This window comes from Helianthus annuus, chromosome 14 (assembly GCF_002127325.2).
Source record: "Helianthus annuus cultivar XRQ/B chromosome 14, HanXRQr2.0-SUNRISE, whole genome shotgun sequence".
Classification (NCBI taxonomy): Eukaryota; Viridiplantae; Streptophyta; class Magnoliopsida; order Asterales; family Asteraceae; genus Helianthus; species Helianthus annuus.
Window position 1 is genome coordinate 140,058,650 of NC_035446.2, and position 70,882 is coordinate 140,129,531.

Consider the following 70,882-nt stretch of genomic DNA (forward strand, 5'->3'; position numbering starts at 1 on the left):
TATTTATAACGAGTGATAGTTATGACGCGTGGATTTTATCACGCGTTGAACATTGTTGATTGTATGTGTATGACTTGTAAGTTGTGTATTAATACTTGTACGTGGGAATCCCATAACTAGTGATGACCACCGCCACTAAAGAATGTTTGTGAGTGATAGAATAGTGGTTGCTGACATGGCGGAATATGATTAGATGTTTGTGAGTGATGGAATTTCATCACTAGTGACCACCCCCACTCCCCTAAGGCTATCGGGTGTGATCATGACCCTCCACATCAGCGCCATCTCACTCACTTTTAATCCATCATTCAAAAGTCAAAACCACTACCCTAAGGGTGTGGTCATGATCCAAACCACTATTCTCTTATTTTAATTTATTTTTGTGAAAAAGGAAAATGATATATTGAAAAAGGAAAGGAAGCCTATGGTTGCTGATGCGTGCAAGTGTGTTATATGTTTTAGATGTATATTTTAAGTCCTTTTTACACTTTTAGCCAAGTTTTAAATTTATAAAACACGATATTCACTAACACTAAACACACATATGGGCAAGTGCACCCATCGTGGACGTAGTATAGTGTTGGTAAGATACCGAGGTCGTCCAAGGACACAAGAGCTTTTAGTACCGGTTTATCCTCAACGTCTAACCAAATCAAAATGTTAGAAAAGATTTTTAAACTAAGAAAATAAAAACTAACTAAATGCTGAAAAATAAAATAAAAATAAAAACAGATAGACAAGATGAATCACTTGGATCCGACTCGTGTATTAGTATAACCTTTGATTATTTTCGCACTTTTGCACTTGTTTAAGAGATTATCTTAGTTATTGTAGTAGACCCCTCTTTTGAAGGCGACGTTACCCTCAACCCAGTAGTTTGAGTCAGCAAGGATACAATCCTAAAGGGTCGGATTATTGAAAGATAATGAATTAAGTTATTAATGCAAATTATGGTAGGCCCCTCTTTTAGAGGTGACGTTACCCTCGACTAAGTAGTCTGAGTCAGCAGGGATACAGTCCTAAATAGCCGGGTTATAGTATTAATAGTAGTTAACTTATGAGGGGGTCAAAGAGTTTGGATCCCCGCCATCCAATACCTTTGGGTATTGAAGGAGATCCTACTAAATTTGACCCAGGTCCCTTGCAGGACCTCTAAACGCTGAACAAGGGCAAGACCCTTACCAAAGCGTTCCCTTAACCCCCGACCAGGTAGCCAACATACCTCCATATAGACCATGGAGATATGAATGGTGAAAATCTTTTATTTTATATAGACAGTAAAATAATGCCAAGACACCACGGACAAACGATAAGGAAAAGTCACCTTCAACATAAGCAACCAGTTATTAAAGTTATTAATACAAAACCAAATAAAAAGTGCAAAAGATTAAAAATAAAACGTATTATACTAAACACTTGTCTTCACCAAGTGATGTAAGAGACTTAGGCAAACATGGCCTTGATTGTCAAGAACTCTTACGATCAATCTTGGATCCCGAGACGACTCACACACTCTATGATGGACAATGGATGATGGTGGTGGATGATGGTGTTGTGATGGTGGTGGGTGGTGGATGAAGTGTGAGAGAGGTGATGTGCCAAGGGATGAGTTGCAATGAAACCAAGCACTCCTATTTATAGGCTGAACAAAAGCCTGGGCACGACCCCGTGTCCGCTGGGCACGGCCCCGTGCCTGTCTGACAATCTCTCTCCTCATTAATTGTAATTCACAATTACAATTAATGCGCCCGCAGTACTTTCGCCACGCCCCCGTGTTCACTGGGCACGGCCCCGTGGTGGACAATAGAAGCTTTTATAGGTTTGTCTTATCTGCTGCTTCTTGGGCACGACCCCGTGCTGTCTGAGCACGGGGCGTGTTAAGTCATCTGCCTTCTCTGTTTTGCTTGGGAGGATGCTGTCGAGGGGTCGGGCAATCCACTTATGTTCCTTTTCTTGTATTTATGTTAGATTTAGCTGTCTTTTTGCTTCTTTTGTTAATTTGAGCTCATTTAATCCTGAAAATACAAAAGGAAGACAAAAACACTCTTTTTCCAACATTATTATATATATCTATGGAACCCATTAAGTGTAACCAACTTTGAAATCAATATTGACCATTGGATCTTGCTGAGATTAAATCTCAGCCCTTTAAACTCACAAAATTAACTGCTAAGAGGGCAGTTCAGGGCAGTTTTTTTTAGTTTCCATGGCTGACCGTTATCTCCACCTTTTCCTGCCCATCATCTCCACTCCTACAAATATGGGTAGTGTTCTCAGTTCAGTTGAGAAATAATGTTATATAACGTATGCCAGCAAACAAAAAGTCCTATTTTTAGCATTCTTGAAGAACCATTCGAGCAGTCAATAGATTCTCCATCAAGCCTCATCCACTCCCCTGGTTGTTCAGTCCCCAATTGTGATCCTTGGTAAACTATTCACCTCCTTAATCGTTCCTTTCTTCCTATTGTGAAGGTAGAGAATCATCCATTTCAATTAGAAAAACTAGGGTTCATGCGTGTTTGTACAATGATCACTATTGCATCCGGACGCTATTGGCGCTTCTGATCCTCCTTCATCTCAATTCGGCAAGGTACTTTACGCTAATTTGTTTTCAGTTTTTTGTTTCTTTAAGTTTGTTATTGTTTGGTCTGTAAGGTATTCTCTCTATGATTTGAATAAGTTTCGTTGTTTAGGGTATTCTCTCTATGATTTGTTCGTGAATGACAAGTCCAGTTTCACTCTTTGTTTAGGTAAGACAAAACGTGTTAGCTATTATATTCTTTGTAATTAATTGTTGGCAAATTGGATGTTTTCTGCTTCTGGTTTCAATTTCATAACACATTGAATGCAAACAGTGAAGTGCAGTCTGAACATGATGAACAAGCCCTTCCTATATGTGCAGATTTGAATACTTAAGCAACTAAGTGATGGTATTAATTACAAACCCTTTGTTCTTTTTGTTACTCAGATAATTTTCTTATACTTGATTATATAAGTTTTAGCAAATATTTTGTTTCAGAATTTAGAAAAAGACAAAATTGCAGTCCGTATGAAGTTAAAACATTAACTGTTGGTTCTTTTCCTGGATATGAGGTTGTAACATCCCTTCGGAGTCTCGGTAAGATCTTTGATTATGCTTTCAATTTGTTCTTGGTTCTCTACATGTTTGCTAATTTTGTTTGTTATTATGATGTGGCTATAAGGTGAGGAACATGAGGCTTTAAAGAAGAAATATCAAGAAGAATGCCATGTTTTTAAGTACATATGTCAGTTAGAGTTCACAGAGAAAAGGCGACATTGGTAATACAACATCTATTTATTATTTTTGTTGTTTCCGCTGCAGTTACTGTTTTTTTTACTGCACATTGCTTCTGATACTATGTGAAATCACTGGTGATGAATATGGAAATAGCAAGATGGTGATTGTAGCAACACCCACTAAGGTATTGGAAACTATAAAATCAACCGAATATTCTTTCTGAGTCATGCCTTAGTTGATGTCATTGGAACTGATCCAGTTAGAATTCCTTTTTAGGCCTCCAGAGTGTGTGTATGAAGTTTACAAACTTTGGTTGCTTGGTTCCTCTTCCGCGCGCTTTGACGGTGAAAGGGAGGGCGAGGAGAAGGAACACTAACTACTGGCAGCGACTAGGAAGAAAGCACGCAGATGGTGACCTGTTGAGGGTGGAACAAACGTTTTGTAGGTCCTGCACGAGTCCTGTTGAGGGTGGTGTAAATCGAAGCGATTGGTGATGAAAGTGAAAAGTTTTGTCTTCCTCCGGTCAAACAAGATCAATTTGAAGGTTGTATAAATTAAAAATGAACTTTGGGTGACCTTCAATCCTTCATGCTGTTTGAGGTACAATAGCTTCATTGTTGTTTTTCTTTCTATAGTTATCTGCTTGCCTTTAAATTGGAATTAGTTTCTTTTTTTCTTTTACTTTAGAAAGGAGTGTATTATACTTTGTATCATTGGGGAACATATTTTAGGGGTTTGCTCATGTTGTTGGCTGGGAAATCTGGTATTGAATTCCAAGAGTTTGCTGAGGTGTCAAACCCTCCTCAATAGATGGGGTTGGAAATCTAGAAGTCATTCTCTTAATTCAGTTTAGTCTATTATATATCTTCTATGACATTCATATTTTAGACCCTGTAAGATGTGTCAAGATGAGTGGGTTGGGTAATGGGTCAAAATATGTCATTTTTATTATGGGCCATAACAGGCTGGTTCACGACACGTGAACACTTTTTTGGACATTTTATATTGTTTTTTTAGATTAATGTATTATTTATGATTAAGAAGCTAAGATGAAAATTTATGGTTCAGATTTTAAGTTTAAGGGATTGATATCTTTGGACATAAGGAAGAGCTACCTGGAACGGATATGGAAATTGGCGATTCCCCATAACTACAAAGAGAAATGCAGAGAGTCTGGACTAAAAACAACTACTTGATGTGAGTTCCTCACCTCTTAAATTTTGTCGAGTTGGGTTGTATTTGATCTTAAACGTGTTAATTAAACAAATTAGCCTAAACGTATCAAGTAAAAAAAAACTCAAATGGGTTGAAAATGGCATAAACTATTTTTTAACTTTTTAATATAGATTCGTTTTTTAATATACAAAAAAATTGCTTGATGTGAGTTTCTCACCACTTAATATAACGAGTCAGGTGGGTAAAATGAATGAAAATTAATTAAAAGGAACTTGTCAAACTCGTCGCAAATTTTAATCTCTAGCTGATATGAGAACTTATGTGTCACTTTCTCTTATGTTATTCTAAGGTGATTACTAATTTATTTTGAATTTTTCCTTTACTCCCTTAGCAGTTGGATTTCCTTCCAAGGGTTTTAAAGCTCTTGAAGCACTTGACCTATCATAAGAATTGTTGTTTAGAAGCACCAGATCAATTACCAACTTGGTGATATAATGGGAATTCTAGGGTTGGTGATGACATGAACTTCTATGAGACAACTGACGATGAGGAACTGAATTTTGATTATAGACAAAAAAATGCAAGGCCTTTATAATATTGCCACGTCAGCGTATCGAGTGGGGGTGATTAGCTTGCAGCACAAAGCACACATGTATCACTTCTAAATCTTACCATGATCAAAATGTACCGGATAATGGAAACTTTTATAAACTATGCACTCTTCTTCATATTGGTTTTTATTTTGTTAAGTTGTCACCGTAAACCGCATGTACAGTCGAATGAAGTATTTGATATAGTCACGGGGGACAGAAAATTTTAAGACGGTTGTTGAGCAGTGCTATGGAAAGACGTTTGAACCCACATGAGAGTTGCTCGAGTGGGAGTTCAAAAGCCATTTGAGATGGCACACACAAGTAAGTTCAGTCTATCACATTATCTTCACATAGTTTGGTTTGCAATATGATTATTAAAATTGGTTTTAACCGAGTTCCGTTTTTAAGTTATTTGTTGATTACACCGTTTCATGTTTTACTACTTTGTCAATTATATTTTCTATCATTTTATGGTTATAAACTCTTGACAATCGCTTTCTTTTATAAATTAAAGAATGGTGTTTTTGTTCGTAATGCTGTTGATATTTGTGTCCACTTAATGTGGGTGTTTGGGATTGCTTATTTTGAGCTCCTTTCAAGTTTTTTACTTTTTAAAAGTTAATAGGTCATTTTTGTAGTGTTTGGATAATGTGTTTTGAGAATGAGTTTTAGTTGTTTGAAAAGAATAAAAGGAAAAGTTAGATGGTTGCAACCTTTTCAAAAAAGGATATGGAAAAGAAGAAAAGGAGAAGCGTTCCCGAACACCCTCAATATACATTATCTTTGTTTGTTACGTTGTTAGCGTAAGCCGTCCAACGGACGGGTATTAAACTAGTTAGTACTTAAAAAGGGTTAGTTTTATGCCTTATTTGATTTAATTTATATGTTGCATTTTACACACATCAGTTGCCATGGTTTAATCCATGCCAACTATGATGGATGAGGCAAGGGGGTGGTGTAGCAATTCATTAATGGTCCGACATGGTGATTGATGACCCAACCATGTCCTCCACACCCTTTAGTCTAAGAAATCCTTTCATTTTTTCTTTAGACAAAGATAAATTAAAATAAATAAAGGGATAGTGGTTTGGGTCATGACCACACCCTTAAGGTAATGGTTTTGGATGATGGATTAGAGGTGAGTGATATGATGCTGACGTGAAGGATCATGATGATTATAAGGATTATGACCACACCCTATAGCCTTATTTCTTCACTTTTTTTTTCTTTTCAGTTTTAGCTGCATTTCTATTTTCTACAAGACTTTTCTCCTTCATTCCTACAAATATACAACCGATGAGCAAATCAGGTGAGCAAACAAACCAACACATCTTGAGGTAAGGCGCCTCTCTGTGCAAAGGTATTTAAAGATATGCTAGTTTGTCGTAAAAAAAATTAGATGAGCAAACAAACCAACGCATTTTCATCCCGGTTAGAAATCAACACCTACCGGTAACTCTAAACATTCGGGTTTCAGATATTGGATGTTTCGTTCAACACCCACATGGCCGACTGTCCTTTATCGTCCGGTGGTTAAACTATTGACCACCCCCAGCCGGCCGGTTATTTGGAAAACGGTTCAAAAGGGGTTAACCGAACCATTGGCGTTAAGAGTTCCGGTCCTGCCGGTCTACAAAACAATGGTTATTAGTAATACTAACCATCAAATCCAATAAGTTAGTCAAATCACATGGTATGTCAAAGTTTAGTCAAAATCAGCTCAAGAAGTTAGTTATCAAATTCGATTTTTTCCCTAACAATACTAACTTATTTGGAGAAAGTCGCAATCAAACGACATAGCTTAAAACAAGATAATTCTTTGTACATGTGTGATGCAAATTAGTTTCCCATCCTTTTTTGGCATTTTCCATAACAACCATTGAAACCAGATCTTTTGGCATTTCCATACCAACCATTGAAACCAGATCTTTTGGTAATTTTAATTTCCAACCCCACTATTAAATCATACTGATAAGATATTTCATATTTGTTATTTATGGTATACTGGGGGTGGAACCATAGTGTTAAAGAGTTGTAGCACCGGCTACGGTTCAATTCGTATTCGTAGTGTTTGGTTTTATACAAATGATACCCTAAAAATACGAGGATACCATTAACAAAAAAATAGGATACTTGATATTACTAAAATCACATTTTTTTATAAGCCCAAACATTTTACAACCTAAAAACTTGTAAAATAATTAATTCTGAATGATAAAATAAGCCCAAATTAACAATAATATAATTGAAATGAGGCCCTAAATATAATTGATAAAGTTAGCCCAGGACCCAAAACAATATTATAATTGAATAAATGATCTTGCTCGTCTTATGGTGGAAACCGGAACACATAGTTCTTGTCCTTTGGTTTATCGGGTAGTGAAGCTAGCTTTGGTTTTACCGGTTGCAATCGCAACCGTTGAAAGATGTTTATCTAAATTGAAGTTTGTTAAGACGGATTTATGCAATCGAATAAGCCCGGAATATTTGAACAATCCTATGGTTTGTGCGGTCGAAAACGAAACTTTTGATAAAGTAAAAGACAACGATGTGATGTAACGATTTCAAGCTATGAAAAAAAAGAAGATGATAAATCTATTAGGCATTTGTTTTACTATTGGTTTTTTTATTATTATGATTATACGGTATTTTTTTATGATACACCTAAATTAGTGAGATAGCTCCGCCACTCTACACTATTATATATATATATACATACATATATATATATATATATATATATATATATATATATATATATATATATATATATATATATATATATATATATATATATATATATATATATATATATATATATATATATATAGGGGATGGTTCAAATGAAAACCACTTTTATTGTGAAAACTCGAAAACTAACTAAAAAAAGCCTAAAAAACACACAAATTTTTTTTTTTCAATTTTTTTTATAAAAATCGCTAGTTTTTATATATAAAAAAAACTTTTTTTCAAAAAAAAAAAAAAATTTGTGTAGTGCACATGTGTAATAATACACATGTGTAGTACACATACATATGTGCACTACACAAAATTTTTTTTTTTTTTTTGAAATTTTTTTTTTATATTAAAAAACCTGCGAAATTTTGATTGCAAAAAAAAAAAAATTAAAAAAAAAATTTTTTTGTATGTTTTTTTGGCTTTTTTTAATTAGTTTTCGAGTTTTCACAATAACTAGTGGTTTTTATTTAAACCTTCCCCTATATATATATATATATATATATATATATTCTTGTTGAGCAACGATGAATAGTAACTTTAAATTTATAATAATATATAGTTTTTTTAATATTTTACTATTTTAATATTATACTACTTTATTATTATATTTACTTTTAACATATTTTCATTTTTTCTAATGGTATTTTCTTTTATTATTTACTTTTTATTTCCCATAATTCTTTTTTCTGTTTTTCAAAAGATATTGCCTTAATCAGTTAATTTAATATTTTCTTTAATAACTTTCGTACGCTAATTAAAAAAAACTTAAGTATGCTTATTTTTCCACTGGACATTCCGATATAAGTATTGTTAAAAATGAAGTTGTATTCAGAATGGGTATTTATTTTGTATCGTTTTTTACTGTACGATGATAAACTAAACCGATTCTGTTAGTTTGACTTTTGAAACAACATGCTATATTTTCAAATAACATTTGTTTAACATTATCATTTACTCTGTTTCGCACTTTCGCCGCAACGCGTTACATCAATAAAACCTAATTACTTTGTTATTAATATCGTATCCCTACAAGCATTTTAAATGCCCGACAAGCATTTAAAATCTTTCTTCAAAAGAAAAGTAGAGAAAATGATGCAAAAAGTATTTGTCCTTTTTCCCCTGGAAGAGGTATATATGTGTGTATATTCCAGAATCACCCCTTATCTTTGCAAAAATAAATCTTTCAGATATTCTTTATAACTTGTAACACAACTTTTTTCCTTTATTTGGCATGTTTCCGTTACCGTAGTAATCTTTCATCCAACCTTGATTCTCGCATTTCCGGTATTCTCAATCTCCATATTTCCATATCACACTCTCTATATATTTATATAACTGTGAACTGTCTATACGTATATATCAATAGATATTTATACGTATATATCTGTTGTTAGATATTTTCAGTTACAAAACTTAAACCTAGAGAAACAAAACCAACAGAGATGGTGAAAGGAAGGAAGAGTAATGGCGGCAAGAAGAAGAAAGTGATAGTCGGTGTTTGTGTAATGGAAAAGAAGGTGAAATGCGGCCCCGAGGTTCTGTTTCGTTTTCGTCAATTTCACACACTCACACACATCCAGATCAATGGATGATAAGATTGTAAAACTAAAATTATTGATAGCGTTTGAGTTGAGTTCATTTGATTTAGTTTTTGTTTTCATTTATTGATTTTTACCTTTTTTTTAGGTTTTCTCGGCTCCGATGGGGCAAATACTGGAGAGGCTGCAAGCGTTTGGTGAATTTGAGGTAAGTGATTATTATTATTATTAGCTGTTGGTGACTCGAAAGAGTTGTATTCGTAATTGATTCTTCACACTTTTGGATGAAATAGAAGTGAGATTCGGATATTCTCAAGTTATAAAGTAGCAAGTGGCCCAAAGTGTTGTGATCGGATTCTCTAAAAAAGTTGGCGATTAGACGTTATGTGTTATTTGTGTTGTTGTTGTCATGGAAGTAACTTATATGTACTATGAATATAGTTGTTGACTGTGGCGATTTATAGGCTAAAAGTTTGATAATAATGTTGATTTGTTGTATAATTGTGTAGATAATCTATTTTGGGGACAGAGTTATCCTGGAAGAACCTATAGAAAGGTATATTTATTACTTATATCTTATAAATATCTGTTTGAAAATATGAATATTATTAATTAGTCATAATGTCCAAACAGATGTCTTCCTGATAAAAAAATACTATTCACATATATAGTGTTAATTAATGACATACATGTTTTTATTTTATTTTATTTTTTTTGGTAAAATATCAGTTATTCAATTACAGTAATGAATGGGAAATTTGCTCTTAACTAAATGAGAAAATTGCGTTCCAGTCAAAGGAATTGCTCTTAATTTTTATTTTTTAAAATCATGGGGCAGGTAGTAGTATTATGATGTCAAATAGCAGCTAACAAGTCAATACATATTACCTTTGACTTTGACTTTGACTTTGGTTTTGTATGATCTATACTGTTGCCAAACTAGTGGCTGCCATTATCGCTTTAATATGCAAACAAGTTTAAGTTTTCTCAAACATTCTTTCTTAAAAAAGGTGCTATTAGGATATTCCTCTCTAACTCACTCTCACTTACGGGTTATAGTATTGACTTTGCTATTTCAGGTGGCCAATATGTGATTGTTTGATTGCTTTCCATTCCTCTGGATATCCGCTTGAAAAAGCTGAAGCATATGCTGCACTAAGGAGGTAGTGTTGTTTGTTTCTATTTTTTTTTTCTGAAGTCTCCTGCATATTAAGAACATTGTTATGATATGCTTACTTACTCATTAGCAAGTTTTAGCATAGGGTGTTAGGCCTGTTGGATTATTGAACATAATGTACTGCAGAGATACAAGCTATGAACCTGTCAAGAGTTATTCTGTGTGTATATTGATGGTGTTTGGTTTCTTTTAGATGGCTTTACAACATCTTTGAAGTATGGTAAATTCACAGCGTAAATTATTCAACATTTAGTTCATATTTTTAGGAAATTTTATGTCTTTACTGAGAGCCATAGAGATAATAAATAATTTAGGAGTGTCTACCTGATTGTTTGATCTGAAAACTCATGTTACCATTATACGGTCGAGGTTATTTTCTCAACAAAATTGACTTTTAGAATAGTCCTGGTTGACTGTTTCAAATCTTTCTGTGATTAGTATTCTTCAGTATGAAGGTAGCAAATGTTATCTTGTAATGGTTTCATTACCATATGTATGATTTACTTAGCATGCAAGCATTTGTGACAGCCACAAGCAGTCTTACAAAAAGTTTACTTTACTCAAGTTACGTTTACTTGTTTATTCTTTCTTCAGACCGTTCCTTGTAAACGAACTGGAACCTCAGCACCTTCTTCATGACCGAAGGAAAGTGTATGAGGTATGGTGCTTACTGACCTTTAAGTGTGTGACTTCGTTTCTTATTCTTCCACTACTACTATAGTGATTATCGCTCTTTTCTGTTTTTATTTAATTTTTTCTGGTGAAAATGAAGTGCCTCGAAATGTGTGGAATCCCAGTCCCAAGATACGCAGCTGTAAACAGGGACAAACCATATGAAGATTTGGAATATTTTGTTGAGGAAGAAGATTTTGTCGAGGTTCATGGGCAGCGATTTTGGAAGCCTTTTGTGGAGAAACCAGTTCATGGTAAGCTTTGAATTTTTTTTCTATAAACTGCTAGTTCACACTTCTAGAACTTGCCTGTTTGCGAGTATTGTGCTACTTATGTAAGCTTTTGTTTTACATTGTTCATAACTAATTATGATTTTTTATCTGATTTTCCTTTGTTAAAGGTGATGATCACAGAATAATGATATATTACCCCAGCTCAGCAGGGGGTGGCATGAAAGAATTGTTTCGCAAGGTGAGATTTCTCATTTCTGTAACGTTTAATACTAGATCTCGAGTCACTTGCATAGGTTTGTTGTTTGTAATATCTTTATATGACACAACTCATATGCAATGCTAAATCTTCTCTTTCATGACTGTTATGTGTGTTTTGTATTTAATTTGTAATTCATGTGATAAAACTGTCCCAAGCTGCACATTTCTTTCAGGTTGGTAACAGATCAAGTGAGTTCCATCCAGAGGTCAGAAGAGTGAGACGTGACGGTTCTTATATATACGAGGAGTTTATGCCAACTGGAGGAACAGATGTTAAGGTTATCTAAATTCTCGATTGAACACTTTTTCATATTTTTTTCTTGAAATATGGATATTATTATGGGGCACTGAGGACTTAGGTATCATTTCAGTTGTCTTCTTGGTAGTCAATTAGCTGTTATGCATATGTGTAAAATCTTGCTCACTGTTTACTGCTTATGCTGTAGGTGTATACAGTTGGTGCAGAGTATGCACATGCCGAGGCAAGAAAATCCCCGGTTGTTGACGGTGTCGTGATGCGAAATCCAGATGGCAAAGAAGTAAGTGATATATAAAAACATAATTCTTCTCAAGGATATCAAGAACACATTGTTGTAAGAGTGTTCATTACGATACAAGTGATTCACTTATACTACATTTCTTTTACATTTTTCTCAATTTCATAGAAAATAGTTGTGCATATTAGAGGGCCCAGTAGTCATTTAAATTTGTTATCTTTGACAGGTTAGGTATCCTGTGCTTCTTACCCCAACTGAGAAGCAAATGGCAAGAGAAGTTTGCAATGCGTTTAGGCAAGGGGTATGTTATGTTATGTTATGTTATGTTACGTTACGTTACGTTACGTTACGTTACGTTACGTTACGTTACGTTACGTTACGTTACGTTACGTTACGTTACGTTACGTTACTCCTACTTTAGCTTTTGTGGATTTGTAACATGTAAAAACTATGTGTCTCTTTACCAACTTGGTTACTGTTTAACGATCTGGCATACTTTTGTTTCTACAGGTGTGTGGATTTGATCTCCTGCGTTGTGAAGGCCGTTCATATGTTTGTGATGTGAACGGTTGGAGCTTTGTTAAAAACTCCTACAAGTAATAAGCACTAATTACGCATACCTGTTGAATTGTTGTTGCCTTGCTAATTTCTTGATGTGCACATTAACTATAGATATTACGATGATGCGGCTTGTGTGTTGAGAAAGTTGTTTCTAGACGCAAAAGCTCCCCATCTTTCAACAACGATTCCACCGGTTTTGCCATGGAAGGTCAATGAGCCAGCTCAGCCTTGTGAGGGGCTAACGCGTCAGGGAAGCGGGATCATCGGCTCGTTTGGACAGTCCGAGGAGCTACGTTGTGTGATAGCTATAATTCGTCAGTAAGATACATACATCTTTGCTTTTTCTTTTCTATGTTTTGTGAGCACTTCTATTGTTATTTTAGAGTAAAATGCCATTTTCGTCCCTGAGGTTTGACCACTTTTGCGACTTTCGTCTAAAGGTTTGCTTTTTCGCATATGGATCCAAAAGGTTTAGAATCTTGCCATTTTCATCCGACTCGTTAATCTATCCATTTTTTAACGTTAAGTTAGGGGTATTTTCGTCTTTTTACCTATCCGTTAATGTTTATAAGAAAAGTACCCCTTTTACCTATCTGTTAATGTTTATAAGAAAAGTAGTAACTAGAAAGTCAACAGAGGTGTATCTTTATTTCTTAGTAGTGTTTTTTATTTTAATAAAAAATGTCTAAAAAGATGGAAATACCCCTCATTTAACGGAGAAAAATGGATAGAGTTAACGAGTTGGATGAAAATGGCAAGCTTTCAAACCTTTTGGATCTAGATGCGGAAAAGCAAACCTTTGGACGAAAATGGCATTTTACTCGTTATTTTATATACACTTATGTTTTTGTTGGACAGTGGCGATAGAACTGCAAAGCAAAAGGTAAAGTTGAAGGTCACTGAGGAAAAATTGTTGAATTTAATGCTCAAGTACAATGGGGGAAGACCTAGAGCTGAGGTGCTTTTGATATGATCACTCTTATTATTCATTTGATCCTAAAAATTACTGGTTAATCTCTGGCATATCTTTTAGCTGATGTATTTTTTTTTTATCACAGACAAAACTCAAGAGTGCGGTACAATTGCAAGACTTGTTAGATGCTACACGGATATTAGTACCCCGTGCTAGGTATTCCTGAACTGTTTCTACCTTAATTTAGTCAAAAGTGATCTAAATGATTTGCAGACTAATTTGGAATCTGTACTTTTGTTAAGTCGTTTGATTTATTCAAGTTATTAGTTACTGAATTTTTTGTTATTAACTTTCTACTTGTTGGTATGAATGATGGTTAGATTGTGTTCTTTGTTTAGTTAGTGATGTTATATATTTAATTGCTACATATTTGTTTTCAGACTTGGTCCTGGAAGTGATAGTGAGGCGGAAGACATTGAACATGCAGAAAAGCTTCGTCAAGTTAAAGCAGTTCTTGAAGAGGTTTAAATTTAAATTTGTCATTTTTAGTGCAAATTTATATTTATTTACAGTTTTACCCTTGCTCCATATCTTGATCAATGATGTTTCTTAACCAAGTTTTATGCATAACACTACAATTTTTTGATCAAGTTTTCTATAGGACTGCTGATTATGAAGTATGAACACACACACACGTGTGTGTGTGTGTATAGATAGGGTAGGGATCCTAAGAGAAACACATTGTAATTGAGAACCATGAGAACTATTTTGGACCACTCATTTTCTCTAAGCAATTAAAAATGGCCTTTCTACAGTTTTTTTTTTGTTTAGATGTACAGACGTGTACATTGTCAGTTTCTAATTCTACATCTGTGTACATTATCAAACAAATATGTACGATACTTGTTTTTCAATTTTTAACACGTAGCTACGCATGTACTTTAGAAAAAAAAAACATGTTCGGAACCATAATCTTCCTTTATACACATTAGTACTTATATGTACAATACTTATTTTCCGTTTTAAACACGTAGCTACACATGTGTATACTTCAAAAAACACGTAGTAAGGGGCGATTAGCAAAAAAAGTTTGCCTAGAAAAAATGAGTGGTCCAGAATGGTTTTCACGGTTCTCAATTACCCAAGTGATTCTCACACGATTCTAATCCTATATATATATATATATATATATAGTGAAAGTGTAAAATACAATATTCCTTAGCGTGCGATGGTACGATATGAAATTACGCATGTTATAAAACTCAAAACCATAATCACGCATGGTTATGATTTTTGTTCATGCGTGATTTATGGTTTTGTTCATGCGTGATTAGGGTTTTGAGTTTTATAACATGCGTAATTTCATATCGTACCATCGCACGTTAAGGAATATTGTACGTTAACCTTCCCCTATGCATATATTCATGTTTGATAAAAACTGAAAAACAAAAACTCTTATGTAGGACAAGTGATAATTTGTTCTAGCTGCAAAACCAATAAAAGGGTTTTCCTTAAATCGATATATTATTTAACCACAATATTACATGTATCAAAGCTTTAGCTTCTTGTGCTCTATTTGTAAATTTGAAAGTTTTAGGTGAATGACAAGTGCTATGTTTCCAGGGTGGTCATTTCTCCGGCATTTATCGGAAGGTTCAGCTTAAACCACTCAAGTGGGTTAAAGTTGCGAAAGGTGATACTGAAGAAGAACGCCCCATTGAAGCCCTCATGGTTCTCAAATATGGAGGTGTTCTTACACATGCTGGCCGGAAACAGGTCTTAACTTTAAGATTTTTATTCCCTATTACACCGTGTGTGTATCTATATTCTATAATGTGGCTTGTTTAAGTTCTCGTTCTATAATCTGTAACAATGGTTAACAGATATAAATAAATTATTGTCTTTAAACAACACGGGTTTCTAATCGTCATTTCATATACATGCATTGCCTTTTTGTTTCTCATTGACAGGCTGAAGAACTTGGCAGATATTTCCGCAACAATATGTATCCAGGTGAATATGTGTGGACTTTTGGGTCTCAGATGATTAAAATTAAAATAATATCACAACTAGTACTTTAGTACACGTTTAGCATGTCAAAAAACTATGTATTCACTTATTTACATCATTATTAGGTATACGAGAAAAATATTGCTTAATACACAATTATTTATTTCAGGTGAAGGTACTGGACTGCTTCGTCTCCACAGTACATACCGGCATGACCTTAAGATTTACAGCTCTGATGAGGGCCGTGTACAGGTGCATACTTTATTTACATAATTTATTTTTTGCGTCATCATTTGAAGTGTTGTACCGTTTGTGGGTTAAAATCTCTCAACAGATGTCGGCTGCTGCATTTGCTAAGGGGCTTTTAGACTTAGAAGGACAATTAACACCAATATTGGTTTGTCGTCTTCTATTTTATATATAACAGCTTTATGATGCAATTTTACTTTACGCTATGACTGAAAGAACATATTGTTTTTGAAGGTTTCACTTGTTAGCAAGGACTCATCAATGTTAGACGGACTTGATAATGCAAGTATTGAGATGGAAGAAGCTAAGGTTACTTGTATTCTGATTTTTTCCCTAATTCTATGTCATGCATGTATTTAACTTGGTAACATATTTTAATCTGAACTAGTGGGTTACCACCCGAGCTCCACAACGGATTCAAAACGTAGATAAAGATAAGCCAATCGCGAGAGTTAAAGTTGTTTGATGTTTTAGTTAAGGGGCTAAACATGTCATTATTAAAGTTTAGGGGCTAAACATGTCATTATTAAAGTTAAGGGGCTAAAGTTGTTTATTATTAACGTTGAGGTGCTAAAGTTGTTTTAGTTAAAGGGCTAAACATATCATTATTAAAGTTGAGGGGCTAAAGTTGGTTGACGCCAAAGTTGATTGATGTGACAAAATAGCATATTTGTAGTATTAAATATGAATGTCATTTTATTACTTCATATTCCTTTTCTTTACTTAAGTTCTGATTTTTTTTTCTGCTTTTATAGGCTAGATTGAATGAGTTGATAACATCCGGAGTTAAGGCGGCACAGGCAAATGGATCATCTAAACAACCGTGGATGGTTGACGGGGCTGGACTTCCACCGAACGCTTCCGAGCTTCTACCTACACTAGTAAATATTTACTTACGTTGCAATTATCTTATAATTAACAAGTTGTCCATACTCCATACTGATGTGATATGTATTTAATAGGTGAAACTGACAAAAAAAGTTACAGAACAAGTAAGATTACTAGCAAAAGACGAAGACGAGGAGCTTGCTGAGACCACCTCATATGACGTAATTCCACCGTACGATCAAGCAAGAGCACTTGGTAAAACTAATATAGATATCGATCGAATTGCTGCTGGATTACCTTGTGGGAGTGAAGGCTTTCTTTTAATGTATGCACGCTGGAGAAAACTGGAACGTGATTTGTATAACGAACGCAAGGAGTAAGCTTTTCTGTTCTCATACATACAATAAAAGGTTCCCATCATTAGATTCATAATTTCATTAACATTTTGCTATTGTCACCTTTAACAGTAGATACGACATAACGCAAATTCCAGATGTATATGACTCGTGCAAGTAAGTAACATTACGCATTAATTTTTTTATGTTGGATATAACTTCTTTCTTCGACTGCTCTTATATACGCAACCTTCAACAGGTATGATCTTTTGCACAATGCACATCTAAATATAGATGGTCTAGATGAGCTCTTCAAAGTTGCTCAGGTATGTTTATGAGAAAGAATACATATAATATTTAGTGTATTTTTCTCACGGGTCATATAGGATTGAAGAAAAAACAGGCACATTTATTTGCTTAAGTAATATATATATCCCAAGTTTCCTGAATTTTGTAATTTTTTCAGTTGCTTGCTGATGGTGTTATTCCGAATGAGTATGGCATCAATCCCATGCAGAAATTGAAGATAGGCTCCAAGGTTAACTTAATTCTTTGGCAATTTAATACTTAAAGATTATCTTTTCACTCTTGAATTATATTATAATTATAATATTATAAATTATAGAGTAAAATGACATTTTCGTCCTTGAGGTTTATCCGGCTTTGCGACTTTCGTCCAAAGGTTTGTTTTTCCGCATCTGGGTCCAAAAGGTTTAAAATCTTGCCATTTTCATCCGGCTCATTTACTCCATCCTTTTTTCTCTGTTAAGTCAGAGGGATTTCCATCTTTTTTGTTAACTTAAAGGGCAATTTGTTTTTTTTTTGCACTTTATGTACAAGCATTTAGCATAATGTACAAGTATTCAAAAGACTGAGTTTCTCTTTAAGTTAACAAAAAAGACGGAAATACCCCTGACTTAACGGAGAAAAATGGACGGAGTTAACTAGCCGGATGAAAATGGCAAGATTTCAAATCTTTTGGATCCAGATGCGGAAAAACAAACTTTTGGACGAAAATCACAAAACTGGCCAAACCTTAGGGACGAAAATGGCATTTTACTCTAAATTCTAGCTCGTAAGCTGGGTTTTTATTTGTCGTTTAGTTTACTTTTTTTGCCATAAAATTTTTGAGGTGGTATTGATATGGGCTTTACTTACCAATGTTATAGATTGCTAGACGCTTATTGGGTAAAATCTTGATCGATTTGAGAAATACACGAGAAGAAGCCATCAATGTTGCAGAACTAAAGAATCAATGTCAAAGCTCAACAACCTCCAACAAGAATGTGAAAGAACATACAGATCATCAACCAAAATCTAAGAATGAAGAATCAAGAAGAACTAGCTTCACTAGTGATAAGTCAATGGATCAGGATGAAGACGAGGAGATAAAATACCGTTTGGATCCAAAGTAAGTACATACAAAATCCTTTATTCTCATTCCAAATCGTACGTGCATTGATCTTTCCTCTTTCATTTCTTTAGATATGCTAATGTGAAGACACCCGAGAGACACGTCCGAACCCGCCTTTACTTTACATCGGTAAGTAAAGTTACCATCTTTCTTAATTTTCTTTTTCGTTGTATTTTTATTAATATTAATTAAATATATTTCAATACTCAACAGGAATCTCACATCCACTCATTGATGAATGTTCTTCGTTACTCTAACTTAGATGAATCTCTTCAAGGGGAGGCCAGCCTCATTTGCGACAATGGTTTGGAACGCCTTTTGAAAACAAAGGAACTTGATTACATGAGTTATATCGTTTTAAGGATGTTTGAAAATACCGAGGTACATTTGGAAGACCCCAAAAGGTTTCGTCTTGAGATGACTTTTAGCCGCGGTGCAGATTTATCCCCCTTGGAGGTAAAATCCGCTTTCAGCTAGAAATTACAGTTTTTTGTGGGAGTATTTTACAGAATGATAATAAAGTTTTAGGAGTGTTCTAATTAGGTCACTTATTAAAAATTTTGTTCTAACCAGTTCATTCAAGTTTATTTTAAGAGTGAATTGCAAGTTTTGTCCTTTATCTTTAGGCCATTTTGCAAGTTTTGTCCTTTATGTTTAAATTTGACGAGTTTTGTCCTTTATGTTTGAAAATCAAGCACGTTTTACCCTTTGGGGCAAAACGTGCTTGATTTTTAAGGACAAAACGTGCTTGATTTTTTAAACATAAAGGACAAAACGTGCTTGATTTTTAAACATAAAGGACAAAACGTGCTTGATTTTTAAGGCCCAAAGGGTAAAACGTGCTTGATTTTCAAACATAAAGGACAAAACTCGTCAAATTTAAACATAAAGGACAAAACTTGCAAAATGGCTTAAAGATAAAGGACAAAACTTGCAATTCACTCTTATTTTAATGTTCTAATCCTATATATTTTACCTGAATAGCAGGTCACCAAGCCTACATGACATTTATTTAGTTTCTCTTTTTTTATTATATGATGACATGGCATAAATATGGCAACATAGATTGAAAAGTTGCAAAATATTTTTTACAAACATAGTTGCGAAAAATTTAAAAACAGTTTCAAAAAATTTCAAATAACTTGAAAAAAAAATTTAAAAATTGCGAAAAAGTTTTATATCAATTTTTTTAACAAAATGGCATTTTTTTTAAAATACGAAATTTTCAAAAAAATTGAAAAAAAAATTATAAAATTGTTTTAATGTTTTTAAAAATGCTAAAAATTGTTAGCTGATGGTAAAGTTTGAATTTTTTTTTTAGATTTTTTCGCATTAAAAAAAAATAATTTACAGTTTTTTAATCAATGTTGGCATTTTTAAGTTATGTCATCATATAATAAAAAAATAAAAAAATAAAAGAAATGCTATGTAGGATTGATTACATGCTATTTAGGTAAAATGTAGACTTAAAACGCCAAACTTAACTTGAGTGACCTGATTAGAACAAAAACTTTTATGAATGACCTCATTAGAACAATCCTGAAACTTGATTACTATTTTACAAAGTTATCCTACTTTTTGTTCCTCGCAAATGATTCACTGTTTTATTTTTTGTATAGAAAACCGACACGGAGGCAGCTTCACTGCACCAGGAGCACACATTGCCAATAATGGGTCCAGAAAGGCTGCAAGAAGTAGGGGCGTATCTAACGCTCGATAAAATGGAGGAAATGGTCCGTCCCTTTGCAATGCCGGCAGAAGACTTCCCCCCGCCATCCATTCCTCAAGGGTTCTCGGGTTACTTTAAAAGTGCCGGGGTTTTGGAGCGTTTGGTAAACCTTTGGCCCTTTCACAAGCATGCAAATGGTAATGCCAGTAAATAAACAAGTTTCTGAAAACAAGATAAACCAAAATTTTGGGAGAACTTTGAAACAGTTGACGAGCTTTGTATGAACCGAAGCTCCTGGCTTGTTTGACCCTTGTTCTAACAAGGTAGTTGTGGTTTCTCTGAAATTTTTTTTTACAAGATCATCAAATTATAAGATTTGGTGTTTTAGACACCTAGGCGTTGTATTAAAATTTTATTATTTACATATAAAATGTAATTTTTAGAAGTTTTGAAATTATTGTCAAAGTGTCTATAAGGCCTTGCACTCTAACCGTTCGGTCAAAGTGATACGTGATTGAGGTTACAAAAGCAAGTCAAGCATTTCGTTCTCTCGCTAAAAGGGATATGTGGTCGTAAGGTATCTCGTAAGAGTTTGTTGTCTTCTTTCTTTCTATATCTCCATTGCATTATAGGTTTGTATTGTATAACATGCTACTACATGTTCATATATAAAATTTTCAGAATTATGTCATTAGATCGTTCTTTCTAGGCTAATCCTTCAAGAAGTTTTCTTTCCAGCTTGACTTGACCGGTGCTCTTCCAAATCAATGTCACATGATCATTTATGTAGTCGTCTCACAACACAATAGTAAGATTTCAATTTAACTAATAATAAGGCCGGCGCGCGTTGCGGTACGAGTACATCACAAACATCGAATGGATTTGTTCAAGTGTTAGGTGATGTGTTAACCATACGAAAACGCGTGTTTCGACACATCTGATTGAACTCAACGTAACCTATATAAGTATTGTGATTGGATCATAACGTAAAGTAAATTGAATCTATCTCGTACAATCATAACTTATTCTATAGGATTAATTAAAGCTTTGAAAAAAAAAAGAAACCATAATTTGACTCCACTCTGTTCGGAACAAAATTTATGAAAACGTCCATTAAATAAGTAAGAAAACGTATTATATTAAAAAAAAGTATATCCAAATGTAAACCAACTCGAATTGACAGACGCATACTTAAAAATATGCACGTAAAAATGGTTTTTTAAACGAAAACGTGTTGTATTTGACCTAACTCGTTTCTAGAAAAAGTTTATGTCAAGACGTAGACACCCTTAAATTTATACGGAGATACATAAAAATATACACGGAAAAATAGTTTTTTAAGTAAAAAAATGATGTGGGTAAACAAAAGAAAAAGTTTATGTCGAGACGTAGACACCCTTAAATTTATACGGATATACATAAAAATATGCACGGAAAAAAATGTGAATTGTTAAAGTAGAAGAATAGTAAAGTTAGATAAGAGACTAAAATTGATTACTCCAAAAGTGGAGGGACGTAGCAAAGCTGAGAGGCTTGAAATGCAATATTGTAAAAGTTTAGGGGGGTTAGGCAAAACCGATGGAAAACCCCATAGAGTCACCGACTTTATCTTTTAAGATAGTATAGAATTTAAAATTCTTTACACGAATAATATATGTGGTTTGACCAAATTTTAGGGTCTAACTTTAAACGATAATTCATGTTTGATACATGGGTTTTCAATTTATAACATGTTTGAATTTCGCCAATAATTTTGATGTATAAAAATCTGTTTATATTAGTATAAAAATGGCTATTTAGGAAAAAAGCTCCAAACCCCTTTTGACCAACCCCACGGTGGAACCGCAAAATATTTATTAAAAGAATAGAAACTAGGCTAGCAAGAATGCTTCTATTAAAAAAATGTAACCAAGTGACCGAGTGTCCTGACTCGAACCACCCAATTTCAGAAGCATGCAACCAACCAATCAATCAATCATCTCAATCATCACCGTGATGTCTCATCTCTTTCATTCTAGTATGAAACAATTGAATATTTTTAACATGTTTAATTAAAAAGTGCATAGAAGTCTATCACGTCAACTAACTCATCCTTTTAAAAGTTAAAAGAAAAACAAAAACTAAAAAAAAACAAGCGATTGGTTGATTTGGGATGAACTCCACCTCAAAATCCCCTTGAGGCATTGACAGGATAACGACTCCGCAGATGGTTCCCCCCTTTCACTGTGTGTTTTGGTGTTTATGGTGATAAGGCATTGGTGTCGGTGGATTTTACGCCTACAACGTCCGGTCTTAGGGTTGGTTGGCCCGCTGGACTCTGTTTAGGAATTCCATGGCCTCCGGGGCTAGAGAACCAAACGTATCAAAAGCAAATGATATAAACACATGTTGATTCTCCAAACAAGCTTTCTCGTGTTTAGCGACTTTGCCCGACTCCGCCTTCAGTGCAACCTAGCCAGTAACAAACCCATTATCCTCGAGTCCAACAAGAGGGGACACTCCTGTAAGATCCAGTGATCTACACAAACGTGTTTTCCCGCAGCCCACCCAAACAAAAGAATATCAGCTGGCCGAATAGTAGACCTCCCATCAAGCAAATTAGGTGAAATCTAGATTAAATTATACTGTTGTTTCATGTGATAAGGCAAAAGTTCAACTTTGGTTTCAATAATATACTCGCTTATCACCCTTTTGATCCCTAGAATTAACTTGAGTTGGTTTTTTAATTGGTGTTGGTGGAAAAGTTATTTAGCAAAATAGGTGATTTAAAAAATAATTACTAAAATGAGTGTTTTTCTATGTTTCTTTATTTTTTAACTAATCTATTACAATTCTTCTATTTTTATTTTATCAACCTATCACATTTATATTCTTTTCTTCAATCTAACTCATTATATAGATTTTTTAACTAACTTATTAATTATTATATTATTTTTCTTTTTTTTATATAATGCAACCCATGTTAAAACAAGTTAAAGTCGTGGAATTCATTTTATTTTAAATGCTAATACCTCTTTTTTACTGTTCTAATTTAATATTTTTCAGGGTAATTTTTCATTTACTATTGTCTACGTAATTTATTACCAATTCAAATGAAAACCTATAATATAGTGTTTTCTAAAGTTACATAAATTTTATTAGCAACCAATGGGCAAAATATTTATGAAGATTGATTGGTTCGTAATTTCATTGGCCAACTCGTTACTTATTATTATTATTTATTATCAACTTATTTTTTAATGGTCACGAACAATATTTATTTCATTCGGTTAATGTAAACATGAGCACATGTCTTGTTTATGAAAAAGAAAACCATGTTTGTGTTCGATTACTTGTTCGGTTAAGTTAATAAATGCTTTAGTGTTCGTTTACATCTCTAAAATTATAGGAGTAAGCTTTATATTAGAGTGATTTAGCTTATATAAATGTAAAATGAAATAAAAGAAAAAGCGTTAGAAAAAAAAAAAGAATTATATTTTGGTTAGTTAAAAAGTAAATAAAATATAAAAAGTAATTGTTTGGAGAAAAATAAATTAAAAACATATTAGGTTAACTAAAAAAAAGTAAAAAATATAATAGATTAGTTAATAATAAAGAAATAAGAAAAAACACTCATTTTAATAAATATTTTTTAAATCACCCATTTTGGTAAATATTTTTCCACCCTCACCAATTTAAGAAAAAAAATCATTGCAAAACACCTATTTTGGTAATTATTTTTCAAATCACCTATTTTGGTAAATAATTTTTCCACCAACACCTTTTTGGAAAAAAACTCGAATTAACGTTTGTTTACTTTGAGCGTTAGTTTTTTTTTTTTTTTTTAAGTTGCTCATTCTACCCGTTTTTAAACAAAAAGTAAATAATATCCTTCTTCACATGGTTGGTTCATTTTCTTCATCTTCGTGAGCGGATATTCAGATTCGCCATAGCTAGATTGCCCGGGAACAATTTAAATGTAACCTACGTATGTGTAGATAAGTTGTACAAGTTATATGAACAGGTTAGTTTGATGGTTTTGTATGTACATAACCTATACGTGTGTACGTAAAAAGCACAAAATGTATAAAATATGAAGCATTAGTAAAAAATAACAATTTAAATTTGTTTTTGCAACAATATAGTATCTTGCGAGGATCCTCACCATACACACACACACATATATATATATATGACTGTTCAAACCGCTTGCCACTTGTTCAGAAATTGCTCGGAAAATGCTCTTCGATTTGAAGAAAAGTATGTAAATGGCGTGATTAAATTAACAAGGAGAATTGCATATGGAGTATATAAGTTTACATTTGTTTGATTATTCTTTTGGTGATTCATTGTAGGATCATAAACATTCACACCATCACCTAAAGACCGAAACAAACAAGACCAAGAAATCGAAAGATGGCAATGTTCAAATTATCCTCGGCCCTACAAAGAACGAGAAATAAGACAAATGAAAACAAACATGGAAGAAAACAAATCTTGTTACATCCCTCCGAGGAGTCAAAATCAAAAGACATGATTACTTGCACTACACAAGGAAAAAAGGGGACGGTGCGTATGTTTATGCTGCACATGCAGATTATTACATTCTACTTCGTTCTTGCTTGTGAGTAGCTCAACTTGACTACGTTAGGAGTATGCCATGCTACAGTGCTGAAGCAAAAACACACATAAAAATCCCTTGAGGCGCCCTTAGGCGTACACAGAGAAAATAACCCCCTGAGTCCTTAGGCGTACACAGAGAAAATAACCCCCTGAGTCGCCTCCTCATGACTCGTTTTTTGGGTGCCTCGAGGTGCACGCCTAAGGCGTTTTTTAAAACCATGCCTCCAATAACCAACGTAAAATTTGCCTAACAATATACACAGATCAATAATTGTAAATGTGCCGTAAAAGAGAATGGAACCAACAATAAGCTGATTAAATGAATATAAGAAGAGAACACTTCCTTCGTTTCAAAATGAAAATGAAAACTCAAAAATCAGTTAACTGGAAGAAAATACAGATGAACCAAATATCATCCATGTCTTCACAATGGATTACGCAGAAAGTATTTTGGTAACTAAGGATGAGCATCGCTCCTCAAAACAACATTCGGAAATTATTACTACCAAAACCATCAAATTCACACAACCATTACCACATTTCAGGGCTTAAGAGCCAACGCAAGACCGAACTTGGCACTCTTGTCAATAGCTTTAGTGTCAACTTCTCCTGAAATGGTGAAAAGGGACTTTGGGCGCCACTCATGCTGGATCAGTGCACTTGCCTTTCCAAGGTTGTTGACCCGAGCCTTGACCGTGGTCAACGGGTCCAACGAATGCTGGGTGCCAACCATGATTGTGTTTTCATTGCTTGAAAAGCTGTGGTTCACCTCTGCACCTACCAACGTGTTGGTCAGAGGCTTAACAATATGGTAGTAGGAAGCATTCAGTGTGTCACCCTTGTTGTTCCTGTACAAAACCAACATAACATTTCAGATTCCAATGCATCAGTTGCGGTTGGCCGGTTGCAACTAATTATTAACCAGATAGGATTGATTTAACAACTCACAAAGTCAAAGCAGCGATAAGATCAGCATTGGAGAAGCTTAGGCCAGCATTATATTTGGTGAAGTTTCCGGTTTTGGTGTCGAAAGAAACATCAGCTCCAATTGAGTGAATGTTGGTTCCCAACACACCGGAAAAGTTAACGATGGGATTCGCATCCACTCCAACGCTAGCACAGACTCCAGCATAGTCATGCAAGTACTGAAGTTCAACCTAGTATTTGATGACATACAGTTACGGTTAATCAAAACCTTGGTTTAAAAAAGCGCGAAGCGCTCCGAAGCGTTTTGGTTCCAAAAGCTTTAAGCGAAGCTTCAAGCGCTAAGCGAGAGCTTCACGTATGCGAAGCGCTCAAAATAAAAAAAATAAAAAAAATATATTGTACACATCAATATGACCTATTCTACTTGTTAATCAATAACAAACACAAAAACATGATTAAAAAACACACTTAACACATAAAAAACATAGTTAAAACATAAATTAAAGTCGAAACACACTTAGGGTAAAGAAACAGGCCTCATTTAACCCTATTTAAAGACTGTTGGGCTTAAAAAATGGCCCAAATGTGACCTGATTGGGCTGAAGCGTCGCTTCAAACCATCATCGCTTCGCGCTTAAAGCTCGCTTCACAGCGCTTCACGTAATGTAACGCTTCAGACCAAAAAAAGCGATGTTTCCAGCGCTTCAGCGCTTCACGCTTAAAGCTCGCTTTAAGCGCACTTTTTTAAACACAGATCAAAACAGTTTCTAGATGTCTTTTGTTGAATAAACATGCAACATCAGTTGCAATGTAGATCTATGGTTTCACAAGCACGAAGAAAAGATTGTATACCTTGCCAGACCTTTGATCGGGAACTTTGAAGCTAAGTATTGCCTTTAGCCCAGGTACAGGTTGATCAACTGTAATAGTTGTGGAGAGCTAGTGACGATGCAAATAATTCAGTTAGTATTCATACAAATTTGTAAGGTACCAAAACTTCAATCTGCTATTCAAAAAGTAAAACAAAATAAACAGGAGTGTTTTACATTGGAGTTGGTGTCCACTTTGATATCAGTAGTAATGTTGTTTCTCTTCAATTGTGTATTGACATCAGCAAGAAACACTTCACCTTTCTTCGTTCCAGATGATGTGATTGCCTACATGGTGCAAACAACAATAACAAGACAATTAGAGAAAAACACAAGTTGCTGGAGACTTGGATCAAATGCAAACAGTCTGCATCTCCATAAAGCGTTATCCCATATAAGCATTTTATTCATAAACATGTGTTATACAAACTAAGCAAGAGAAATTCAAATTCTTGGCACTACTAGATTTTCACTTTCAGCCACATTCTCTGTATACTCACATTGACAGGTCATGGATGAAAACCAGTTAACATACAAACAGACTAATGAATTTCACAACCTAACATTAAATAAGTGAATCAAAGTATCAAACCAAAGTTGCATAAAAGCAAGAATACATTATGCAACCCACTCAGCCAAACAGTTTTGGTACATATGATCCAGAAAGCAACTAACAAAAACCTTGGGAGATACCGTAAACATTACTCAGAAATATGCCAATTCCGTAAGCAATAAGATGTTCCAAAAGCTACTCAGTGCAACTTTGGTTTGATACTTTGATTCACTTATGTAATGTCATATAACAAGAAGTCAACGTATAACTGCTCAGTGCTTACACACAATATGAGCTGCAATACAGAACCATAAACTCTAAAACTGTGAACAACTATAAAATCAACTCTCTTACAAATAAAAAATCATTCATTAACAACACAGACCTTAAAAATAACCTAAACAACAACAATCACATTCACACACACTAACCTACTTACAATCTTCTAATAATATCAAACAGATAAAAACAACTAATCAGATCAACAAAAAAACAAGTATTATCAAGTGACTCACAACTCCAGTAGGTGAATAGGTGGTGATGGTGAACTTATGGTCCCCCTGGTAATCCTTGTATAGAAGATCTGCATCACACAACAAACAGATTCAAAATCAACTTCTTTCGAACCAATATTTCAACACGAAAACACGCACATATCAAACTAAACAAACGTATACACATATTATAATACACAAAAACACTTGCATCAAACTAAACAGATTCAAAATCAACTTATTCTGATCCAAAATTTCAACACGAAAATACGCGATATATCAAACTAAACAACCGTATATAACTATATACATATTATCATACACAAAAACACACATATCAAACCATACAGATTCAAAATCAACTTATTCTGATCCAAAATTTCAACACGAAAACGCGAGAATATTAAATTAAACAATCGTATGTAACTATACACATATTATCATACACAAAAACACATATATCAACTAATCAAACTATAAAATCAAATATACACATCGATAGATAACGAACCTCTGGCTTTTTTGCCGATATCGGAGTAGAGTCCTGGACCTTTAACCATGATTGCTAGCTTGAATACACAGATCCAAAACGATAAACAGAGTATCAGCACACACAGAGCTTCAAAAACACCGGAAGAACAACGCTAACCTATATGAATTGGGAATGAGAAAGGTGAGTTTTTTCTCCAGACCTAAAATGGCTAAGTTCAGTTATTGTGCCATTTTAAATGCATGATGTACAAGTAAGAATGCGGTTAGGATCTGAATTTTGTATATTTTAGGTTGGATGAAAGAATTTGGTAATAGAATAATGTGTGGTTTTTTATTTCTTGAAACGTGAGCTTTGGTTTATTTCTGACCGTTTGATTAGGGGAAGGGGCGTTTGCTTGATTACGTAGCCGTAGATCTGAAAGGGGTTAGGGAATTGATTCGGTGGATATGTTTTTTCTTGGGCCAAAAGACAACCACAGCCTCATACTTGTTTTATTAAAAAAAATAAAAATTAACCATTACGATGATCTCTTCTAAAACTTATCACCAAAATAAAATAATGGGCCAAATACTTCAATGTATATCTATATTTTTCTTGGGCCACGACATGCGACTGTGAAGCCTATCCGATAAGTGTTACTCAAAAGTATTTTTGTATTATTAACTAGTAAACTTTTTCGCGCGATGCAGCAGGTCCAAATGTAAAATAGTTTGGATTTGTACGGTAAATATCTGAATCGTTTTTTGAATAACAGTTACGTCAAAACGTAGATAAACTTAATATGTATATAAAAATAAGCACGGAAACGTATTATATATGGTTCGATTTATGTTTTTTACGTTAAAAATGGTATCGTGCGTTGCGGTGGCGCCGAACCGTAAAGTAAGTCTAATTTATAAAGTCTAACGAAAGCATATTATATTTGACCCGACTTGTTGTAAAACAAAATTTATGACAAAACGTAGATCAACTGAAAATGGGGAAAAAACATACTATATTATAGTCTACCAATTTTCAAAGAAACGTAATCAACTTTAATTTATACTGACACGTGATATAAGCACGTAAAAAATGATTTTAAAGTTTTTAGAAAGTTTGAAGTGTTGTAAGTGTCAATCCTAATGTTGAAGGATAAAGGCTAAAATAAACTAAAACTTACTCAAAGACAAAAAAATATATATATATTGAAATAAAGTTGACCAATGGCTAGCTACCATGCAGCAACATGGCACTGGTCATCCAGCTTCTCTTTATAGTTATATACAATTTTCTTTAGTTTTATATATCGTTGCAAGGATCAGAGATAAGTCGCGGAGCCACGTATGTGATACGGGTTCATCCGACACCATTCAATTTTGTGGTTTATTTTGTTAAATATAAACTTTTCGAACGGCGTCGGCACCAAATATACTAAACACTTGAACATGGGCGATCGGGTGACTATAACTCGGGGACTGTTAACAATTTCGTTCAACGATTTGAGGAATAAGCTGAAGAGGCAGGAATGATCGATTATGAAGTTCTAATCAAAGAGGGGAGCTAAACATGAGTAAATGTTAGTCTTTTATTATTCTTCAAACTTTAAAATTTAAATTAGACATTTAGACATGATCAAAGTTCATATTGGTGTGATCAGGGGCGGACCCACATTGGTGCCACCGGGGTCCCCGGACCCCAATCTTTTTTAAAAAAATAGTAGATTTGGTATATTAAATTGTATATGGACCCCATAAATACAATTAGGTGGACACCATAGAAATAAAAAGGAAGCTGGTGTAGTGGTAAATCTCCCTCTTTTCCACCAACATATCATGGGTTCAATCCTTGATAAGCCCATTTTTCTTATTTTTTTTTAAAATCTAGTTCAAACCTCACTTTAACTCGACCCGAACGAGGACCGACCCAAAAATGGACCCCATTGAAATAAAATCCTGGGTCCGCCACTGGGTGTGATTGGTGATTTTGTGAACATTGACGTATCGTTTCATGGAATCTTTAAAAACAAATTAATTACCATTTTATGAGAACTTTGACGATTTGGATTTTTGCCTTTTATCATGTAATTCAATCCAACTCGAAAACTTTGACGTTCAGTTGTTATAAATCCGAGTATCGAAAAGTAACACCATAGGAAAAAAAATTTGGCTCTGCACTACCGTAGAAGATTAGACCGTTAGATATTTTTTTTCTTTTAAGGGTTGTTTGTTTAGTTCTTAATGAAGCTTTTAATGGTTCAGAACTCTTACTGGTTCAGCACTTAATGGTTCAGACTGTATGTTTCGGGAGCATATGTCTGAATGGTTCAGACATTTGTCTCTGAATGATTAAGCATTATACAGAGTCTAAATGGTTAAGACCTCTACTCTGTATTGGTCAGACATTTGCATCTGAACTGTTAAGCATTATACTGGCTCTTAATGGTTCAGACTTCTTACTGGTTCAGCACTTAATGATTCAGACCTCTTACTGATTCAGTACTTAACAATTTAGAAATTGCCAAACAACCCCTTACTCTTATTTGCTGCTTTTGCACCTGTGGTTTAACTAGAACAATGTCTTTGCGTATCGACGCTCATTCATACTAGTAAGCTTATCTTGACTCTTTCGAGATTTGTTTCGATGAAATTTTGATTGGAGGCATAAAGTTCAATTTTTAGTTTTTGAAGTTAAAGCTAGCATGCGCCATAATAAAATTAGACATGAACACATTTACCATTCAATGTTTTTTTAATTCATTTCCTTAATAATTAATAGTTTAACTGTCCCACAAGATGTCCCAACAAATCTTGACCCCAACTATAGACCATTTTAAACACTTTTATTATATCATTATGCTTTTTATATACAATTTATTTGTACCTACGGGCGTGTTAGCGTGTATACATTATAAGGGATTTACATATATATTGCTGATCTGTTACTGGGCTTGTAATATGTTGGCAAATATGCCTTGTAGGTGTTCGATCATTTGCTTCCCATTTATATTTATTAGGTTCTATGAAAAGAATTTCATAAACCATATATACTCCACATGTAACTGCTTGTATTCCATTCTTCTGATCTATAATCTCAACAACAAGTAGTACACCAATGCGACGGGCAATGCAACAAGCAATCCGATAATGATCCTGCAATTAGTATCAACTCGTCATGTTGTTAATCCAACTTCATTACATATTTAAATATACAAACCCGGTGCTCAAGATTTCCGGATGCACATTATACTCCTTCGCGAATACAAATGGGACGATCCCTTGAGGAAGAGCCGCCTGCGCAGATCATAATACTAGTTTATTAACCGATTTATATTTATGTTAATAACTGAATAACAGAATTATGGTTTCACTCTACCTGCAGAACTGCAATTTGGAATGGTGCACCCTTTAATCCAATAGCAAAAGAGGGGCCCGCCATTATGGCCGGCCCAACAATGAACCGCAAGAACATGGCTAGTAATGCCAGTCGGGTACCACAAGCTACTATGCGGTCCTGTGACGCCATGAACAGACCTAGGCTGTACATTGCCATTCCAAGTCCTCCGTCTGACATAATAGATACCGAATCTTCAACTACCTTGGGCAGTTTTACATCGCACCTGCAGCATTATATCCAACGAAACAAATTATTACTATGTTCTAAGCGCCGATGATGATATTAGATTACTAGTGCACCACGCTTACCCGAAGTGTATAAATGCCCATGCAAGGCCTACTATAGTTGCATCAAAATTAGGATTAGTTAGAAGCTTCTTCCCAACAGTTAATAAAACCGCTGTTATATTTGTTCTTCTCGGAACACTGGAGATTGTTTCACGTATTTCATCTGTTCCACGTCGTACTGCTTGTCGGTCCTCTGGTTCCTCTTGAACTAAAAGGTGACTAAATTAATAACTGATGTGTGCACAATAACAAGATTAAAAATCAACACAACTCCATATAACTTAACTTTATACATATACCTGCGGTTGTCGCTGGTTGCATCGTGTGAACGTCTCTTGCGGTTGACAGCTCTAACAGAAACAATGACAAGTTGTACCAGATCAGGCTCTGGAGTTCAACTATCTGTGCAAGAAGCACTTGGGCTTCTTGGCCATAAACCGCCTTCAAAAGGGGGATCCCCACGATCAAAGTGTTGGGTAATGTGGACAAAGAAACACCCGTTATGATCCACTTCAGATTAACATTGGACCGAACTCGGGTGATCACAACAACCCCAATTAAGGCAATGATTTTTTGAAGAACATCAGCACAAATTAGCCTCATGTTTAATTTATACGGATTGCATTTAGATATCACTTCAAACGATAACAAAGGGATCGAGAATTTAGCAACAAATTTATTAATACCCGAACATTGATCCGGGTTTAAAAGATTTAAAAACCTTACAGAAATGTAACCCAAGATCATTGCAACATACAGTGGGATTATAGCTGCCACAGTATGATAAGCATCAGTTAGAGAAATCATGGCCACCGGTAAATGGTAATTAATCTTGGATTTTTATACGTTTTACTGTAGTTTATGACATTGTATATATATAACCAACGTGAGGAGAATCTTTATTAATGAAGAAAAGTTCGCATTTGATCTTCCAAGTGAAGCTTTCTTGTTTGTTCATTTAGCCCGTACGCGCAACATCCTTCCTGTAAATCGATGAAAAGAATCATAAAGGTTACTAGTTTTATTAATTGGGATGGCTCTACATATATTAAGTTATGATTAAAATTTGGTAGATTAAAGTTGGGTTGATAATTAATTAACTAATGATGCAATTAGTCAAAAGTTGTGGTTTGATTCCAGTTTTGATTGGGCTGCAACTGCTGTATGCAGTATGCACCTTTGTTTATTATACTTTTGGAACAAGTGGGGCTAGTATAGTCAAGTTAAGTAGGGATGTCTTTATAGGTTAGCCATGTAATTAATAATTAATCCCAAAGTTTACGGCTTTAAATACGATTCATGTCTAATATGATGATAACATGCTTTTATGTGGAGAATGGTTGTGTTGTCTGATTAAGTAATTACTTTATGAGATGTGAAGTATGGAGGAATACTGATATGAATTGCAAGCAAGCAAAGTAAGTATGGTGAACAGTAAGTACAAATGAAGCCAGAATTTTTGCTTAAAATGGTCAAAAGTGTTAGAATAAGTGTGGTTGTGATTTTGCTTTTCATGGTGTAATTTTGCCAGAAATGTCCCCAACAGAATGCCTCTTTTTTAAAGACTCTGTAGTTGTATTGCTTGGTCGAACTGTATTCCATATTGGAAATGGGTTGGGCCGGTCTTTATTGGGTCTATAATTATCAGCTGGGCTGAAGGGCCCAATGTCTCTAAAGTAGTAGTGTGTACACATAGTAGATCTCCTTATATGTTTATGGGTTTATGCAATGATTTATGTCATGTGGGCGATGGAGGTAGGGCGACCATATGTGGCAGCGGTGGTGGTGATCGAAAACCGTTAGATGGTGGGAATGCAGTGGGCTATGGTTACCCATTTAAACATGTTCAAAGTTGCCGTTCAAAATTTCCTCACAACCTAAAGGAACCCAATTGGTTCTACTAATTGTCCAATATGACCCAAAATTAGTGTTTGGGTTTGTTTTAAGCTATGATTAAACGATCTTATAATTGTCACAGATAACCCATAATTAATGTTTGGGTTATCTGTAAAGGTGTGATTAAATGATTGTATAAATACCAATATCTTAAGTTGCTGTCCGTTAATCTTTCACCCAGAAAACATATGGTCAAAACAAAAACTACAAGCGTGTGGCGCCCCTAGTTTTTCTCAAAATGCATCACACAAATTTCTAAATTTAGTATATGATCAAATGAACTACAAATATGCACATTCCCTCTCCGGTAATTCATTTACTCAACCTCGGCCCCTCAAAAGTCACATAGAGGCCGAATAGGTTGGTTTTGGTAGCTGGACTGGTTTCAAAACGATCTGATCTTTTGAGATCAGATTTCAATTAGACGACCAGACTAGCTACCGGCAATCAGTCTCCTTCGTTGATAAAAAAATGGAAGCGTCTCGTGCGGTTCTTGTTTTATGTTTCGTAGTTGCAACAATTGTCCCATTGTCAATGGCTGAAAATCAATGCACTGCTATTGCCCTTAGAAGGCCACTTGGTAAGAAAAAACCCAAATGTGTGGCCTACAACCCTATCGACAAATGTTGGAGGTGCGATGCCAATTGGGCTAAGAATCGGAAAAGGCTTGCTGATTGTGCCCAAGGGTTCGGCCACGAGGCCCACGGTGGCAAAATGGGAAGAATTTACGTCGTGACTGACTCATCAGACAAAAATGTAGTTAACCCTAAACCAGGTACACTTCGTCATGCCATCCTCCTACCCGAACCACTTTGGATCATTTTTTCACGTAATATGATCATCACTCTCAAGCAAGAGCTTATCTTTACGTCTGACAAGACCATTGATGGTCGTGGGTTTGAAATCCATGTGGCCGGTGGGGCTGGTTTTATGCTCCAATTCGTACACAACATCATCATCCATGGTCTCCACATGTATGATATTTGTGAGAGGTCTGGTGGCATGATTAGGTCGAAACATGATCATGTCGGCATACGAGGAAGAAGTGATGGTGATGCTGTTTGCATCTTTAAATCCTCACAAGTTTGGATTGACCATTGCTCTTTTGCCAGCAGTTATGATGGTCTTATTGATATCGTCGCAGCTTCCACCAACGTAACTATTTCGAACTGTCACTTCGTCAGGCATGACAAGGTTAGTTGTCCGAAACTTTATAAATAATAGCAACAAGTTCAAACTAAAAGAAACTACTTTTTCATATTTCGGGTTATTGTACATACAGGCTTTGCTTTTTGGCGCAAGCGAGAAGACACCGGAGGACAAGGTAATGAAGGTGACAATTGCTTACAACCACTTCGGAAAAGGATTGACACAGCGGTTGCCGGCAGTGAGATTTGGGTTTGTACACATCGTGAACAACGGCTACACAGAATGGAAATCGTATGCCATCGGAGGTGGTGACAGCGCCACCATCATCAGCCAGGGAAACCGGTTCCTCGCTGCCAATGGTGCATGCAAGGAGGTCACAAAACGAGAGCAAGTCCCAGAATGCGTATGGCGTAAATGGACATGGAGGAGTGAGGGGGATTTGTTGCTGAACGGTGCGTATTTCCGGCAATCAGGAAACCCAAATTGGGCTAAAACATACAAGGGTTACCCATTGATTCCGGCGCAACCCGCGGAAAGTGTGCCCCTCCTTACAAAATTTGTCGGTGCTTCACTAAACTGTAAGGCGGGGGTCCCTTGTTAGTCATGACAGGTAGGAAGGATTGCTAGGCTTGTAAGAATGTATACATGTACAGTTTTCATCTAAATTCGATTTTGTAACATTAGGAGAAAGCATTGTTCTTGTTGCCACTTATCTTTTTCGTCCCCTGTTTACTAGTATATATCAGCCACAAGTAAGACTGTGCATTCTAAGGGCCAAACCCGCCCAACCAAACTAGGATAGGCCCGATTACATATATATGATCCATTGATCCTCCTGCAGCATGTCTCTCAAATTCTGCATACTCTATAAAGCAAATGAAACGAATCAATATAAGTTCAACCACAACATGTGAATTGATGACGACATCTACTGATTAAGATGATGATATCATACCTCATCACGAAGAATAAGAGTAGGAGGTTTTGGCAAAAAGAAAAAGCTCTTTTCAAGGGGATATAAAACACCATCATCATTCTTCAGCTTTCAATGACGATTTAATAGCATAACTGTCTTGACAGCTACGAACTTTCCAGGTCTAGTCAACTTTGTACCAGACAAGATCATCATGAATACTTCATGAATAAAACCCTGCTAATTTGAAGCCCGTCGAGTCATTCAATCGCATGCACGTTGCGTAAAACTACATGTGGTAAAACGTGTGGGTTAAGCAGGTTAAGTAACGGGTAATTTTGATACTTGTCAGGTCAGCTTAAAACACTTTTCACAAAACTAGTGTGCATTTCCTATAAAATTTGGTGTGTCAAACTTGTTTTTTTTTTAAACCATATTGTTTAAGTAAACAATATAGTCTTTAGAAGAAAATGATTTATGAGGGTTAAATGCACAAAAATCACACTTTGAAATAATCGTCGACTGATTGAAACATACCCTTATTCTATCGGAAGTTTGAAATTGAATGGATTGATTGAAACAGAACCTTAGCTAGTTGGTGTCTTGGCAAGTGGCGATGGAGAAATCAAATAATGATGGCCAATGGAGGGTTTTGAGTAGGATCTTGTAGTTCTGAATCGAATGGCGGGTTGAGACTTGATCGACGCTTCACATTTCAGTACTTAAAATTTTGACTCAGTTACTCAAATTGACATAATAAGTATTGGACAATGGACCATTGGTATTGGACTGTAATTCTAATTACTAAATTGATCTCTATTTGGATCTTGTACCAAACATTGTTAATGTTTGACTCTAGTCATTTCATTAAAAATGATACATATATTACAATAAATCGAGCCGAACTGAGCGGACCTTTGCTCGTGCTCGGTTCGTTTACAAACCGAACCGAACCGATCTGAACCAAGCGTTTTCTCAATCGAGCTAAATAGAACGAGCTAATTCCAAGCATTTTTCGAGCGAGCATCGAACAAGTGTTGAGCGCCGAGAAAATTGAATATCCCTGGTTATAATCAAGTGTTACGTGACTAATGTGATCACCTTGTATTTGTGTATAACACTTCATTACATGCAACTCCTTAAGTTCCAATTGCACTTTTCCCCCAATTTTGGAGTTTGCAACATGAAACTCTACATGTATTTCACCTAAATTATCTATAAGTTAAAGAAATGACCAGATTATAAGCTCTGATTGGATCGATTTGGCTCACCAAATGGTTGACATTTTATTTAAGCTTTCTAAAATGAGGATTATGTAAATGAAGAACTATCCTAGCTAATTGCGGGAGGAATATATTTGCTTTCAGATGTTCCAAGCCCCATTGAAATCCATTTTATGATGATTATGTACAAGTTAACTCACTGAAACAAATTTCCAATAATAATGCTACATATATGAGTTGAAAGACAAATTTGAACAAGCCAACCAAAACTTTGCACTAGTAAATTTTGACCCATTTACTTATAAACGGGTATGCTTGGGTTGTGTTTTAATTACGACGGATCAATTAGCATAAGAGAAGGGTCAAACAATTCGAAACTCATCCAATGAGCATAAAACCTCATTGTAAGGGGGGCAGTGCACTCCCCTTCATCAACCAATCCTATTGTGACACCTTATCTTCGTCACTTGAACCCCCGCAATCTCAATTTAATTGCGTCAATGTTCTAGCTCATCACTTGAACCCGCTCCCCCCTTCCCAAGAGATTCCCCCCACTTCCTTCCACCAACAACTAACCACAACGCGGCACATGCCATCTTCCCCACCTTTTTCCACATCACGCCCTAGATGGGGAACCGTGAAACCATCACTTGGCCGTGACGTGATCACACCACTTGCAGCGGTAGTATATCACTTGAACCCGGGGAACCCAAGGCCTCTGATCACGGGAGTGCCCCGGGTACCCTTAGTGCTTGGAGTTGGGAGCAACCGTAACAAATCCGACCCGTTTCAACCCTCACAAAAAGTTACCCCTTTTGGTCCGATACACAATTCGACCATTTTACCGCTTAATTCACTTTAATACTTTATTAAAAAAATATGGATTATTAGTAAATATATACAATTTCTAAATCATATTTGACACACATGACACCGCCTATACATCATAATTTCAATTTTTTTGGACAAAGTGCTTGGTCAAACCCTTTTTAACCTGCACCAAATTCTAACCGATTTTACCCATTACCCAACCCACCTATTTTACTACATCCAATCAAAGCCAACAGACACATGCTACATCTTATTCTAAGTTTCTAACTGAGCAAACAGAGCTAGCAAGCAAAACTTAACCATTTACTCATTTAACAGAAAGAAAAACAAAATGCAAATGGCAGAAAAAATATTATCCAATTTTAGTCAATTAGCAGTAAATGGAGGAACAAACTAGCACTGAAATATCAACTATGAAGAAGAAAATATATCTAAAAAAAGGCAAACATGTTCCTTAAACTGACCTTAAACCATATCATCTTCCAGTACTACATCAATTTCTCATTCCAACCATTAAAACTGCTTCCTTTTGTTACTAAACAGTTTGTCTCTTTGTGAATAAGCATACATAAGAACAAAGAAGATCCCTACAGACATCAAAAACGACGGCCATGGAAACGGTGGGTCCTCGAAACAAACAAGTGACGCCTCCATATCTTGAGATGCATGATACACAAGTGAATGAATCGCATACAGATCATGATCTGAAGACCTCAAGTAATATAAGCCCATTTCGAAATCCAAATGTGACAACGACGAGACCACTTTATCAATTTTGTACTTGAACAGATTCCATCTTTGTATAAACTCCGCAAGTTGGTTATGCGGCAGAAGCTTTCTCTCCCCACCATGGGCTGCTATGGATTCAAGAACGTCGATCGCACTAGTAATAGTGTAATTCAAAGACGTTAACAAAACATTTCTTCTTGCGGCGTCTTTTTGTATAAAAGACAACGAAGAAAGTTCTGAAAACGGTCCAAACGGCGTGTGTCCCACACTCCATGTATAATCAACTATCGTGCTATTATGCTGCGCACTCCAAACCAAATGGGTCGGCGACACGCCCCACATACTCTGCAAAATCGAACCCACAAGCGGCCTTTCAAGCTCCCGAGTTTGCGTAAACACATGACGCCCATTACAACTATAATCACTAACCGTCTGTGTATTCTTAGTCCTAACCGCAATTACCATATCCTTAAACGCAACAGATTGATGGTACCGATCAAGCAACAAAATCGAATTCACATCCAAATCAAAAACATAAACCGGCAAAACCCGTCCAAAATCCTCTTCCGGCAGACCCGCTAACCTCCTAATCTCATCCTGACTCTCCGACAACGTCTGATGAAGCCGCTTCGAATCCAAATACTCACTAACAATCAAAGTATAATTCTCAAACAAGTACCTAGACGTATACGAAGTAGTCGCAAGTGATATCGCAAACGAACAAATCGAACACTCCCCCATATCCACATCATACTTCTTAAACCTCAGTTCCTGATCACCAAACAACAACCCGGAATCCTTCCCCCCATCAACAAAACTCTTCTCAATTTCACTAAAATCCAACCCTTTATAATCCTTCTCAACCCCATGAACATGTATAAACTGAACAACCAACTGATTCTCAAACCCAACAGGAATTCTTAACGAAGGAACAAGAAGCACCTTATAAGCACTCCAAATCAAAGAAGCCATGTCAGCAAGCAAACCCTTTTGAGATTTAACTCTACCATGAACAGCAGTCAACGGATGAAACTCACCTTTGGGTAAGACACCGTCACCGGACAACGCCGGTCCGTAGTCCACCGGTCCAGCACCCAAATCAATCCACAAGTAGCGGTTTTTCCCGGTCCAGATGCTTCCAGAACATTTGGTAACACCAAGAGAGGAATCGGTTTCAGTGTATCGATACGCATAGGGTTTTGATTGCGAGCCTAAGTTTAACAAATAGATGTAAACTCCGTGAAGGGGTTTTTCTTTTTCGTAATCCTGTTTAATGATTGTATCGATTTGAGAATAAGAGATTGAGATAAGATTGGATCTGAGGGGTGCTGGGGTGGACGCGATTTGGGATTTGATGGTGTTGAAGAGGGTGGAGGAGAGAGAAGATGAGGAGAGAGAGACGTCGAAAGAGGGGGAGTGGGTGAGGGATAGACGGTGGGAGTGGAGGAAAGGGGTGATGACGTGGAAGTGATCGGAGGAGAGGGCGGCGGAGAGGAAGGAGTGGAGGAGGTGAGGGGAAGAAGAGGGGAAGGAGGAGGAGGGGCCCACGAGTTTGATGTGAATTGGGGAGGTGATTTGGAGGGAGAGGAGGGAGGAGGTGGTGGGGGGTGGGCGGAGGGTGGAGGAGAGGGATTTTTTGAGGGCAGAGGAGAGGGAGAGGAAGGTGTCGTTGGTGGCGTGGGGGTCGAGGTGGGAGTGGTGGGAAAGGAAGGAGTCTAGGCCGAGGATTGGGGTGGAAGTGGTGGTGGTGATGGTGGTTAGGAGGAGGATGGTGGTGACGACGGAGACGGTGGACGTCCCGGTGGTGGGCATTTTGAGGGTGGAATTTGAAAGTCTACGGAGTTGAGCTAAAATAGTCAAAATTCCACCATCTCGAGTTTTAATGTATGCATTACAGTTAATACATTACTCGAGCATAGTTCTTATACTTGGAAAAATAATAATAGAGTTTTTTTTTTTTTTTTTTTTTTTTTTTTTTGAAAGGATAACTTCATTAAAATACACCCAAGCCCCAAAAACAATTAACTAATTACATAATTACACCAATCCGATCACGTGATAGGATTATTCCTGACCCTATGTTTAAACCACAAAAACCCCCTCGATCTAACTTCACTAAAGATCGCTTCCACCTTGACCTCTTTCCCCGAAAAGATGGCGTTGTTACGAGCTAACCAAATACACCAGCAGGCAACCCGAATAATAGAGTAAAGTGCACGGATAGTCTCTAACTTTTTAGAATTACACTCTTAGTTCCTGTGGTTTGACAAGTTGTTACTCGGATAGTCCCTAAAGCGGATGAAGGTTACTCGGATAGTCCCTATGGTTTGACAAATTGTTACTCGGATAGTCCTTGTCATTTCACACCCACTTAACCAGAAAAACTAACTTCCATCCGCTTTGGGGACTATCCGAGTAACAGCTTGTCAAACCACAGGAACTAAGAGTGTAATTTTAAAAAGTTGGGAACTAAAGTTGAAATTTCACCAAACTACAGAAACTATCCGTGCATTTTACTCATAATATAATAAATTAATAACACAAACAACCTCTTGCAAAATTCCATTGCGTGAGTTAATTTTAAAATCATATTTTATATAATTTACAATTTTGGATAATTAAGTATCATGTATTGATGTGAAATTGGACTTTTTACAACTGAGATTTTCATGTAAAATTGTTTGTTAATTTTAAGGAAGGTTATTTAGAGAATCAATACGTGGTTATTCTATTTGTTTTCAATATATTCTAGCCTAAGAGGTCATGGAATTCCTTAACAGGGTCTAGCGGGTCATGAATAGTAATTTCTTGACTGTTAAGAGTCGCTTCGTTTTTAGTAGGATCGGTTTTGCAATTCAAAAGGGTGTTGTGGAATAGCTTGTTGCATGTTTACGTGTTGTTTGTTTGTGATTTGTTATTTTGGTATTTTAATGAAATATTTATTTACATTGAAAAAATTTGAGAAAATTATCAAAGAAAGCAAGTGAAGTGTAAGGTCACATGTTTTTAGGTTTGGGTTCGAATTAAAGAAATGATCAAACTAATACACCAGAGAGTTCTTTATTGACAGGAATAATAGAAATTTTAGATATTATATATTATCTCACATCCATCTTTTCATGTGTTTTTTATGTATCCGACAGTCAAGTGACTCTAGTTAACATCTTCAGAAAATGACACAAACAAGAAATTGTAGCCCCCGCCACCGTTCATAATTGGTTGTGCTTTTTAACTAGTCACTACAGAAGCAAGTCCATCTCCTGGTGCATTGGGTGCTTCACGTACCTTCTCACCGACCTTTATACGATAGAAGAGGGTTTTATCAAGATATGATGGGAAGACTTTATGCAGGAGTAAGGGTACACCTAAATAAGATGAGTATGCTCTTTATAAAGTAGTTTGAGGTAGGTGTAAAGCTTGGTTCTAAAAAAGGAGCGCCTAAGGCGCAAGGCGATCTGAAAAATAGTTCACAGCCTTGAGGTAGAGCTTCATGCACATCTAGGACAAAATTAAGGTCTAAGGGGGTAGGGGTGGTAATCACTCACCACTCACTCACAACATCCAATCAAGTTCTGCCACGTCATCGAGGTTTATTCCATCACTAGTGATGGATTTTAGTGGAAATGTCCATCACTCACAACACCCAACAATAAACCCTCACATTCTTCAATTCTTCACGTGTGATGTGTTTGACGCGTTATGAAATTGACGTGTTACAAAAACTAGTGGCGGCGGTGTGATTTGGTGTTCCACGCGTGATGGGAGCTTATCACTGGACCGCCTCGGGTCCTCTAAAGGAGACTAATATGTATAAGCTACCAAAAGGATGAAGAGGTTACAAATGGTTTACTTGGTGAAGAAAAAAGGTTGACATGTAAAAGAGATTACGGAGATACGACCTTCGGTTGTACATAAAGTTTATTTGGTAATACACAAAGCAATGCTTTGCACACTTGAAGCTTTCGCCAAGAGCCTTGTGCTTTTATAAAACATGGGGGGTAAAGAAAGGATTGATGTTCTCGAGTATAGCTAGCCTTCTTCTTCAACATGTACTCTTCGCTACCTATGGACGACACATATAATCAAACTAGTTTGTTTCCTTCGCTAGGTAATGCTTCGCTTTAGGCCCACAACGGAACCACATCTTGATTCAGTTAAACCTACATACTAGGGTCACAATCAGCTTTGACAACTCAATAAGTGTGACCCCCGTATTTTCATATTCGATAAATTATATAAAATCGAAAGTAGGTACCCATATTTTTCCAAAAATACACCACCTTAAACGTGATGTTACCTTTTCAATTTAGGTGCTCAAAATATGTACAAAAAGATAACCTATTTAACCGTCAGATTCATCCCCATCACCAGAAGTTGATGGGCACCAAAATTTTGAACCAGTTACGTGCTCATTTAACGAGCCAGAACACACAGCATTATTGAAATCCCGAAAACGTAAAACACCATATTCTTGATTATAACCAGCAGTGACAATTCGAAAACCATCTGCAGCCATAGCAAAACAACCAGAGCTATCGAGAGGTGAGCAGCTTAAAACATTTGTTTGATTACCCGTGTTGGCAGCCCAGATACTAATATGTGGATCTTCAGGACCACCAGTGACTATTTTGTTTGAGTCCATGTGTAGGTGCGTTACCGGACCTATATGTCCATCCAGTTCAGCCATTGGTTCGGCATCCCCAGCCCCTGTATTTTTCCTCATGTCCCAAAGCAGGGCTCTGCACAAAGTAAACAACAATTTAATGGGTCAATTTGGGTTGTTTATCATTTCAAACGAGTCAAACAAAATATAGCTAAAAAAGGAACCAGCAAACAAGTTAAAACTTAAAAGTCATCCAAATGGGTTGAACTAGTTAAAACCTAAAAGTCACCCAAATGGGCCAGACAGGTTAAAAGTCACACAAATGGGCCAAGCAAGATTTAAATTAATACTGTAATAATAATGCTTTTATAATCAATTAAAAATAAGTAAAGAGTTAACTGTCATTTTCGTCCTTGTGGATTGTCCAATTATGCCGGTCCAGGCCAAATTTCAAATTTGTACCATTTCTATCCCTGACATTCTTGAAACATGCCGGTTCCGTCCAAAAAAACTAACGTCTGTTTAAACTTGTTGTTTAAAGAGGGGTAAAAACGTCATTTTCTAATTTTCTTTTATTTTCCTTTTTTAAACCCTACAAAAATCCCACCCTGTTAAGATCTGAGAATCTGACTCAAACGAAATATTCTATTACATAAACAAAACAACCCAATTCGAGAAGGGCGATCTCCAATTACAAGGTTAAGAACCCCAATATATATAAAAACATCGACCGGATAAAATCAAACAAAAACTCCTACTAATACAACTACTAACAGAAGTTACCATATTCTTAAGAACTGACTGCAAAACTGTTCCCACTATTTTTCTAATTAATTTAATCAGCAACTGGGTCAGGTTTTGGGATTGGATTTGGGTCGAGTTCTGGGCTGTTCAGTAATGGATATGTTGGGTTCGTATCACACCCCTTTTAAGAAAAAAGGAAAATGACGTTTTTACCCTTAATTAAAGAACAGGTTTTAACAGACGTCAGTTTTCTGATGGAACTGGCATGTTTCAAGAATGTCAGGGACGGAAATAGTACAAATTTGAAATTTGGCTTGGACTGACATAACTGGACAAACCACAATGACGAAAATGACGGTTAACTCATAAATAAATGAAGAAACTGCTCTTAAATCCCACAAAAGTTGCTAAAAGGAGAAATTTCACAGACCACAATCAATAGCATCATGGAGTTGTAATGATAAAAAATACAAGTAATTAAAGTTCAAAAATTATATCTCAAAGTTGCTAATTTCATAAAACGGTCGGAGTCTATGAAAAATTATCTTAATTGAAATGTCGGGTATAAGTTTAACCTGCCAAGTCCACCAGTGCACGCTAAAAATTTAGAGGGCATAATGTCAAACGAATACAATTTTCCTTCGTTTGTTGATGTCCTGAAGACGGTTTTCATTGTCCTCAAGTCAACCGCTCCGATGGAGGAACCAAATGCAATATAGAGTAACGAATCATGGCACTTCATGCCAACTGGCACACCAGGAACAGACGTCATGCCCACACAGCTGGAATTACGGTCACTAGATGATATCGAGGCATCCCACACTCTAACCTATTTTATTATTAAAAAAATGTTAGATAACTTATAAGCTGCATTTTTATTAAAAAAATGTTAACAATACCTTAGAATCTTTTGACATGCTCGCTATTAGGGAAGCCCTGTGCCTGGATACAGATACCAAAAAGAAGAGTGTTTAAATGTGAAAGCGTGAACATGTGTGTACGTAAACAGCATTCGATATGTAAAAAAAAAAAGTTATACCCGGTAACAGACATGAATGCTATAGGCTTCTCATGCCCATAAAGTGTAGCCTTCAAAGCATGTTGACCACGCTTTCCGGTTGACCTAAGTGACCAAAGGCGAACGGTACTGTCTTCGCCTCCACTTGCAAAAACTTTTCCATTTTCATCTCCCAACAATTTATCAGAAAGAACAGTTACAGGGCCATTGTGACCTCTGAAACATCGCTGGCAACTTCCCTGAAGTCATATTTTTTTAGTGATATGTACATTTGATTTTCTATAAAAAGTTATAAAAGCGAACCGGCTACACATAAGTCAACAGAAATAACCAAGGATATGTAAAAAAGATGCTATGTAACACATTCACATTCAAGATGCATTTAAAGATATACAACGGTTGCCTAAAGAGTAAAGATTAATATCCATACCTTCCACCATAGTCGTATAGAGTGATCACAGCTTGAGGTGACTAAAACATTATCATTTATATGTGCCTCATTTCGAAATAATGATGTTTCTTTCAGAGGAAACAATCTGGATACAAAAGACCATTATCATTAACACGGCTTAAAAAAATCAGGTCCATATTTAAATGACATCTGAACACGTCAAGTTGAATGCTTGATTACACTGTTTCTACATATAAGCCAACGTCAAAAATAAGAAAAAGATACCTCATGCTGGTAATTCTTGCACGATGATCATTAAGTGAGACAAAGGAAGCTTCTCCTTGTAGAAGTTTATCAATGCTATAAATCTGTATAAGTGGACCCTGCAAGTTTGTAACGAACGAGCTTAGAACCCCATGGCCGCATGAGTATGTAGTAATGCATACACAATGTGTTGTGTAGACAACCATCATAACTACCATGCCCTAACTAGTGTGCTATATAACTGCTACAATAATATGATAAAGAGATTCAATTATCCGGTACCTGAGAAAGAAATACAGAATCCTTGCTTAATAAGAGGTCACTGGATTTTCCCTCCAAGTATACATTGGAATCTAAAGGGTCAACAAACTTAAACTGCTGCAAAGCACTATATCGTGCCAAATATGCTTCTCTTAGACCTGATTTTTGTGAATTGATATAGGGTTCCAGCTGTGGCCATCGCTCCCTTCAATAAACAGTAATAAATTACAATTAGCACCGGTATTATATCACACACAAAACAACCACATCTAACACATCTATATTATCAGTTCTGGCATGCATGGACGACGAACTCCTGAAAAGTATCCACCCATGTCAAAGCGGACAATATTGGTTGGTATGAGGGGGCATATGTTAAAAACCCCACCTAAAAGTCACAAGCCCCTAGTCCACTTCCAAATTAACCTTTTATGTTTACGTAAATAAATCGTTATTTGTTTCATTTATACAGAAAAATTGTTACTTTCTTCATTTACGTAGCAAAAATGTTATTTCTTCTCCGTTCATGTAGCAAATCTTGTTATGCAATGCATTATGCATTACTCATTAGTATGATTGTTTGTTTAGTATAAGGCAAATGATGAATTGAGAATATTTATTTGATCCAATTTGGCCCTGCCTGTTTTGACCCGTAACCCACCCAACCAATATTGCCACCTAAGTGCCTTCTGCCCCCGCTAAACACATTATCTGGGTCCGCCTGTAAAGACATTAGAATCACAACACATGATAGCAGCAAGCAAGTCAGCCTGTATTTCACACCATACAGTTGCAATTCATACTTCCTACATCTGCTTAGACATTTTTTTCCCTATCAACCCAAATAATATCTTTACGTTGAACAAAATCCTACACAAAAGCACAGTCTTACAGAATATACTACACATCTCAATTGCAGATCAATTTGTCAAGGATACATGTAACTGAGAGCAATGCCAATGATCTTGAGAACATCACACTCTACTTTCATAATAATATTCACTCAGAGAATAATGACACCACCGTTTATTCTATTAGCAATATCAATTTAAGTCATTCATAAGCATCTCACACCATTTGACATAACAAGGTAGCGGATGAAGAGAAATCGATTGAGAAAATAGAACCTGAACAAGCGTCGCCAGACGGAATCAGAATAAACGAGGCGATTGAGGAATTTACAAGAAACGGCCATGTTAGAGATGTCCTGAAGGGTGAGGTAGCTTGTGCAATGAACCAGTGAATCCATATCCATATCTGTGACCTTCGTTGTTGCTGTTGAATCATGGTTCGTAGACGATGAAGGATGATTGTCCCCCATTCAGTAAACCCTAGATGCTCTAAACAGTTGTATCAGTTGATATAAATTTTGCCAGGAGAGTTGTCAATTGTGGCTGGAGCCTGGAGGGTTGTCAATTGCTCGATCGGAAAACAACGGGATGGTCACCTGTGCTCATGGTTCGGTTTAAAATCGTTTGAATAGGTTATTAGTTTGGTTTTACGGTTGGTTTTTCTATTTACTTGCGATCAGTCGGCTTTGATGTTTTTCAAACGGCAACAAACGGTTTGGTTTACGATTTATACCAAAAACCAAACCAGACTGTAATAATTAATTATCTTTTTTTCAATTATATTATACAAGGTTAGCTTACAATACAAATGAGTCTTAAGTTACAAATTGAATTAACGTGAGAACCATATAAAATATATAGAGTAAATTACGTTTTTGGCCCCTGTGGTTATATCAGTTTACTATATTAGCTCAAAATAAGATTTTTTAACATACGTGCCCCCATGGTCTCTATAACTAACTATTTTGGCCCCTGAGACTAACTTCATCCATTACCCTGGTTAATTATTTGTCACATGCAAGTCACATGATGGGTATTTTTGTAAATTCTCCTCTCCTTTAAATCTAACCCAGATTTTCATCATCATCTTCAACCATCATCATCCCCAGATCTTCATCTTCAATTAAATCTAACCCATATCTTGATCATCTTTAACCATCATCATCCCCAAAACTTCATCTTCAATTAAATCTAACCCAGATCTTCATCATCTTCAACCATCATCATCATCATCCCCACATAAATCACCATCCCTAGATCTTCATTTAAATCTAACCCAGATCTTCATCATCTTTAACCATCATCATCCCCACATAAACTTCAAACACAAATCAAAACCCGACAACACACAACTGATCCAGCAATAACCAACTAACAACAACCCAAAACCCAACATAAATCACTAGATTACACACCTCTGAAACCCTAATTACAAACCTAACACAAACAAAACCTTCCATCAAATGTAAGGGCTGTTGAATATTCGGGAGAAATCGAAGATCATGGGCTGCCCCAATCCCTCATTTCTCTATTTGAGGTCTGCTTGTGATCAACACCCACCAACAGCAACGACCACTACCCAGTCGCCATCACCTCCGTCATCACTGCTACACCGACAACCATCCTCCACCTTCGATTTCACCTACCACCGTCGCACAACATCATCATCAACCACCACTATTCATCACCTCCCTCCGATTCACCACCACCGTTCACCTGAAACCCCCATCAACAACATCTACTACTGGTTTCTCCTCCAGTTGCGGATTCAATGTTTCAGATCTCGGAGATAGGTTTTGTACGGAAGATTGATTCGGCATCTTTTGCCCGTAATGTGGACGGAGATGACGGTTGTGGTGGCAATCTCATGGTGGTGGTGGTTGCCGGTTGTGGACGGAGATGACGATTGTGGTGGCATCTTTTGCCCGTAATGTGGACGGAGATGACGATTCGGCATCTGATTCACGGAGATACTCAACAAACGTGATTCGTAACCGATTTATGTAGTTTGTTCTCATGAAGAATCAGAAATCTTTTCCTATGGATTTTGTTTGTCTGTGATGGGTGGGTCAAAGATTGGTTCAAGAAAGAGATGCAGATGATGATGATTTGTTCAAGATTTGGGTTTTATTTATAAATTCATAAAAGGGGAGGGGAAATTACAATTTTACCCATCATGTGCAACCCATGTGACCAAGAAGTTAACCAGAGTCAGGGTTTGGTTAGAATTAGGGGCCAAAATGGTTAGATATAGGGACCATGAGGGCAGATACGTTAAAAAATCTTATTTTGGGCTAATATAGTAAAACTGACATAACCACAGGGGCCAAAAACGTAATTGACTCAAATATATAAGAAAAAAGACAACCAAAGAAACAAAAACTATCTAGTATATAGAGAAAGTATAATGTACTTCAAGGCTTAACCTACATTAACATACATGACAAAAAATATAACGTGCGTTATTATCATAGAACGTGCGTGATTATAGTCCCATGCGTGATTATGTGGTCCCATGCGTGATTATGTGGTCCCATGTGTGATTATGTGGTCCCATGCGTGATTATACACCTGATCCAACGGTTACCATTGTCTCCTACGTGATGTATGATAAGGCTTTTTGTATGTTAACCTTACTCCTAGTATATAATGTAGTGTAAAAAGATACGATTCATCTCACAATAGTCTACTGTAACATATTAGAATACAATAAAACCTCTATAAATTAATAATGTTGGTGCAGATATATCTCATTAATTTAGCGAGATACTATTATATCGATAAGTTAGTAATTTATTAATTTAAAAAGGTTTTACGTATAATCTTTAAATTTTCAAGTCCAGTGTACATTCACATATTGATTGAATTTTCAATTATGGCTCCTAAACGAAAAGGTGTTCAAAAATTAAGCATGACTAATCAACAATGAGAAGACAATGTCCCAACTCCTAATATTATGGGGTGTGGTTCCCTCTTCCCTAAGTCTACATAGATGTCACATCACCCTCACTTCCAACTTACCAACTTCCCCCAATGGTGGGGTGTGGTTCTGATACGTGGTCGAAAACCGGTGATCGTTTGTGCTTAAGTTGATGTTTTTACATAGATTTTAATCTTGAATAGCCTACTTTTAATGAGATTTGTGTTTTACAGGTCTAAAAGAGTTTAAGGAGCTAATCGGGAGCTAAACGGAGCACCAGGACGCGAATCGGATCAACCGGGGATGTGAAATGAACAAAACTGGGTTAATCACGAATATTGGATGTGTTTTGAGGAATGTTAATGGATTTAAAATGAATATATTGGAAGATGGCATGATAGAGGGCTGAATTACAAGTACGTGGGCGAAAACGGTGAGTAAAACGGAGCTATAACGAAGAAGTTATGAAGAAAACAAGAAATCAGGAAATCTGCATTTACAGGGGGCGTCGGGGACGCCCTAAATGGCCGTCGGCGACGCCCTCCCGATTACCGTGTCGCGAAATTTGTGTTTTAATGTTTAGGGACGGGTTGCAAGGTTTCGTTTGACCAATTTTCGGGGGTTACGAGTTGGGGAAGCTGAAAACACCATCTTGGAACCATTCTTGATCATCTTTTTCATCCCTAACCCATCTCTAACACCACACCACACTACTCTCCCTCACCTCTAACCCTAACCATTCACCTATCCATCATCTCGAACATCCGAATCACCTTCACCATCATCATCAAACCCTCTACCATCATCCCCAATCGATTCTCCACCAAACCCTAACACCTACCCTCCATCATTCCTCCAAGACTCAAGGTCATGGCGCCATGTTCGTGCTCGTCATCCGGTGATCGCGTCCATTCAACCATGAGCGGCTAGTCTCGTCGGTTTCACCCCGGTGTAGATTGTTGTAAGAATTCTAGGGTTTATGCATTTGTATTTTGATTTGATTTTGTGACAATTCGTTTAGTATTTGAACCCTTTGATAATTGTCGTGCATTTGAATTGAATTTGTGAATTGTCGAATGATTATAAAATTTGACTTTGCGAAATGAATTTGTGCACTTATACCTTATCTTAGGTTAGGATTTACATGTCCGAGGTAACGAAGTGCATTACGGTCCGTTGTCTATGACGTTGATAGCAATTGGCACCTAAGCTTCGTGATAGTAATCCGTTAATCACTATATGCAATTGAATCAAGTTAAAACATGTAGGAACCCTAAGTCTTGCAATAATCGAACCGGGTGTGGAACTTGTCTCTAATTCTTTGTTTTAATCAATTATGTAACACCCCTAAAATATAAATCTTTATATTAAAATTTAAAAGTAAAAAGTAAAAATAAACAAGAGTCAACCAACTAGGAATTTTAACCTAGTTAATTACAAGCCTTGAAATAACTCATAATAGGGTTAAAACACTCAAACTTAAGGATAAATCAAAGTTGAGGGTTTAAACTTGTTAAAACTGAAACTTAAGTTACTAATAGTAACCAAAACAAAACCAAGCACCCCAAAATTTGGTGTCTGGTCGATCAAGAGAGAAGGGCGACCAGGGGATTCGCTTCAAACCCTAGTTCGTCACAAAAGCTCAAATTGGAAGCCTAAATCAAGTTCAAATCGAATTCTAAACACAAATTAGTGATCACCTCGTCATAGGGATCAAAAGGTATGTATAATTTTAATGTTTTGATTCACCATGAATTCTAGGTTAATGGTGAAAAACTGAAATTGAGCCTAGATATGTTATGCATGAATGAATCTTGAAGTAATATAATGTTTAGGGTTAAACCCTAGATAATTATTTGTGAAAATCATTGCATGATACTTGAAGAAATTACAATCACCATTGTAGGTGATTTATGATATTGTAAAGACTAGACAAACACTAGCATTATGAATTTTTAATCTAGTGAAAAGCTGAATTGTATGATGAAATTCAGTAATTTGAATGTTTAAGTGTGTACAATTTGCTTAATTGAAGTGAATTTGGATGTAAATAACAAGCCATGAACTTAGTAATGACTATGTAAAAATCTGACCCGCTAGGTGTTTGTTGAAATGCCTAAGTGGGGATTTGAATGTTAAACTTTGGATGAAAACGCAGATTTGATGAATGTTTATAATAATGCGTTAATACTCATGTAAAGAGTTCTAAACCAATTGTAAACTGAATTTTCTAGGCAAAGAGTCCGGATCATCAAGCGGACAAGCAGAAGGGAATTCACGGGGGAAAGGCGTGCTCTAAAGGTAATTACCGTTTCGTTACATTAAGACTATTTATTTGTTTTATGTCTTAGTTTAAAGCATGGTAAACAAGATAGACCAATAAGTCACGAAAGTGTCTTTGCGACTCAAACAAGTAAAAACGGGTCAAAACATGTGTTAGAAAAGGATTCTTGAAATACCTTGATTGGCGCCTAAATTCCGGCATCCAAACGGGTCAAAACAAGTTTGAGAGTAAACATGACGAATGGTTATAAACCAAGCGTAAGCCGGGTAGCGGACACGCTAAGCTAGTTGAGGAACTTAACTCTTAATACAAGAGTTAAGGTTCTGATTTGGTAAACATGTCAAGTAGTGTAGTTTGACAAACACGAAGCCTTGGATTTAAACATGTAGATTATTGCGTAAGCGACCCCTCATGGGGAAAGAGAAACATGATAGCAGGTAATAATCAGGACATGAGTATCCTAACATTGGTTAGGTGATAATCATGTTCAAGATTAAATTACTGCAAAATGGGAATAGAATGACAACAACAACAACAACAAAGCAAGAAAACATGTACAGTGACCACCGTAAGTTACGGTGATACCGTAACTTACGGTAGCAAACAAGTTGCTACGGTAGGATCCTCCTGCCTTACAGCAGGTCACGAACTTCCAGGAGCCACTGTAACTTACGGTGACTACCGTAAGTTACGGTAGCACCCAGTTCCAAAAACTGAATTTCAATATTCATGGTTACGTTAATTGGTCTTCAAACACCATTTTGATTATATTATTATCCAAAGACCTTAATACTAACATTGGTCTAAAATGTTCAGTTTTTCAGGTTTTCAAGTAGAAGGATGATGATCAAGCATAAGTATCCGAACCGAACACTCAAACAAACGCTTCCGCACTTGATCTTGTGTTTTTAAAACTATGTAAACAATTGTAGATTCTGTCTTGAATATGGTCTCGTAGGATATTATCTTGAATATTATGTATAGTTATGGTTTTCAAGTCTTGAAAGTTTTTGTAAACTCCAAATTTGGCTTGAAATGCAAAGTCTAATGTTATTATATCTAGTATTAAAAACTGGGTCTTACAAGTTGGTAATCAGAGCTCAGGGTTGCCAATAAAGTGTTCGGTTCAAGCTTGATCAAGCATCCGGTAAGAGTTAATAGTTTAAATAGATTTAGAAAATATAGAAATAAATCATGAATAAATTATGCATGTAAAGAGTGTGTAAGCTCATTCAAATACAAGAAATGCATGAAACAAGAATGATTGAATCAAGTTGGAAACTTGATTGAATCAAAACAAGTAAAGCATGTGTTATAAATTGAATGTTTAACTATCTACGTAAACATTTCAGTATTAAAGATGGCGGACGGAGATAACGATGATGCGGTGCCAAGAGTCACCGAACAAATGAGGGTAGTGATTGCCGAAGAGGTTGGAAAGGCGATTGAAAACAGTTTGTCGGACTTCATTGATAAAATTCAAAACACAGTTTTATCAATAGTAGACGAGAGAATCAAGAAGCTAGAAGATAATTCAAACCTAGCAAAGGAAAAACCTGGAGGACGAAAGCCTTGTTCATACAAGGAATTCATGGCATGTAAACCACCCATATATAATGGAGAGGTTGATCCAATTGTGTGCCAACGATGGCTAAGTGACATCGAAGGGGTATTCGAGAGAACTCATTGTGACGAAAATGACTACGTAGCCTATGGTACGGGTCAATTAAGAGGTCAAGCGAAAGACTGTGGGATAACAAAAAGAAAGAGATTGGAAGTGAAGCGGCTAAGGCCATGACATGGGAGGAGTTTAAGACGCCGTTTCTTAAACACCATAGTCCCAAAGCGGTCATAAATAGAATCAAGGAAGAGTTCATGCAACTCAGACACAAGGGTGAATCCATAGACAAGATCACGGGGATGTTTATGGACAAGATGAAGTTCTGTGATGATTTGGTCACGAATGAAGAACAAAAGGTCTACTATTACCATAACATGCTGAGTGCAGAGTATAGAGAGTTCATAACCCCTTCAAAGTACGAGACCCTTACCGAGATCATCAATGCTGCTCGGGAAAGGGAGATCGAATTGAAAAAGAGCATAGAACGGGGTGAACGAAGGGCACAAGATATAAACCCAAGCCCTAACAAGAAAGCACGAATGAATGAAATAGCGAAGAAGTCGGATACAAAAGGTAGTACACCAAGTTGCAAAATTTGTGGGAAGAATCATAAGGGCGAATGTCGCTTCAAAGATAAGCCTTGTCCCATATGCCGAAAAACGGGACACATGGTTATATCATGTCCGGAGAAAGTGACTGTTTGTTACAACTGTTATCGAACGGGTCACAAAAGATCCGAATGCCCGGAATTGGTTGGAAAGAAAAATGGGCAAGACTAGAAAGGTGAAGCCCCGAAAACAAAAGCAAGATCTTTCCAATTGACCGCTGCTGAAGCAAAGGTCGAACCTGACGTGGTCTCAGGTATATTTACTATAAACTCGATTCCCGCACGTGTGTTATTTGATACGGGTGCGAATAAATCCTTTATTTCATATGGATTTATTCGACATCCTTCATTTGTTCTAACAAAGTTACCTATGCCTTTAGAAGTAGAGATAGGTAATAACAAGAGCTTTATTGTTTGTGATGTATGTGAAAACTGTAAAATGAGCATCGATAACGAAGAATACACAATAGACTTGATTCCGATGTCGATGGGGGAATTCCAACTGATCGTGGGGATGGATTGGCTATCTCAATACCATGCGAAGGTAGTTTGTTTCCGAAAGGAAATTAAACTAACATCTCCTAGCGGAAAGCAAGTTACGATATACGGTGAAAAAGGAGGTAACCCGGTGCTGTGCTCAATACTAGAAGCCCATAAATAAAGTTACCTATGCCTTTAGAAGTAGAGATAGGTAATAACAAGAGCTTTATTGTTTGTGATGTATGTGAAAACTGTAAAATGAGCATCGATAACGAAGAATACACAATAGACTTGATTCCGATGTCGATGGGAGAATTCCAAGTGATCGTGGGGATGGATTGGCTATCTCGATACCATGCGAAGGTAGTTTGTTTCCGAAAGGAAATTAAACTAACGTCTCCTAGCGCAAAGCAAGTTACGATATACGGCAAAAAAGGAGGTAACCCGGTGCTGTGCTCAATACTAGAAGCCCATAAATTTATGAAACATGGATGCAAGGCCTTTATGGTATACGCAAGCGAAACGGAAAAAGAACCCCTCAAAATAGGAGATGTATCGGTGGTACGTGATTATGAAGATGTGTTCCCGGAAGAACTACCGGGGATACCACCAGAACGGGAGGTAGAGCTCGGAATCGAGTTGATTCCGGGCGCAAAACCCGTGGCCAAGGCGCCATATCGACTTGCACCGTCGGAGTTACAAGAATTGATGTCTCAAATCCAGGAATTTCTCGACAAGGGGTTTATCCGACCGAGTGTGTCTCCATGGGGCGCACCAATCTTATTCGTGAAAAAGAAGGATCGCAGTATGCGCATGTGTATCGATTACCGAGAGTTAAACAAACTCACAGTGAAGAATCGATACCCACTCCCAAGAATTGATGATTTGTTCGACCAGCTACAGGGAGCAAGTTGTTTTTCCAAGATAGATCTTAGGTTGGGTTATTGTAACAATTGTGCTTGTAATCATTGTAAACAGTTCAATTATCAATAAAATAATGTAATTTGATCCCAATGTTTGTTTCATTGTGTTTTACATTTTTCATGTTTTGACTTTTATTCAATTCCAAACTCTACATCGCTTTCTGGAGAGTTATACGCTAACTAGTGCGTAAACGTACTCAGTTTAATGCGACAAATACTCCGGAATATCAACATATACTCAACGTACCTTAAATAACCTTTACATAACTTAGAAATAAGTTTTGAAGGCTTTGGTATAGCAAAAACAAGTTAATTCGCTTACAGGGACTAAACTTGACAAACTGCGAAAGTATGCCAATTTGAACTGTAACGAACATTCCGGAACATGTCCATAAGTTAAACATACCATAAATATCCTTTACATAGCTTAGAAATAGGCTTTGAGAGGTTTGGTATGCTAAAACAAACTTTTGGATCATTCAGGGACTAAAAGTGTCAAAAAGTGCCTAAGTTTGCACTTTCGCGCATAACTTACGTTCTGAATACATCCGGACATCCAAAAATTTATGTAAGCATCCTTATATTATGCCTTAGTGTTTGGCATGAGAAAAATCCATTCGTCGCGTCATTTGGATCGTCTTTCACGCTTATGCGCATTCCGTCGTAATTAAGCGAACATCGCGATCGTACGGCCAAACGAACCGACATCCGACATATTTTTGGGCATGTTTCATGTCCACAATGTTTAGGCATCATTTTAGGGCCTTAAAGATGGCTTTACAGGTCTTAGAAGGGCTGGAAATAGCTTAAACACGCAACAGGGACCAAAAGTGTAAATTCTGCAAGTGGTGCAGATCAGAGAGGGCCAGGCGGCCCGCGTGAGTTTTGCCCAAATATGAGGCGGGCCGCGTGGGGATGTCTGACAGAAAGATTTTGCATTTAATGCAGAATCTGGCCTTTCGTTCGATCAAAGGGCGATGCCTTTTCACCCAAATGAAGGGCCAAGGGTCAAGTTCACTGAACTTATCCACTGGACACATGTACGCACGAGATCAAGGCACGATATTCGATAAAACGATCCTAACGGTTCCACTTTTCCTATAAATACCCCCCCCCCTTTAGTGTAAAAATCACAAAATCAGATCCTAAAGCTCTAAGTTGAAACCATTGTTTCATACCTGAGCTGTTTGATCTTGATTTGCACTCGGGGACCCTCCGTAAGTCTTCTTTCGCTCTTTTATTCGCTTTTCGAGTCCGAAAGTCAACGTTTTGTTGACTTTCTGCATTGACCAGCTTATGGTCGATGCGAAGTTCATGGAACTTCATAACGTGAGCGTGATCACGATGGTTATGGTCCATAGTGACCATACCTACTGATCACCACGTTATCTAGGCTCAGTGACGAGTCGTAGTTTCGGCCAAAATGTGCATTCTTGCATATTTTGTAACCAAACTACTCGTGAGCATCAAAGCCGTTTGTTTTGATGTCAAACCTGTTTTCAAACTTAGTTAAGCATGTTCTAACATGCTTAGCTCGCCACTTTTAGTTTAGTGCTTATATAGGGTCGTAAGGTAAGCGATCTAAACCATCGCTTATGCTTTCGAACCCGACCCATTTTGTCGGTCATTAGGACCTGACCAAACACATTAGGTGACCATAGCTATAACCTTCCGAGGTTATACCTTGTGGTCACGATGTTAGGCGTTCCAGACGCGTTCTACGCGAACGACGCGTAAGGTGGCATAAGCTACCTAAACGGGTCGTGATGGACCGTAAGCACTTAGGTTAAGTTTCATTTTAGTATGTAGGCTTTGTTAAACCATATTACACAAGTCTCCATACTCGTTTGGTTTACGAACCCGCGTACTGTCCGATCCTTCCGATTTGGTCCGGTATATTAACATAAGCTACCTATTAGGTGCCGTTGATATTCCGTGATCTTTAGCATTATCTGGTTATTATACAAGGAACTCAAAGCAATCTCAGGTGAGTACATAGAACCCCATCTTTTACTGTTTTTCCAAACTGTTTTGGGGTGAAACACATGTGCCTATCTGTTACATTCATGCTTTCCATGTTTCCACATCATATGCCTGCTATGTTGTTAGTACATTATAGTATACGATTTCATTACATTTTATGTTATGTATGCCCATTGTGTGCGTACTTAGTACATTGATTTACATTACATTTTCGGTTGCATATGTTTACTCAGCATATGGACACATTGATTTACATGAACATTTCTGTTGCATATGTTTACTCAGCATATGGACACATTGATTTACATAAACATTTCTGTTGCATATGTTTACTCAGCATATGGACACATTGATTTACATGAACATTTCTGTTGCATATGTTTACTCAGCATATGGACACATTGATTTACATGAACATTTCTGCTGCATATGTTTACTCAGCATATGGGCACATGCCTTCATTTTGTTATGACATTTGGTTTGTTTAACATGGGACAATACATTCATTAACATTAGCTACGCCGTTCGTTAGTAGGTAGTGGTACCATAGGAATTGACAACTCCCATTCCTGAAGTCCTGGGTTTGATAGGACTGGAAGGAATGACCGAATTCGATATACATAACTTAGATAAACCTTTAATTTGTTTAAGGGTTTATCGCCGCAGTCTCAAGGCTTGGATGTATGCATAGTTTACAATACCACATAAATGTTAATATCAATAGAGCATGCATTTCCCGCAGAACATAACGTTGATTTAAACCACGTTTTACTTCAACGACTTGTTTTGTGCATATGGTTTAAGTTGATACATTTCGCTTACCATACATGATACATTTTGGGATTTCACATTACATGATTTACATTGAACATAAACACGTCGACATTGACATACACATTGGTGGTTTACATTTGAACATAAACATTTGACATGGTTTACAATAACACTTGACATTTGGTTTACACATGAACAATTTACATGGTGGATTGGTTTGGGTAAATGATCTAAGTAACGTGGCGTATGTAATATGATACAAACATGGTGGATACGCCGCTGGTACTTCCTATATATAAATGTTTGTATAATATTAAATATCGTGGCGTTATCTAAGTCATTTCAGTTTAGACACATTACATTTTACATAAATAACATATCCTTCACAAGACAATATTTTCACAAACTACTTATCTTATTCAACTCATTTTACTTGGTTATTCATTTAACCTTGCACTTATTTATACATACCCTTTGATGTTATCGTTTTTCAAATGGTTTACAAAGCAAGACAAATTACAAGGTTCATGACTGACTGTTATTAAACATTCTTTAAAACTCAAGTCATGAATCCCATTTTCACAAAACCTATGCATCTCACAGGCATTTTTATGCTGACGTGCCTACTTTCACATGTGTTTTCAGGAGCTATTCCATAGGACGATGATCATGATTCTAGGGCGGACCTGTGCCTTAGAGCCTAAAACTGAAGTTTGAACTAGCTTAATTATGTTTTGATTTCCGTACTCCCTTTCTAAGACAATGTAACACCTTCGTTTATAAATAAAATACAACTTGTATGCCATGGTTATGAAACAAATTAATTCTGTTCACAACACTCCCCGGCGTTTCCGCCGCGGTTGCATGTTATACGCGGCCGGGGTGTGACAGAAGAGTTGGTATCAGAGCCAATGGTTATAGGGAACTAGGTTATTAGTAATGCTTTGACCTAGACTATAACTTTAGGACCCTAACACAAGTTATCTTGTGTTTAGAGTTTAAAACATGCACATCACCTATCCTTAGGTGATAACCACAACGGGAACTTCGGTTCCGAATCCGCTTCGAAAATTAATCATCTGTTCTAGGATGATTGATTACTAGGTTTTGAACCCTCTATTATAAGGTTTTGAACCCTCTGTTATATGGTTTTGAACCTCTATGGATTTCAAAAATCCCGTCAAAGTTTTGGGTTAATAGTGTGAACACGTGCGAACTGGAAGAGTGAATGCCTGTACCCTGGGTTTTCTGTCTAAGGCTAGAGTGTTCGTACAAATCCACATAATCGGACCAGTCACTCTTACCTGGGAACTCTTGGGGTGAGCGTTCACTTATAGGCGAGCATGTCTTCGCGATACACTAATTCCGACCCATTTACCTTGACTAGACATTTCACGTCGCTTATTTGCTTTGCGATGCATAACCGCCATCTTTGCTTTTGATTGCTTTTGCTTCATCTCATTCTCTTCATCCAATCATCTCACTCGTTTCATTTCATGTTTTTCTCTTCTAGAATGCCTCCTCGACGCGACAACCAGATAGCTACTGCCGAGCTGGCGGAGATTATTGCGCAGCAGATGGCTGCTCAATTTCCGAATCTCTTTGCTCAATGGAACCAGGCCAACAACAACAATGGTACATGCAAATACAAGGATTTTAGCTCAGCTAAGCCACTCAAGTTTAGTGGTTCTGAGGGAGCAACTGGGCTTCTTCAGTGGTTCGAGAGCATCGAGAACACTTTTCGCCATGTGCAGTGTCCGGATAATCGCAAGGTCGAGTTTTCTTCGAGCGTGTTTCAGAAGAGGGCTCTTACATGGTGGAATGGGGTTATGAGAGATCAAGGTGCAGAAGTTGCTCTAGCTCAGACATGGGCTCAACTGAGAGCTCTTATGATGAGGGAGTTTTGTCCTCGTCATGAACAACGAGCGTTGGAGAAGGAATTTGATGTTTTGAGGCAAGATAGTGGTGAGCACAGGGCTTATACAGATAGGTTTGAGGAGTTGAGTCTTCTTTGCCCAACTATGGTTACCCCACTCGATAAGGCCATCAAAAGGTACATCGACGGTCTACCTGACTCAGGACAAGACATTCTTACTGGTAGCAACCCTACCACACTCCGTCAGGCAATCGAGTTATCGGCGACGTTGACTGAGTCGCAGATCCGAAAGAATAAACTACACAGGAAGGGCGACAAGGGCAAGAAACAGTCGGCTGACAAGGAGGATAGTAAGAAAGGTCAGAACAAGAAGGGAAAGGACTCTGGTTCCTCAAGGGGGTCAAGGAAGCGTAAGGCTTCCCAAAATTTTGCTGTCACTGCCCAAGCTAACCAGGCAGCTCCCAACCAAGCCGCACAGCCTCCAGCCAAGAAACCCTATTCAGGAAATGCACCTTTGTGCAATCGATGCAACAGTCACCACCAACCACAATATCAGTGACGTTTCTGTACTAACTGTGGGAAGTCGGGTCATCTTGCCGATGTTTGTCGGTTTGCTCAGAATCACGCAGTCCAGAACCCTGCTCAACAGGTTGCTCAACAACAGGGTCAGGCTGCACGACCAAACTACCCACCAGGTGCATGTTATAACTGTGGGGATCTGACCCACTACAGAAATCGGTGTCCGAGACTAGCCAACCAGAACCAGAATGCAAACCAGAATCCGGCACCGGCTCGAGGTCGAGTCTTTAACATGAATGCACAAGAAGCACAAGCAGACAACGAGGTGGTGAACGGTACGTTCTTTATTAATAATCAGCCAGCATCTGTTCTTTTTTATTCGGGTGCCGACAAGAGCTTTGTGTCATTGTCTTTTGAGACAATGCTTCGCGTGTCTAGAACGAAACTAGGTAAACCTTTGACAGTAGAGGTTGCCAGTGGTGAACCCATTGTTCTAAATTCTGTTCTGCGCAACTGCCAGTTGAACCTTAACGACCATATTTTTCCTATCGACCTCACGCCAATGCAACTTGGAAGCTTCGACGTTATTGTGGGAATGGATTGGTTATCTAAACATCGCGCAGAGATAGTTTGTTCTGAGAAGATTGTTCGTATACCGCTGTCGACAGGCGAGATCCTACAAGTTCGTGGTGAGAAGCCTGCCGGTGGTCTCAAACTCATGTCTTGCTTTAAAGCACGGAAGTATCTGCGAAAGCACTATGTGGCTTTCTTAGCACATGTTACAGCAGATAAAGGCAAGGGTAAGTCTATTCCAGATATTCCTGTCGTTCGGGATTATTCCGAAGTATTCCCTGAAGACTTACCTGGTCTACCTCCAGCACGCCAAGTCGAGTTCCGTATTGATCTCGTACCTGGTGCAAATCCCGTTGCCAGAGCTCCATATCGTCTTGCACCGTCCGAGATGCAAGAGTTGTCTAAACAGCTGCAGGAACTCTCCGACAAAGGTTTTATCCGTCCTAGCTTTTCACCTTGGGGTGCTCCCGTTCTCTTTGTAAAGAAGAAGGATGGATCTTTTAGGATGTGTATCGATTATCGTGAGCTTAACAAGCTTACCATCAAAAATCGATATCCCCTACCCCGCATTGATGATCTCTTCGATCAATTACAAGGCGCATCTTACTTTTCAAAGATTGATCTACGATCTGGATATCATCAGCTTCGTGTACATGAAGAAGACATTCCCAAGACAGCGTTCCGTACTCGTTATGGACATTACGAGTTCACAGTCATGCCATTCGGTTTGACTAATGCTCCTGCTGTTTTCATGGACTTAATGAATAGGGTCTGCAAGCCTTATTTAGATAAGTTCATCATCGTTTTCATTGACGACATTTTGATATATTCTAAGACGCGAGCTGATCATGAGCAACATCTTCGTCTTACATTGGAACTCCTAAAGAAAGAACAACTTTTCGCCAAATTCTCCAAGTGTGAATTCTGGCTTAAAGAGGTTCAATTCTTAGGACATATTGTCAACGAACAAGGTATTCATGTAGATCACTCCAAGATCAGTGCGATTAAGGATTGGGATACACCTACTACCCCTACTGAAGTTCGTTCTTTTCTTGGTCTAGCGGGTTATTACCGCCGCTTCATTGAAAACTTCTCAAAGATTGCAGTTCCTCTAACTGCTCTAACTCAGAAGAACAAGCCATTTGATTGGGGAGTCAAACAAGAGGAAGCGTTTCAGACTTTGAAACAAAAGCTTTGCAATGCGCCTGTCCTAACATTGCCTGAGGGCAACGATGATTTCGTCGTTTGTTGCGACGCATCTAAATTAGGACTTGGCTGCATCCTGATGCAAAGAAACAAAGTCATAGCATACGCATCAAGGCAATTGAAGATACATGAGAAGAACTACACCACTCATGATCTTGAGTTGGGTGCAGTTGTCTTCGCTCTCAAAATCTGGAGACACTATTTGTACGGCACAAAATGTGTGGTTTTCACAGACCACAAAAGTCTTCAACATATCTTCAACCAGAAAGAACTCAACATGAGACAAAGACGTTGGGTCGAACTTCTAAACGACTACGACTGCGAGATTCGCTACCATCCTGGTAAGGCGAATGTTGTAGCCGATGCATTGAGTCGCAAGGAACGTACTAAGCTTCATTGTGTACGTGTCCAATCTGTTATTCAAACCGATATCCAAGCCCGTATTTCTCAGGCTCAACAAACTTGTGTTTCACAAGGTTTAATGGATAAGGAATTTCCTTATCACATAACACCTGCTCTTGAATTGAAAGACAATGGATCGTATTATTTCATGGACCGTTTGTGGGTCCCAAGCCAAGATAATCTCCGTACCTTGCTTATGGATGAAGCCCATAAGTCTCGTTATTCTATTCATCCTGGCTCAGATAAGATGTATAAGGATCTTCGTATTCAGTATTGGTGGCCTGGTATGAAGAAAGACATTGCCTTATACGTATCCAAATGCCTTACTTGTCTTAAGGTTAAGGCTGAACATCAGCGTCCTTCTGGCTTATTGGAACAACCAGAGATCCCAGTTTGGAAATGGGAAAACATTACTATGGATTTCATTACTAAACTCCCGTGCACAAAGAAAGGTCACGATGCCATCTGGGTAGTCGTTGATCGTCTTACCAAGTCAGCATATTTCTTGCCAATCCGTGAGGATTATTCAGCTGACAGACTTGCTCAAATCTACGTGGATGAAATCGTAGCTCGACATGGTGTTCCTTTGAACATCATTTCTGACAGAGATGCTCGTTTCACTTCTCATTTTTGGAGAACCATGCAATCTGCTATGGGGTCCCAACTTAATCTGAGCACAGCTTATCATCCGCAAACGGATGGTCAATCTGAAAGAACAATCCAGACACTGGAGGATATGCTTAGAGCTTGTGTGATAGACTTTGGTGGTAGTTGGGATTCACATCTTCCATTGATTGAATTCTCCTACAACAACAGTTATCACTCCAGCATCAACATGGCTCCTTTCGAGGCTCTCTATGGTCGAAAATGTCGTTCACCAGTCTGCTGGAATGAGATTGGCGAGGCTCAACTTACTAGACCTGCCCTCAATTTAGAGACAACAGATAAGGTAAAGAAAGTACGCGATAACCTTCAGACAGCTAGAAGCCGTCAGAAGAATTACGCGGACCTAAAACGCAAACCCTTGGATTTTCAAGTCGGTGATCGTGTATTACTTAAGGTCTCACCTTGGAAAGGTGTGATCAGGTTTGGAAAGAAAGGAAAACTTGCGCCTAGATATGTTGGACCATTCAAGATCGTCGAAAGAATCGGTAAGGTAGCCTACAGACTTGAGTTACCTCCTGAACTTGGAAATGTTCATCCAACCTTTCACGTATCCAATCTCAAGAGGTGTTTAGCCGATGAGAACCTCCACATACCGCTTGATGAAATTCGTGTTGATAAAACACTGAAATTTGTTGAGAAACCGGTAGAATTCATGGAACGTGAAGTCAAGTGGCTCAAACGCAAGCGCATTCCTTTGGTCAAGGTTCGTTGGGAATCTAAACGTGGACCCGAGTTTACTTGGGAACGTGAAGACCAAATGAAGGCAAAATATCCGCATCTTTTTCCATCAGTTTCCTCTAAATAAATTTCGGGACGAAATTTCCACAAGTAGGGGAGACTGTAACAATTGTGCTTGTAATCATTGTAAACAGTTCAATTATCAATAAAATAATGTAATTTGATCCCAATGTTTGTTTCATTGTGTTTTACATTTTTCATGTTTTGACTTTTATTCAATTCCAAACTCTACATCGCTTTCTGGAGAGTTATACGCTAACTAGTGCGTAAACGTACTCAGTTTAATGCGAAAAATACTCCGGAACATCAACATATACTCAACGTACCTTAAATAACCTTTACATAACTTAGAAATAAGTTTTGAAGGCTTTGGTATAGCAAAAACAAGTTAATTCGCTTAAAGGGACTAAACTTGACAAACTGCGAAAGTATGCCAATTTGAACTGTAACGAACATTCCGGAACATGTCCATAAGTTAAACATACCATAAATATCCTTTACATAGCTTAGAAATAGGCTTTGAGAGGTTTGGTATGCTAAAACAAACTTTTGGATCATTCAGGGACTAAAAGTGTCAAAAAGTGCCTAAGTTTGCACTTTCGCGCATAACTTACGTTCTGAATACATCCGGACATCCAAAAATTTATGTAAGCATCCTTATATTATGCCTTAGTGTTTGGCATGAGAAAAATCCATTCGTCGCGTCATTTGGATCGTCTTTCACGCTTATGCGCATTCCGTCGTAATTAAGCGAACATCGCGATCGTACGGCCAAACGAACCGACATCCGACATATTTTTGGGCATGTTTCATGTCCACAATGTTTAGGCATCATTTTAGGGCCTTAAAGATGGCTTTACAGGTCTTAGAAGGGCTGGAAATAGCTTAAACACGCAACAGGGACCAAAAGTGTAAATTCTGCAAGTGGTGCAGATCAGAGAGGGCCAGGCGGCCCGCGTGAGTTTTGCCCAAATATGAGGCGGGCCGCGTGGGGATGTCTGACAGAAAGATTTTGCATTTAATGCAGAATCTGGCCTTTCGTTCGATCAAAGGGCGATGCCTTTTCACCCAAATGAAGGGCCAAGGGTCAAGTTCACTGAACTTATCCACTGGACACATGTACGCACGAGATCAAGGCACGATATTCGATAAAACGATCCTAACGGTTCCACTTTTCCTATAAATACCCCCCCCCTTTAGTGTAAAAATCACAAAATCAGATCCTAAAGCTCTAAGTTGAAACCATTGTTTCATACCTGAGCTGTTTGATCTTGATTTGCACTCGGGGACCCTCCGTAAGTCTTCTTTCGCTCTTTTATTCGCTTTTCGAGTCCGAAAGTCAACGTTTTGTTGACTTTCTGCATTGACCAGCTTATGGTCGATGCGAAGTTCATGGAACTTCATAACGTGAGCGTGATCACGATGGTTATGGTCCATAGTGACCATACCTACTGATCACCACGTTATCTAGGCTCAGTGACGAGTCGTAGTTTCGGCCAAAATGTGCATTCTTGCATATTTTGTAACCAAACTACTCGTGAGCATCAAAGCCGTTTGTTTTGATGTCAAACCTGTTTTCAAACTTAGTTAAGCATGTTCTAACATGCTTAGCTCGCCACTTTTAGTTTAGTGCTTATATAGGGTCGTAAGGTAAGCGATCTAAACCATCGCTTATGCTTTCGAACCCGACCCATTTTGTCGGTCATTAGGACCTGACCAAACACATTAGGTGACCATAGCTATAACCTTCCGAGGTTATACCTTGTGGTCACGATGTTAGGCGTTCCAGACGCGTTCTACGCGAACGACGCGTAAGGTGGCATAAGCTACCTAAACGGGTCGTGATGGACCGTAAGCACTTAGGTTAAGTTTCATTTTAGTATGTAGGCTTTGTTAAACCATATTACACAAGTCTCCATACTCGTTTGGTTTACGAACCCGCGTACTGTCCGATCCTTCCGATTTGGTCCGGTATATTAACATAAGCTACCTATTAGGTGCCGTTGATATTCCGTGATCTTTAGCATTATCTGGTTATTATACAAGGAACTCAAAGCAATCTCAGGTGAGTACATAGAACCCCATCTTTTACTGTTTTTCCAAACTGTTTTGGGGTGAAACACATGTGCCTATCTGTTACATTCATGCTTTCCATGTTTCCACATCATATGCCTGCTATGTTGTTAGTACATTATAGTACACGATTTCATTACATTTTATGTTATGTATGCCCATTGTGTGCGTACTTAGTACATTGATTTACATTACATTTTCGGTTGCATATGTTTACTCAGCATATGGACACATTGATTTACATGAACATTTCTGTTGCATATGTTTACTCAGCATATGGACACATTGATTTACATAAACATTTCTGTTGCATATGTTTACTCAGCATATGGACACATTGATTTACATGAACATTTCTGTTGCATATGTTTACTCAGCATATGGACACATTGATTTACATGAACATTTCTGCTGCATATGTTTACTCAGCATATGGGCACATGCCTTCATTTTGTTATGACATTTGGTTTGTTTAACATGGGACAATACATTCATTAACATTAGCTACGCCGTTCGTTAGTAGGTAGTGGTACCATAGGAATTGACAACTCCCATTCCTGAAGTCCTGGGTTTGATAGGACTGGAAGGAATGACCGAATTCGATATACATAACTTAGATAAACCTTTAATTTGTTTAAGGGTTTATCGCCGCAGTCTCAAGGCTTGGATGTATGCATAGTTTACAATACCACATAAATGTTAATATCAATAGAGCATGCATTTCCCGCAGAACATAACGTTGATTTAAACCACGTTTTACTTCAACGACTTGTTTTGTGCATATGGTTTAAGTTGATACATTTCGCTTACCATACATGGTACATTTTGGGATTTCACATTACATGATTTACATTGAACATAAACACGTCGACATTGACATACACATTGGTGGTTTACATTTGAACATAAACATTTGACATGGTTTACAATAACACTTGACATTTGGTTTACACATGAACAATTTACATGGTGGATTGGTTTGGGTAAATGATCTAAGTAACGTGGCGTATGTAATATGATACAAACATGGTGGATACGCCGCTGGTACTTCCTATATATAAACGTTTGTATAATATTACATATCGTGGCGTTATCTAAGTCATTTCAGTTTAGACACATTACATTTTACATAAATAACATATCCTTCACAAGACAATATTTTCACAAACTACTTATCTTATTCAACTCATTTTACTTGGTTATTCATTTAACCTTGCACTTATTTATACATACCCTTTGATGTTATCGTTTTTCAAATGGTTTACAAAGCAAGACAAATTACAAGGTTCATGACTGACTGTTATTAAACATTCTTTAAAACTCAAGTCATGAATCCCATTTTCACAAAACCTATGCATCTCACAGGCATTTTTATGCTGACGTACCTACTTTCACATGTGTTTTCAGGAGCTATTCCATAGGACGATGATCATGATTCTAGGGCGGACCTGTGCCTTAGAGCCTAAAACTGAAGTTTGAACTAGCTTAATTATGTTTTGATTTCCGTACTCCCTTTCTAAGACAATGTAACACCTTCGTTTATAAATAAAATACAACTTGTATGCCATGGTTATGAAACAAATTAATTCTGTTCACAACACTCCCCGGCGTTTCCGCCGCGGTTGCATGTTATACGCGGCCGGGGTGTGACAGTTATCACCAATTGAAAGTCAAAGAGGAAGATGTACCGAAGACAGCATTTCGTACGCGATACGAGCATTATGAATTCCTTGTAATGCCCTTTGGGTTGACTAATGCACCCGCGGCTTTCATGGATCTCATGAACCGGGTTTGCAAACCCATGCTAGATAAATCGGTAACTGTATTTATCGATGACATATTAGTATACTCGAAGAATGAAGCTGAGCACGTGTGTCATTTGCAAGAAATATTAGAGACACTCAGACGAGAAAAGTTGTATGCAAAATTCTCTAAGTGCGCCTTCTGGTTACGAGAGGTGCAGTTTCTTGGGCATATCATTAGTGCCGATGGAGTACTAGTGGATCCGTCAAAGGTAGAAGCTGTGTCAAAATGGAACCCTCCAAGAAACCCCTCAGAAATCCGAAGCTTTTTAGGGCTCGCGGGATATTATCGGAGATTCATACAGGATTTCTCCAAAATTTCCTTGACATTGACCAAATTGACTCGCAAGGAGGAAAAGTTCGTATGGGGCGTTAAGCAAGAGGAAGCCTTCCAAACGCTCAAAGAAAAGTTGACCACGCTCCGGTGTTAACATTACCGGAAGGGACTGATGACATGGTGGTCTACTCGGATGCTTCTCATTCGGGGCTCGGATGTGTTTTGATGCAATGAGGCAAGGTCATCGCCTATGCCTCGAGGCAATTGAAGATTCATGAAAAGAAATACCCGGTTCACGACTTGGAATTGGCGGCGGTGGTGTTTGCCTTAAAGATATGGAGGCATTACTTGTATGGGGTAAAATTTACGATCTTTACCGACCATAAAAGTTTAAAGTATTTCTTCGATCAAAAGGAATTAAACATGAGACAAAGGCGGTGGCTGGAAACGGTCAAGGATTTCGACTGTGAAATACATTATCACCCCGGGAAGGCCAATGTAGTGGCTGATGCGTTGAGCCGCAAAGCAGATTATACCCCAATACGGGTACGATCATTGCAGCTCATTGTGACTTCGAGCTTACTAGAACGAATCCGAGAAGCACAAGATGAAGCCGTAAAGACGGAAAACTGGAGAAAGGAAAGGATTATTGGCCAAGTTAAAGATCTCGAGGTAGGCAGTCACGGCTTGAAGACGCGTTTCAATAGAGTTTGGGTCCCTAACACATGTGGAGTTAAAAAGCTCCTACTTGATGAAGCTCACAAGTCTCGCTATTCCATTCATCCGGGAGCGAACAAGATGTATAAAGACTTAAAACAAAACTATTGGTGGCCCTGAATGAAACGAGACATCGCGAAATACGTGGAAAAGTGCTTGACGTGTCTACAAGTCAAGGCGGAACATCAAAAACCATACGGTAAGCTCCAACCGTTAGAAATCCCGGTTTGGAAATGGGAACATATTACGATGGACCTATTAACCAAACTGCCAAAGACGAATCGTGGGTTCGATGCTATATGGGTAGTTGTGGATAGATTGACGAAAAGTGCTCACTTCATTCCAATTCGTGAGACTTATACGTCAGAAAAGATGTCAGAAGTTTACACAAACGAGATAATATCACGCCATGGAGTACCGGTATCCATTGTGTCCGATAGAGATACCCGATTCACTTCAAAATTCTGGCAAGATTTCCAAGAACAAATGGGGACCAAATTGTTCATCAGCACTGCGTACCATCCTCAGACGGATGGACAAAGTGAAAGAACAATACAAACGTTGGAAGACATGCTCCGGGCATGTATAATCGACTTTGGAGGCAGTTGGGATGTCCATCTACCCTTAGTCGAATTTTCATATAACAACAGCTATCACGCGAGTATCAGAATGGCCCCGTACGAAATGTTATATGGAAGAAAATGCCGAACCCCGGTATGCTGGGGAGAAGTGGGTCCACGTGGGCTAGCACCCCACGGATATAATCCGAGCTACAAACGAGAAAATCGACATGGTCCGAACTCACTTAAAAACAGCTCAAGATCGACAAAAGTCGTATGCTGATAAACGAAGAAGGCCAATTGAATTTCAAGTCGGTGACAAAGTTATGCTCAAAGTGTCCCCATGGAAAGGGGTTATCCGGTTTAGAAAGAAAGGGAAGTTGAGCCTAAGATTTATCGGGCCATTTACGATTGTTGAACGAGTAGGAAAGGTAGCTTACCGTCTTGAGCTACCAGAAGAATTAAGCGGAATTCATAGCACTTTTCATGTGTCACATCTTCGGAAATGTCTAGCCGATGAGACGACTTATGTCCACTACGATGATATTGAGGTGGATGACAGATTAAACTATGTGGTAAGACCTATTGCGATTTTAGATCGCAAGGTGAAAACCTTAAGAAATAAAGAGATCAATCAAGTAAGGGTCAAATGGGAACACAAGAAGGGTGCTGATACCACATGGGAATCCGAAGAAGAAATGCAACGGCTATACCCTACTTTATTTGGTACGTAATTCGGTTTCGGGGACGAAACCCTTTTTAAAGGGGGTGGACTTGTAACACCCCTAAAATATAAATCTTTATATTAAAATTTAAAAGTAAAAATAAACAAGAGTCAACAAACTAGGAATTTTAACCTAGTTAATTACAAGCCTTGAAATAACTCATAATAAGGTTAAAACACTCAAACTTAAGGATAAATCAAAGTTGAGGGTTTAAACTTGTTAAAACTGAAACTTAAGTTACTAATAGTAACCAAAACAAAACCAAACACCCCAAAATTTGGTGTCTGGTCGATCAAGAGAGAAGGGCGACCAGGGGATTCGCTTCAAACCCTAGTTCATCACAAAAGCTCAAATTGGAAGCCTAAATCAAGTTCAAATCGAATTCTAAACACAAATTAGTGATCACCTCGTCATAGGGATCAAAAGGTATGTATAATTTTGATGTTTTGATTCGCCATGAATTTTAGGTTAATGGTGAAAAACTGAAATTGAGCCTAGATATGTTATGCATGAATGAATCTTGAAGTAATATAATGTTTAGGGTTAAACCCTAGATAATTATTTG

General features: G+C 37.3%; 6 protein-coding genes and 2 long non-coding RNA genes across 16 annotated transcripts in view; 4 read left to right on the top strand and 4 right to left on the bottom strand.

The window, feature by feature from the left end:
• Nucleotides 1-8,908: 8,908 nt before the first annotated feature.
• On the top strand, nucleotides 8,909-20,611 carry LOC110903973 (inositol hexakisphosphate and diphosphoinositol-pentakisphosphate kinase VIP2). Of its 7 annotated transcripts, none has more exons than XM_022149773.2 (30): nucleotides 8,909-9,051; nucleotides 9,162-9,302; nucleotides 9,454-9,513; nucleotides 9,815-9,861; nucleotides 10,385-10,468; nucleotides 11,077-11,140; nucleotides 11,255-11,408; nucleotides 11,555-11,625; nucleotides 11,819-11,923; nucleotides 12,092-12,184; nucleotides 12,369-12,443; nucleotides 12,653-12,738; nucleotides 12,815-13,021; nucleotides 13,562-13,661; nucleotides 13,762-13,832; nucleotides 14,057-14,138; nucleotides 15,240-15,392; nucleotides 15,587-15,629; nucleotides 15,796-15,878; nucleotides 15,961-16,023; nucleotides 16,110-16,184; nucleotides 16,631-16,756; nucleotides 16,838-17,079; nucleotides 17,171-17,215; nucleotides 17,298-17,364; nucleotides 17,505-17,576; nucleotides 18,208-18,449; nucleotides 18,524-18,581; nucleotides 18,666-18,908; nucleotides 20,072-20,611. In XM_022149773.2, exons 2-30 carry the CDS (start codon nucleotides 9,210-9,212, stop codon nucleotides 20,333-20,335), a joined length of 3,168 nt encoding a protein of 1,055 aa, XP_022005465.1. In that variant the 5' UTR covers nucleotides 8,909-9,051; nucleotides 9,162-9,209; the 3' UTR covers nucleotides 20,336-20,611. The 7 variants fall into 7 exon arrangements, with proteins under 7 accessions (XP_022005465.1, XP_022005469.1, XP_035839221.1 ...); XM_022149777.2 differs by having other exon boundaries at nucleotides 9,162-9,284; XM_035983328.1 differs by having other exon boundaries at nucleotides 9,033-9,051; nucleotides 9,172-9,284.
• Nucleotides 20,612-25,018: 4,407 nt separating this feature from the next.
• On the bottom strand, nucleotides 25,019-28,444 carry LOC110903972 (mitochondrial outer membrane protein porin of 34 kDa). Of its 2 annotated transcripts, XM_035983330.1 has the most exons (7): nucleotides 28,427-28,444; nucleotides 28,078-28,215; nucleotides 27,588-27,655; nucleotides 26,697-26,807; nucleotides 26,503-26,589; nucleotides 25,672-25,880; nucleotides 25,019-25,571 (listed from the first exon to the last, which is right to left on the bottom strand). In XM_035983330.1, exons 2-7 carry the CDS (start codon nucleotides 28,124-28,126, stop codon nucleotides 25,265-25,267), a joined length of 831 nt encoding a protein of 276 aa, XP_035839223.1. In that variant the 5' UTR covers nucleotides 28,127-28,215; nucleotides 28,427-28,444; the 3' UTR covers nucleotides 25,019-25,264. The 2 variants fall into 2 exon arrangements, with proteins under 2 accessions (XP_035839223.1, XP_022005464.1); XM_022149772.2 differs by lacking the exon at nucleotides 28,427-28,444 and having other exon boundaries at nucleotides 28,078-28,234.
• Nucleotides 28,445-30,920: 2,476 nt separating this feature from the next.
• Nucleotides 30,921-32,570, bottom strand: LOC110905972 (auxin efflux carrier component 8). The gene is made up of 5 exons (XM_022151352.2): nucleotides 32,018-32,570; nucleotides 31,740-31,926; nucleotides 31,411-31,654; nucleotides 31,252-31,328; nucleotides 30,921-31,187 (listed from the first exon to the last, which is right to left on the bottom strand). The coding sequence occupies exons 1-5, from the start codon at nucleotides 32,523-32,525 to the stop codon at nucleotides 31,121-31,123; spliced, it is 1,083 nt and encodes a 360-aa protein (XP_022007044.1). The 5' UTR covers nucleotides 32,526-32,570; the 3' UTR covers nucleotides 30,921-31,120.
• A 1,424-nt stretch (nucleotides 32,571-33,994) lies between these two features.
• LOC110903971 (probable pectate lyase P59) lies at nucleotides 33,995-35,370 on the top strand. Its single transcript, XM_022149771.2, has 2 exons — nucleotides 33,995-34,808; nucleotides 34,897-35,370. The coding sequence occupies exons 1-2, from the start codon at nucleotides 34,086-34,088 to the stop codon at nucleotides 35,362-35,364; spliced, it is 1,191 nt and encodes a 396-aa protein (XP_022005463.1). The 5' UTR covers nucleotides 33,995-34,085; the 3' UTR covers nucleotides 35,365-35,370.
• Nucleotides 35,371-38,068: 2,698 nt separating this feature from the next.
• Nucleotides 38,069-40,359, bottom strand: LOC110903969. Its single transcript, XM_022149770.2, has one exon. It carries the CDS (start codon nucleotides 40,269-40,271, stop codon nucleotides 38,244-38,246), a length of 2,028 nt encoding a protein of 675 aa, XP_022005462.1. The 5' UTR covers nucleotides 40,272-40,359; the 3' UTR covers nucleotides 38,069-38,243.
• Nucleotides 40,360-42,719: 2,360 nt separating this feature from the next.
• Nucleotides 42,720-47,245, bottom strand: LOC110903968 (uncharacterized WD repeat-containing protein alr2800). 2 transcript variants are annotated; one of them, XM_022149769.2, is made up of 8 exons: nucleotides 46,868-47,245; nucleotides 45,762-45,945; nucleotides 45,501-45,598; nucleotides 45,255-45,360; nucleotides 44,846-45,063; nucleotides 44,706-44,742; nucleotides 44,382-44,635; nucleotides 42,720-43,198 (listed from the first exon to the last, which is right to left on the bottom strand). In XM_022149769.2, the coding sequence occupies exons 1-8, from the start codon at nucleotides 47,059-47,061 to the stop codon at nucleotides 42,802-42,804; spliced, it is 1,488 nt and encodes a 495-aa protein (XP_022005461.1). In that variant the 5' UTR covers nucleotides 47,062-47,245; the 3' UTR covers nucleotides 42,720-42,801. The 2 variants fall into 2 exon arrangements, with proteins under 2 accessions (XP_022005461.1, XP_022005460.1); XM_022149768.2 differs by having other exon boundaries at nucleotides 44,706-44,748; nucleotides 46,868-47,243.
• A 3,887-nt stretch (nucleotides 47,246-51,132) lies between these two features.
• Nucleotides 51,133-52,748, top strand: LOC118486686. Its single transcript, XR_004879504.1, has 3 exons — nucleotides 51,133-51,231; nucleotides 51,746-51,812; nucleotides 52,612-52,748. It is a non-coding gene; the product is annotated as an uncharacterized LOC118486686 (long non-coding RNA).
• A 17,911-nt stretch (nucleotides 52,749-70,659) lies between these two features.
• Nucleotides 70,660-70,882, top strand: part of LOC118486687 — a 1,667-nt gene continuing 1,444 nt past the window's right edge. The window contains exon 1 of the long non-coding RNA XR_004879505.1: nucleotides 70,660-70,743. This is a non-coding gene — a long non-coding RNA (uncharacterized LOC118486687). The remainder of the gene's footprint in view (nucleotides 70,744-70,882) is intronic.

Coding starts and splice junctions, on each gene's coding strand:
- LOC110903972 (XM_035983330.1), bottom strand. CDS start 28,126: ATGGTTAAAGGTCCAGGACTCTACTCCGATATCGGCAAAAAAGCCAGA. Junction 26,808..27,587: donor CCTATTCACCTACTGGAGTT/GTGAGTCACTTG, acceptor TGCACCATGTAG/GCAATCACATCATCTGGAAC. Junction 25,572..25,671: donor CTTATCGCTGCTTTGACTTT/GTGAGTTGTTAA, acceptor GGTTTTGTACAG/GAACAACAAGGGTGACACAC.
- LOC110903968 (XM_022149768.2), bottom strand. CDS start 47,061: ATGGGGGACAATCATCCTTCATCGTCTACGAACCATGATTCAACAGCA. Junction 45,946..46,867: donor GTCTGGCGACGCTTGTTCAG/GTTCTATTTTCT, acceptor TGTTTATTGAAG/GGAGCGATGGCCACAGCTGG. Junction 44,749..44,845: donor GCATTCATGTCTGTTACCGG/GTATAACTTTTT, acceptor ATCTGTATCCAG/GCACAGGGCTTCCCTAATAG.
- LOC110905972 (XM_022151352.2), bottom strand. CDS start 32,525: ATGATTTCTCTAACTGATGCTTATCATACTGTGGCAGCTATAATCCCA. Junction 31,655..31,739: donor TGGGCATTTATACACTTCGG/GTAAGCGTGGTG, acceptor ATAATGCTGCAG/GTGCGATGTAAAACTGCCCA. Junction 31,188..31,251: donor CCGGAAATCTTGAGCACCGG/GTTTGTATATTT, acceptor TACTAATTGCAG/GATCATTATCGGATTGCTTG.
- LOC110903969 (XM_022149770.2), bottom strand. CDS start 40,271: ATGCCCACCACCGGGACGTCCACCGTCTCCGTCGTCACCACCATCCTC.
- LOC110903971 (XM_022149771.2), top strand. CDS start 34,086: ATGGAAGCGTCTCGTGCGGTTCTTGTTTTATGTTTCGTAGTTGCAACA. Junction 34,809..34,896: donor ACTTCGTCAGGCATGACAAG/GTTAGTTGTCCG, acceptor TTGTACATACAG/GCTTTGCTTTTTGGCGCAAG.
- LOC110903973 (XM_022149773.2), top strand. CDS start 9,210: ATGGTGAAAGGAAGGAAGAGTAATGGCGGCAAGAAGAAGAAAGTGATA. Junction 16,185..16,630: donor TTGAGATGGAAGAAGCTAAG/GTTACTTGTATT, acceptor CTGCTTTTATAG/GCTAGATTGAATGAGTTGAT. Junction 17,577..18,207: donor AATTGAAGATAGGCTCCAAG/GTTAACTTAATT, acceptor CCAATGTTATAG/ATTGCTAGACGCTTATTGGG.